Source organism: Castanea sativa, chromosome 1, assembly GCF_040712315.1.
Source record: "Castanea sativa cultivar Marrone di Chiusa Pesio chromosome 1, ASM4071231v1".
NCBI classification, from domain to species: domain Eukaryota; kingdom Viridiplantae; phylum Streptophyta; class Magnoliopsida; order Fagales; family Fagaceae; genus Castanea; species Castanea sativa.
The window spans coordinates 48,030,299-48,102,387 of NC_134013.1; the positions used below are offsets into that span (position 1 = coordinate 48,030,299).

Sequence of the window (72,089 nt, forward strand, 5' to 3'; positions counted from 1 at the left end):
AAAAAACAAACAAACCCCAATACAAAGCAAATCACTAAATCAGAAATCAAACCCACGGTCACGTCGCTCGCAGAGTAAACCAAACCCTAAACGCCAATACAGAGCAAACCAAACCCCAAACCCCAATACAGAGCAAACCAAACCAAACCATGGTCACATTGCTCGCAGCTCGCTCGTCGTCGTCGTCGCTCATCGCAGATCGCCCCTCATCGCAAATCGCAGAGCTGCTCAGGGCTCGTGCTCGTGCTCGTGCTCGTGCTCCCTCCCTCAAGGTATTTCTCTCTCTTTTTCTCTTTGACTCTCTCTCTTTATCTGAATCTAAAATGAAAACTATGAAAATAATGAAATGAAATTAATGAATGAGAGTCTCTCTCTTTATTCTTTAATAGTCTAACTCTCTCTCTTTTGAACTATGAGTCTGTGATTGGCTGGCTGAACCTTTATTAATATTTTGCTTTATTAATATTTTGAACAATGAGTCTCTTTTGAATTTTATTAATATTTTGCTTTTTGCCTGTTTTTTGACTTTTGAAATTTGGCTTTATCTTATTCTTATCCGTTGGTGTTGGTCAGTGTGTGTTGGTGTTGGTGACATATTGATTATCTTTTAGTGTAATATGTATTGTGATTTGTGATTGTGAAATTTTCTGATTGGCAGCTGGCTATTGTGATTGGGGGTATCAGGCATGAGGCTTCTGCTTGTCTGTTGAGTGGGGTGGGAGTAGATGGGCACACGGGGCCGAGTTACATTACTTTAATTATTGTGCTGCACATATGATGTGTAATGTGCACATGGCTGGCGCTTTTAGTGTAATATGCACATGAGGCTAAACAATATAACAAATTAAAGCAATATAATTAACGACAAACAAATTAAAGCAATATAGTTTATTGTTATGCTAAACAACAATAATTAAAGCAGTATAATTAACAAATACATTATAAAAGACAAACAAATTAAATTATGTTATACTAAACAACAATTAATAATTTTATAATTAATGAAACAACAATATAACAAATTATAGTTTATAAAAGACAAACAAATTAGTGAAACAACTAAACAATAATAATTAATAATTTTATTAATATTTCAAATGAATTTATAATTTATTGTTTATTCTTTTGCTAGAATTATGGACAAATATTTGATAAGAAAACCGCATACTCAAAAAAAAATTCCTAGGAAAATTTTTTACAAAAACACTTTAGAAAAAATTTCTGGAGCCGCCATTGAAGGGAAGAGTTAGGGGCTTGTTGGGTGGTGGCATTATAGGTGAAAAAAAAGGAAGTGATTGGAATGGGGATAGTCATGGTAGTGAGTGAGAAAATAGGGATTCAAATATTGAGAAGAGAAGAGGTGACCGAGAGGATGGGAGGAGGGGAGAGTGAAGAGTGGAGTGGGAGATCCCAGAGAGAGTGGATCATGATCATGGATTACTGGGACGGAGAAGGTGGGATGTGTCTTTGTTGAAGGCAGAAAAAAGGAGGTGGTGGGTGTGAGTGGATGTGGATGTGGATGTGGATGTGTATAGTTGAAGACGGAGCTGCAAACATTGGCAAGCTCTCCGGCTGAAATGCATCATGGACTACATGCCTGCTCACTGCGGTCTCTTTCTCTGTGAAGTAGGTGAGTTTGGGCTTTCGAACACAATTCATGAAACAAGAGATTGTATACTCGTAAGCTCATTCCATGCAGTGGAGACTCTTTGAGTTTTTATGAAAAATGCTTGTGGGCCTCAAGCCCGATTCATGTGATGAAGAATTTTCGGGCAAAAGCCCAACCTGGAGAGAAGAGACAGACCAAGCAATGAGTGATAGTTTGGACTTGCTAATATAACCATAGTGGTCATGGTGAGATGGTGAGGTGCCATGCTTCATTACGGTGTCACTTCTCATGTTCAAGGACCATACTTTGCTAGTTGGATTACTGATTTTTCTAACTTAACATTGTACCTGTTGGAATAGATTATTTGTGAGTGCTCATAATTTCATATGCACTTTAAAGATCTTGTGAGAAGCTTAAGGCCCCGTTTAGGAGTTCATAAAGGAATGGAATGGAACAGAATGGAATGATTATAAGGGAATAAAAATGAATGAAATGGAATGGAATGTATTTAAGTAAGAAAAATGAATGGAATGGAATTAAGTAACCTTAATTAGATGTTTTAAAATAAAGGAATGGAAATGAATTGATTGTAAGTAATCTTGTTTGAGAGTAACATGGAGAGAATGGAATGGAATCATTTTATGACAATAATATTGAATACTATTAGACTTCTATTTTAAAATAAACGGTTGAATATATAGGGATATTTTGGGAGTTTTAGTAAAAAATTCATTAAATCAAACACAGCAATCTTTTGTTAAACATCTTGCCCATTGTTATCATTCACAAACGGTAGCCAATCAAGCTTGGCAACAGAGATCCCCGACTACAAGCTTGGTTGCTAAAGTTTGATATTTAAAGGCAAATTATATCTTATTTCTACTCAGGTATGTATTTTTTAAAGCAAAGGAAGTGAATTATGAGTTGTAGGGATGGCCATACCCATTGGGTAATAGATATTCAACCCTACCCGATCTGAATATTCGTGGTAATACCCAGTTCTTAATGGGTAAAAAGTAATTGTGTAGGGTTTGAATATTACCCATAATTTTCGAATAGGGTTTGGATATTACTCATTTACCATTATTACCCATTTAACTAATTAAATCTAACCAAAACCCAACTTAACCAAATCATTATATGGATTAACCCCGACCCTCCCAATAATCAAAACAACCAAATTACCCCTAAAACTTAAAATTGACGAAAGTACTCCTAAAATCCTCTAAAATTGCTGAAATCCACCCTATACCTAAAAAATTACCAAAATATCTCTGAAACCTAAAAATTACCCAAATACCCCATAAACTAAAAATTACCAAAATACTCCCAAACCTAAAAAATTACCGAAATATCCATGAAACCTAAAAAATTACCAAAATACTCCCGAGAATTGAAAATTACCAAAATACCCCCTAAACCTAAAAAATAACTGAAATACTTCTGAAACCTTAAAAAATGACCGAAATACCCCCTGAAACCTAAAAATTACCAAAATACTCCATAAACCTAAAAATGACCAAAATACCCCCAAACCTATAATATAACTAAAATACCCTTGAAACCTAAAAAATGACTGAAATACCCCCAAAACTTATAAAACAACCAAAATACCCCTAAAGCATATAAAATGACAAAAATGACCCTAAAACCTATATGATGATAAAAAAAAACTACCCTAAACCTAAAAAATGATTGAAATAGCCTCGAAACCTATAAAATAACCAAAACACCCTGAAACCTAAAAAATGATTGAAATAGCCTTGAAGCCTATAGAATGACCAAAACACCTTGAAACCTAAAAAATTATCAAAATACCCTCAAAGCTTAAAAATAACGGAAATACTCCCCAAACCAAAAAATGTCCAAAATTCCTCGAAACCTAAAAAATTACTAAAATACCTCTAAAATCTAGAAAATTACCGAAATAGCCCCAAAATCTAAAAATTACCAAAATACCCCTAAAACCTAAAAAATGACAAAAATGACTCTTAACCTAAAAATGATCAAAATACCCGTAGAATCTAAAAAATGACCAAACTACCCTTAAAATATAAAAAATGACCTAAAAGCATGAAACCTAAAAAAATACCGAAATTCCCTCAAACCTTACAAAATGATTGAATATATTCTTAGAACCTTTAATTTGATGAATATACCCTCGAAACATCCAAAATACTTCAAACCTCTATTTTGGTAATTTAAGAGGTTTCAGGTGTATTTTGGTCATCTTACAGGTTTAGGGGTATTTTGGTTACTTTAAAGGTTTCAAAGGTATTTTGATCATTTTAGATATTTTGACGGGATGTTTTGGTCGTTTTAGAGGTTTGGGGCTATTTTGGTGTTTTATAGGTTTCGGGGTATTTTGGGTAATTTTAGAGGTTTGGGGTTATTTTTGGTCATTTTAAAGGTTTTAGACTTATTTTGGTCATTTTAAAGGTTTAGGGGTATTTTGGTCATTTTATGGGTTTGAGAGCATTTCAGTTATTTTTTAGGTTTAGGGTATATTTTTATCATCATATAGGTTTTTAGGGGCATTTTTTAATTTTATAGGTTTCGGGGATATTTTGGTCATTTTATAGGTTTCAGGGGTATTTCGTTCATTTTTTAAGTTTAGGAGGTATTCTAGTAATTTTTAAGTTTCGGGGGTATTTCGGTCAATTTTTAGGTTTAGGGGGTATTTTGGTAATTTTAAATTTCGGGGGTATTCTGGTCATTTTTTAGGTTTATGGGGTATTTTGGTAATTTTAAACTTTCGAGGATATTTTGAAAATTTTTTAGGTTTCATGGGTAGTTTGGTCATTTTTTAGGTTTCGGAGGTATTTTGGTAATTTTTTTAAATTTAGGGGGTATTTTGGTCATTTTTAGTGGTTTTTGAGCATATATGATGATTTCAGGAGTATTTTGGTCATTTTAGAGTTTTCTTGCGTATTTTGGTCATTTTAGAGACTTTGGAATATTTTGGTCATTTCAGTGGTTTTTGAGAATACTTAGTGATTTTAGAGATATCATGGGCATTTTGGTCATTTTAGAGGTTATATAGGTATTTTGTTCATTTTAGAGATTTTGAGGATATTTTGGTCATTTTAGTGATTTTTGAGCATATTTGGTGATTTTATAGAAATCAGGTTTGGGTAGGGTATGGATATACATGGATAAACAAACTGGGTAACAATTGGGTATGGAGGTGGCAATTCATGTTCGTGGGTCGGGTTCGTGTCATGTCAATCCATGAGTATTTGGCTAAATGGGTTGACCTAAACCTGACCTGTTTAGTAAACGTGTTAGGAATCCTTAACCCGAACACGACCTGTTTATTAAACAGGTTGACCCGACCCGACACGTTTAACTGACAAGTCATGTAAAAGTCAATACAAATAACCCATTTAATAATCTATTTCATTAATTGGTTATACTTTTTTTTTTTTTTTTGAGAAACTAATAGGTCATACCCAACCTATATAATTTTATCAATTTCCATATATGAAAAATTAAAATACAATTAATTACAACCATAAATATAGTATTAAACATATAAAAACAACCATAAATTAAGCAATAATATAAAATAAATAAAAACTAATAACTTAATAAGCTAAACAAATCAAACGGGTCAAATGGGTTCGCATGTTGAACACGAACCTAACATGTTTATTAAATGGGTTAGCCATGTCAACCCGAATATGACCCGAACCCGTTTAGCCTCAACCCATTACCTGTTTATAAATGGATTAGTTATGTCGGATTCATGGGTCGAGTCAAATTTTGCCACCCCCAGGTATGGGTATTCCCTACCCATGGCCATCCCTACTAAGGTGCTTGTTGTTGACAGAGAGCTTAGTGAGAGAGACGAAGATCCACAACTACAAGCCCGGTCTTAAAGGCAAATTATATCTTATTTCTATTGAGGTATGTATTTAGTTCCTACAAGCTTTGATACATTTGCTCTCTCATTGCGTTAGACTTTTGTTTTACCTTTTTTTCTTTTTTTGGGTTTTTTTATTCCAATTAAATGGTTGTTTGGTCTTTGTTAATCTTCTCATACTTTTTTATATTTACCGGCTTGATATTGCTAGGTTTAGATGTGAGGTTTTTTACTTTGCATTTATCTTCTGCAGGTAGCCTAAAATTTGGTGTATGTGGTTTTCAAAAAAAAAAAAAATTGGTGTATGTGGTCAAAAGTAAGCCACTCTTAGTTAAAGTTAGCACTTAGCACTCTTCCTCTATTTTAACTCAAACTTAGCTTTGTTCCTATGTAATGTTGAGTTATTTTGAGTTAAACTAGGAAAAATTATAATAATCTTCTTGTTAAATTTAATTATTAATGATTTTTTTTCTAATATATGTATATATATATATATATATATATGTGTGTGTGTGTGTGTGTGTGTGTGTATATATATATATTAGTTACTACTAATACTGAATTTGGTCTTAATGCTTTGCCATATCAATTAAGATTTTCCATCAAATTCATGATAAATATTGAAAAAATTATAATCATATTAATTTCATTTATACTCTCACGAAGAACAACTTTGACATAAATAATGAAAATGAGATCTATTATTTATTTCATTAAAATAGTTGTAATTTTTTTCTTTTATCTTTAATCTCTTATCCAAGTTGACTTATTCACAAATCTATTGGATTGTATAAAGGCCAAATTGAATGAGTGCAGGTAAAAAACACTATTACTTGACTGTATGACTTAAAAAATAATTTGGAGTAGTTGTAATTTATATGATTGTTGTTAAAAATTAGCTATATAGAACAAAAGGCCTTAATTATGTCTATATTTATCAATAGACGTATTATTCATATTCTCTCAGAGCATCAATATTTGGAATTGTAAAACTCCTAAAATTGTATATTTTAGCATCAAACCACAAAAGGGAAGCATTACCAAGGATGCCAATTAAAAAAAGAAAAAAATTACAACTGAGCTACAGTAGTGTTCTAAATTTAGAACCTACTGTGGCAAGGTTGCAAAAATAAAATAATGTTTTTTATATCTTCTCCTCCTAAAATATCTCTCTCTCTCTCTCTCTCTCTCAGTTATATTATTTTAATGTGTTCTATAGGAAAATAAAAATTAGGAGATTAGGTGTATTGTAAAATGGGATGATATAATAGATAAAATAGTTTTTTAGATGGTAAAATATAACATTTTTTACAATCTTGGATGCTAATGCTTAAACAATAATTGTTGCCTAATATGTTCCTTCTTATCATTCATATGTAGTTTTTCTATATATAATGATTTGAACATAAAAATTTTTAATCCCAACCATTGTTTATGAAAAATTAATATATAATAAGATAAAATGTGCGTAACTACTAAAAAGAAAATTTAATTATACCTCTCAACTTCATGTCATATTGTTTTACCTAATGGCCACACATCATAATTTTGTTATGTATTGATATAAATAGTGACATCAATATCGAATAATGCAAACAATCTTAAATTAGTATATACGAAAAGTTTTGTTATTTAGAAAAAATAAAAAATAAATAAAAGAGTCTTTTTTTTTTTTTTGAGAAACAAATAAAAGAGTCTTTAAGTAGCTATAACATAATCAGATAACTTTTCCTAGAAAAAAAAAACGTAAAACCCCTCAAATTTGTCAAAAATTGATGAGGTAGTACAACTTTCCCTTAAATTGTATTATTTTTCCTTTGGTCTCTAAAGATGAAATGTTGGTTTTGTCCCCATGAGTTTACCGAAGTTAAGTAAAGTAGACAACCAACATTTTGTCTCACGTGCCCCCAAATATTTCACACGGATAATGAGCCAGCACCGCTCCACGTTGGCACTGTACCGTTCAAAAAAAGCACACCTGTTTCTTAAAGTCCTCCACAACAAGACACCACACGTAAACAAAAGTCTTTTCTTTCATCAACTCCTAGAACCCTCCAGGTGCAATTGTTACCGTGCAATTCAACCAATTCCCTCACAGTTTTTTTTACTTTTTTATCTTTACTTTTTTTTACTTTTATTATTTTTTTTATATCTAATTTACAACTTTAAATCTGAACCATCCATTTCCACCCTCCAGAAACCTCGCGTAAATATGTTGTCTGTAGGTCTGTACTGTGTTTTTGAATTTTGATTAGAAGTGGAGCTTGAGCATAATAACAATGGCCGTTGGAAGGCGTAGTAGAGACCTGATAGGCCCTCTTTTGGTGGTCAACTTTGTGGTGTGTCTTATTGTTCTTGGACTGGCTGGATGGTCCCTTGACGAGTACATTGATGGTGAACAGAATCACCCACGTATGTTCTCTCTCTCTCTCTCTAATAGTTGAGTATCTCTTCTTTTTTTCTTTTTCTTTTTATACATCGATAGTTGATAGTTGAGTTGGGAGCTGGGGTGGAGGACTTGAAGACTCTAAAGTTAAAGGGTGTAAGAGTTTAGCTACAACTTACAAGACTCTTAGCGTTACTTGGGAATCTCTATGCTCTAACTGTTTTAGTATACTGTGCTACTTGTTTGATATCTTTACAGATTTGGGTGGGAATTCATCAACAAGCTTTATGTTGATCTTTGCTTTGATAGCTGGGGTGGTTGGTGCTTGTTCTGTGCTTCCTGGGCTAGTGCATCTTCGGGCATGGCGGAGTGACAGTTTGGCCGCGGCAGGCTCTTTAGCAGTTCTCTCCTGGGCCATTACAGCTCTTGCTTTCGGGTATTTCATACAATCACCTCTTTTCAACATTTTGTTCATGATTCCAGTACATGTTTCATGTTTGTGTGACCAATTCTGAATTTCAATGAGCTAAAATAGCTAGGTAATTGTTAGTGGTTCGATGCACTAATCTTGGGTGTGTGTATATATGTATATATATATATTGACAGTCTGGTATGCAAGGAAATCATTTTGGGAGGACGCAGAATTAAACGTCTGGTAAGAATTCTCAACCAATAACATAGATAGATGCCTTTGTCAAAAAGCTGTTTATTTATCAAATTCAAGTCCCTCCTACTTAACAAAAATAAGTGATGCCTTAATAACCTGGTAATTTGCAGCAAACATTGGAGTTCTTCATATTCATATCACTACTGAGTCAGTTGCTGTATGTGGGAGTTCTGCATGCTGGGGTGTTTGACAACAGCTATGGACCAGGTTATCGTAGCTACGACGTCGACAATGACCATGCTGGTGGCGGCACTGCCATGGGTCATGAACCCCAGAATCCCGGAACTTCTGATGTAATCTGAAACATCTCACAAATGTTCTCTCTTAAGAGGGTGTAGATGATGCTTGAACTTCCAATTTTTGTGTTTTTGTATGAAATGGGATTAGACATGCTTGAATTTTTCTGATTGATTTATCTAAACAAAGAACCGCATTGTGAGGTAATTATTGCATCCAACCACGCAGAAATCAGGAAAACAATAGTACCCCCAAAAGGGCCTGGCCCATGGAGCAACCCTTGGTAGCTCAATTATAATGACTAATTAAGGAGAGGCCCAACTAAAGCCACCAAACCAAAGAAAGAATCCATCAACTGATCGAGGAATGAATGCGAACCGAGGGAGGAAGGAAAGATTCTCGGCATAAGCAACTGGTTGGAGCGGGGGGAAAAGAATAAAGAAGCAAACAAAAAGAATTCACACAGGGAAGGGAAGAAACGTATGGAGAAAGCAAGCAGTCACTTTGAGTTTCTCTATAGTACTGGATTCATCCCATACAAAATTAAATAAATTGTATCCTGAGGTTTTTTGAGTTTCCTTATAATGGATTCATCACATACAAAATTTAAAATAAATTGTATCACTAATTATAAAAAACTAAATTCAAGCTAAGCACCTTCTAAAGGGCAAAACTTAAGTATAGTAGTTTGGGGATTTTTTTTTTGCAAAATAACTCAATTTTGCTAATAATTTTGTTAATTAACAACGTTTTCAAACTATATGAAAAACTAGCATATTGAGTATCTTAGACTCAAGTTCATGTTCTGACAAAGCTAAGATGGAAAAATTATCCATGTGAAATTCGAGTATTAAAGACTCGAGTTTCTAAAGAAGCAACAAACAAAAACCACAAAGAAGAAACAACAAACTCAAAGACCAAAGCTAAACCACAAAGAAGAAACAGAAAACCCACAAAGAAGAAACAACAAACCCACGAAGATCAAAGTCAAACCACGAAGAAGAAACAATAAACCCACGAGGATCAAACCCAAACAAAGAAGAACAAACAACAAGAACAAACCCAAACAACACGTAAAAGAAACAACCAAACCCCTCGGCTCAGACTAAACCCAAGTGGTGAAGGCCCCAGGCGGCGGCGGCAGCGAAGGCTCTAGGCAAAGGTTTTCCTCTAATTCCTTCATTTTCTTCTCTGGGTCTTTGGGTTTGTTGATGTTCCTTGATTTTCTTCTCTAGGTGTTTGGGCTTGTTGAAGTTTTGCTTTCTTCTCTAATTACTTCATCACTTCCACTTGAATAATTTTCCACCTTAGCTCTACCAGCATATGAAACTCAAGTCTCTAAAACTCAAGTTACTACCATGAACTCATGTAGCTCGAGATGTTAGTTTCCTAAATAGTTTAGAAATGTTGCTACCTAACGAAATTGTTAGCATTTTGGTGTTACATCGCAAAACAAAATCCGTAACTTAAGTATTGTTTTTTAAGTTTCCTCTTTAAATTTAAGCCACAATTCTAATAAAGACAACTCAACAAATGGACTTTAAAAGATAAGTGTATCATCTCCTTTGGTTTTTGTGTTTTTCCTCACTGGCCCGCAATAGAGAACTAGATGATTTTAGCTTCAGAATTCAAATTTTTCCCAATTAACTTCTTCCACTAAATCTTTATTTATTTTTTTGGTTTGGTACTTTAGTTTGATTTCTTTGGTTTGATCTTGCCCCACTGATTTCTTCCATTAAGTCTCCTTCAAATTTCTTCCACTATAGTCTCCTCCTTCAGAGACATCAGGTCACTTTTCTTTTCTTTTCTTTTTAATATTTCTTTGGTTTTACCACTCCGCACCCTTGGTGCGGTGGTCACTCCACAAGTATAAATGTTTGTAGAGTGTGGGGGGTAAGAGTCAAGGTTCAAGTCTCTAGGAAGGAGCTTCACACACATATACACTTAGATTAGATTAGAGTATAAATTCTATCTTTTATAAAAAATAAATATATTTCTTTGGTTTTTTTTTTCAAATCCTCTCATTTTTTTATTGCTTACCCAGCAATAGCAATCCACACTTCCTCTCTAAAAAAAACTCTTCACGTATTGTTTAGTAACAGATCCAAGGAAATAAAGGGCAAGGCCATGGACAAAAACTTCTTACTAGATTCAAGGAAATCAAGATCTACCGTGAATCCCTACATAGCCACCATGCCCTGCTGTCTTCATCTCTCTCTTAGGCTGGTTCTCTCTTAAAGCTTCTATTATGGGTTTTCATATCGGTGAAAACCAATCTACCTTCTCACATGGTGGCTAGAACGAAATTTTGTTGAGTTCCAGCCAAAATTTTTGTTTTTTTCTTGGGAAAATGAGGGTGAAAGTGTTTGAAGCCATCTAGTTTTCCTCACAAGGAAGAGATAAGTGGAAAAAGAAAGGAAAAAAAAATAAGAAAAGAAAAGACACTGTTATTAGTTAAAATGTCGTTTGTTGAGTTGTTCATTTAATACACATGGCTGAAATTTAAAGAGAGAACCTAAGGTATTATATCTAAGTTTTGTCCGTTTCTAAAACATCTAAGGTTCAAACTAAAACATTTAAAGTTCAAATCTCCTAGCTTTCTAAAACATCTAAAGTTGAAATCTTCTTTTTTTCTGTTATAACTATTGAATTAAATAAAAAAAATAAGAAACTAAATTTGAAACCAACAATCTAATCACCACATTGGTTGTGTGTTAGAGTTTCAGTCCTTATAACCCTAAGCTACTACAAAAGTTAAGCTCTTTTGTAATGGTACTCTGGTTATGTAATAGATTATAAACCTGTATAAAAAACTTTATATATTACTTTTGTCTTTGTATGTTGTAATAAGTATTACGGTTTCCTTAAAATAAAATAAAAACAATCTAATCACCAAATTATTTATCAGATAAAATTGTTCCGTCTATGTTGCTTTGTTAATAAGTGTCCCTTAAGTTGTAATAAGTTATAAAGACTAAAACTTATGATGCTTGTATTTAGAAATTTGGCATCATCACTTAATCACATCACTGTTTAGATTCATCAGTATCCTTCCATTCAACAATAGCTAGAGTATGGCGTCCCCCACAAGCAACAAGTTTAGCCATCCAACGACCCTCAGCTGCAGCGTCACCAAGATTTCTTGGAGGTGGGATATTTATGGGCACTTCTAATGGTTGACCATTAGTAATCTTTCGACCATATCCAAGACGTCCATGGTCACCTCTACCAAACTGCCCAAATCATTATCAGTCATCATAATTAGTACTTCCAACTGTTTAAAAATGTGGCAACCAATCAACCCGATCAAAAAAAAAACAGCATGAAACACAACTAGATATAAAGAAGACACAACAAACTATCAGATGACCAAACAAGATAATGAAATGAAAATATATCTATGTTACATTCTGGAGTAGAACAGAAATTTAACTCCTTGTGGAGTGATTTTGCTGATAATAAAGCACCAACTAAAATAGGTTGGTCTGACTATCACTTTTCCTAGAAGAGAAGTTGGTGTAAAGCTGTTGAATGGAATAAAATGACTGCCACGATATTCATCTGGAGTCTGTTAGAGCTGGTTGGGTCAATTTGGGTGGCATGGACACAAGCATATCTGTCGAAAGGTCATTTTGGGAGATTGTTGTTCCAACTGACAGCTCTTGGGGTTGGAAGAAGATCCTCCGTTTGAGAGATGAAGCAAGGTCTTTATTAAGAGACACGGCAGGAAATGGTGAACAGATATTCACTCGACCTGACAATTGGCATCCAGATGGCCCTCCACCCTTGAAATATGGCCATAGGATTTTAATGACCCTGCAATAAAACCTACCAATAAATTGTCTACTATTACATCTGATGGTCATTGTAATCGCCAGATCTGACAATCTAGTTCACATCAAAGAAAAGATGTTTGATATGCATTTAGGTGGTGAGAACAAGGTGGAATGGCTCCCAGCACATAATAAGCAATACAATTGCAAGGAAACCTGGAATTATATTTGTGTCTAAAAATCTGTTGTAAGTGTGGTGGAGGCTGGTTTGGTTTCCAAAACACATTCCTAAGCACACCTTATATTAGTTGGTTAGCTATTCCTGATAGGCCAACAACTAAAAACAGGCTTGTCGCTTGGGGATATCAAGGTGATTACTATGTTCTTTCTGTAGAAGCAAGCTATAATCAAGGGATCATATATCTCGTGAGAGTTCTTTCTCTAAAAGAATCTGGTAAGGGGTGGTAAAGAAAATGTCTCATTAAAAAAGGAAGATTGGAGACTGGTGTTAAAGTCTTGAGTTTATTTTGATGTTAACGGCCCAAGAGGCACAGTTATGTTGTAAGCCCTTATTGGGCTCACCCTAGCTTCTAGTCTCTATATATTATACCCTGTTAGGGTTTGCTATAATTGATGAGTTGAGTATAATATAAAGATGTAGCCGCTAGGGCTTTATTTTGTGGACGTAGGCCATTGGCTGAACCACATAATCCCTTGTGTTATTTTCTCTTTATGGCTTCTGCTTCTTTATATTATTTTATTCTTGTCTTTAACAACAGGAATTTTGAATTAGCTTGGACTGTGAAGAAGGTGAAGAGTAAGAATTTTCAGAAAGTCATCTGCAGCTTAGCTGGGACAGCAGCTATTTACCACCTATGGCTGAAAGAAACGGAAGGACTCACGATGGCAAGGTGTGCACTACAGAACTAGTGATTTCAAGAGTTATCTTTAACCTTAGAGTCATATTATCTTGGTGTAGGAATGTAAAAAACACCATCTAATATATGTTCCTTTGTAGCACTTGTAGAATTCCTTTTTCTGTGCTTGATCGATGATCTGGTTTCGGGAACTTAATGGGTCTGTGATGTAGGCTTACCTTGGTTGGTTGGCTGTTTCTGTTTTGGCTTGTATTGTATTTGATTTTGCTGCATAAACAGTGTCTTGTACTGGTGTGTTTCCAAGCAATGAAATTTATTGTTCATTTAAAAAAGATATATATATATACACACACACACATATATATTCTACATTCAATACTGTGTCACCCAAAAAAATTCTCAAGCCAAATTGGTGTTCTCAACTCTCTAGTGAGTTTGGTATTGCCTCAATGAAGAAGACTTTGGACACATGATAACAATAAGAAAACATAATATAAATAGACTAATGCAAGTCAGTAAATACAATAAATTTCAAGCACTTTCTTGCATTAATGGAAGATAATATAAATAATTACCTAATGTAAAAGACCTTGAGAATAGTCTAAATCAAAACACTATTTCTCCTAATCTTTTAATCTCTTATGATATCATGTCCCCTTAAATGTCATATGGCAATATTGCCAAACTTTATAGATGTAATATGCCATGTTAATGTCTTTTTTTTATTATTATTGTAAGTTAATAACATTCTTGATAATTTCAAATGGCATATACCATGTTAATGTCAGAGTTACATTCTTAACACTTGTATGGCACAAACGCCAAGAAAACCCACCAAGGTGAGCTAATGCATGTTCAATTTTTTTTTTTTTTTAATTCATGCTTTTTTTCTTATTCTTTTTTTAATACATGTTCATTGTTTATATTCAAATATCAGTCTTCTTGTCACAGCATTGACGTGAAAGAGTGTTCAAAATACATACTGAGAATATGCGCCCATCACGTGTAAGTGCAACTGAATGCGTGCCTCCACAAGACACCTGGATCATAGATGAGCAAAATTTGTAACAGACTTTCAAAAAGAAGAGTTTTTTTTCCCCAAAGATTTCTAAGTATTGAAATGATACTGAAAACAATTTCCCTAATAGCCTTTGGAGGAACATGCACATCTGTAGGAGTTGCAACAAAAGCAAAATGAGGATGCATAGGGCATCACCTGAAAATGAGTATAAGAAACTTAATGGTGTCATAAGTTGTATGCTAAAACTGTGATATACATGATTACACCATGCTAAGGACTCAATTAATATGTAACAGATCACAAAATAGACTCATCTTTGTTCCTGCATAAATGATCTCATTTCCATGGGATGCTAACCCTTTGTCAATTCAAAAAGACGTCTATCTTGCCATGAATGCAAAAATATGCTAAAACTATGATATACATGATTACACCATGCTAAGGACTCAATTAATATGTAACAGATCACAAAATAAACTCATCTTTGTTCCTGCATAAATGATCTCATTTCCATGGGATGCTAACCCTTTGTCAATTCAAAAAGATGTCTATCATGCCATGAATGCAAAAATGTGGGATAAGAACAAAGTAAATGATAAGGATGATACGGAGGTATCTCTAAGCCTCACATGAATATCAGCAATTTCATTATGGATTTTTAAGCATTTAAATTAATTGAAATGGCACTTAATAGTAATTTTATATTGGAATTATACACACGTCTCATGGGTTTTGAAGTCTGAACCCATGACCTCATCATCCATCTCACTCTAACGAAAGAGGGGAGGAGGTTCCATTTTAATTAAAGCTCATTGGCAACTACATTTCATAGTAAATGAGAAAAGTTTTCTACAAATACAACAATTATTTGAAGAAATAACATATTTCCCTTTCAATAATTAGCATTTGTGTTAAATCTTTAATGACTGTTCTCTGTTTTAAAAATAAAATATAATATAAGAATTATAAAAAGTGATTCTGAAAATTGGATTTTTGCCTTTAAACTATGGGAAACACCGGAAGTTCTTTATGGTGTTGCTTCCACAAGTACTTGGGGAATCCAGGACAAATACCTCCATCCCAGAGGATGTTATCTTTTTTCTTTTTCAGTTTTTTTTCTTGTCCGTGGTTCTTGATATGATCTAGTACTTTTGAACCTGTTGCAGACCCTCAGATTATTTATTAATGTGTTTTTTGGTAATGCAAGACATGTGGAATGATGTCCTTGGATTAAAAGTAAAGTTAAAACCTAGCAGTTTTGATTTATTAATATATATATATATATGCTAGCAGATTTGATTCTATCTCCCACTCATTCAACACTATGCAGATTATGACACCATATTTGTGAGCTTTACATCCAACTATAATCCAATTAAGCTAATCTATTGCTAGTGATGTGCCCAAAATAAATCTATGCTGGTTCCAGAACAATACTAATAAAAAAAAAATACTGGTACCTGAACAATGTCCTCTCCAGCTAGTAAATTAACCCTCTGAGGCACCATTTTACTGCTCTTGTCATTATCTCCAAATCCCAGCCTCCCGTGTTCACCTCTTCCCCATCCATACACCTGCAAGGGAATGGCTGATATTTTAAGGCAATAAACTTAAAACCTTGAGTGTAACTCGGCTTCTTTTTCCAGTAGGCAAGGCGTAGCCAGTTGCCAATTCAGTTATAACATAAAACATAAAAGGATAAATTAATAGTAAAGACGGTACAAACGTCAACTTTTGCCATGTTTGCAAATCATGACTAAAATGAATTAAAACGCTATCTGAGTTCTTAAGCGGGATTAATTTTTATTCTTAAACAAAAGCTCACTTCAAATTCCAATTTGGTCAATGTAACTTTGAAGCTTAATGTTTTCAACTAATTTCACCTGAACAAGTAAAAATAACAATATACAATAGATATGCACCAAAAAGAATGTCTTGAGAGAGAGAGAGAGAGAGAGAGAGATCACCTCTCCATTATCCGTCAATGCAGTAGAATGCCAGCCTCCAGCAGCAATATCAACCTATATGTGCATACAGTTAAAAGGGATGTCGGACGAGTTACAACATCAACCAGTAAATAAGCACAGTTTTAAACATTTATCTAGCATAATATATGTAAGTCATTGTTTCCATCCTAACTAGAGCATAAATGTCAACAACGAAAATCAAAGATTAATTAGTTAAAACTGGCCAACAAGAAAACGTATAAAACCACAATAAGAATATAAGATATCAAAACTTGTAAAACATTAAAAACTGAAACTAGATAGAAGCAAAAAAATTTGCAGTTCTATTTGATGTTAGGAAGGTGTGCGTTATCTGATGTTTATTATGATTTGCATAAGTAGTATGCGTTACAAACTTTTGATAGTACTAAACCTTTCCACCAAATATATTATCGGTGACATTTGTGAAGAAAGTAAGTTGCATCTCCTGTCTTGTTTCAAGGATTCACATGTTTTTATCGTAGATGCAAATGAGAACTTCGCAAAGAAACTACATAATATACTCAGTTATGTCTCTGTAGTAGTTCTAGAATGGATTTTTTAGACTAACATGATATAAGAGTAGAAGCAATTGGCTAATTAAGCAACATTTCTATTTTGTCAAGACCTGACAAAACATGTGCTAATGGTTTTCATCTCAACCTTATGTGAACTGCTGACTGGGTCGATGCATTCAGCCAAGTGGACAGCAAGTTGCAAGCTTCCACACACGCTTCAAAGATGAATGTGTCCATGCATTGGATGGAGGGTAAGGTTATGTATTCAAGATCTATTGGATGCCTTTATAACTTACCAATAAAAAAGTGTGGGAATGAAAAAAGAAAACACACTCCACAACCAATTGGATTCTTGAACCCTTTTTCTTCAGTTGTTTTCACAAAATATTATGGCTCAAGGCAAACTTTACACCCAATTCAACAGAACGGTAATGACAGAACTAGTGTAGAAATTATTAATCAGAGAAAATCAGAAATAACAACTTCGTAAAATTTCAGAAGCCACACATTAGATGAAATTGAAAGGAACATCCATGGTGATAGCCATTAATACCTAATGGAAATAAAGCAGGCAGATAAAAAAAAAGAAAAAAAAAAGGATTTTAAAATGAAAGTACAAACCAAAGTAAGTCCAGAAAGCCCATTAACACGAATAGGTTGTGATCTTGGTTGAGTATCTCCGGTTCCAAGTTGTCCATATTCATTATTACCCCATGCCCATAAAGTTCCTTCTTCTTGGAGAGCCAGGTTATGAAATGCTCCAACTGCAATGAGCCTCACACTTTCAAGACCTTGTACTCGAACAGGAACAGAGATCTGTTTTCTGAAAATACAATATAAAGATTATGTCAACTAAAATAGAAAAACTACTTATTTATAAGCATGCACTTACAGTGCCAGTAAAGCACACTCCATAAGGTCAGTAACAAGCTGACCTGTTTAATGAATTAGATACAAGAGATTCATAAAAAATAAAATGACAGAATTAAGTCTAAGGGGGGTATACATGTCTCCAGGAGGCCATGGCTGACCCCATGTCCATACATTCCCATCACGTGTGAGTACTACAGAGTGAGTACCTCCTGCAGCTACCTGTGACATAAGAAGTTTAGAAGATATTAAATGCACAAATAGAGCTAGCCATGTCAATGTATGAATGCAAATATGCAGATAGAACGGAGAAGGAGGTGGAGACAAGAAACTTCCAATACTGTGCTTAAATAACGAACTAAAATTCCAGTCCCAGGTTACTTAAGAGTTCATTATTAGAAAAAATGTGCTTTTTTTTTTCTTTTTAAGTTAAAAAACATATACTTAGAGTTGCATTAATCAAAACAAATAGGAGCTTATCCATGCATGTTGAATAGAAGAGGCACATAGAAACTATGGATGGTTTTATAAGTAAAGACTTATGCATTCCATGGATAAATCACTAGAATGAATCTTGGAATGAACTGCACTATGAATTGAAATGATAACTAAAAGAAATGGATCAGGTCATTGAATGAGTCTCAAAAACTCTAATCATGAAGATGATGAAAATGCAAGATTTACAAAATAATAGGGTTACAGTGATACTTAACATAAGTTCAACTGCATCATATCCATCATATGAAGATGAAAAACACTTCTCAATATGGGTGTAACACTATGTTTGGTTTGGTGAAAATAGGAGGGAAGGAAAAGATTAGGGAAGAAATTGATGGAAAAGTGGCTCGGTTCCCTTGTTTGGTTCATGGGAAGGAAAGGCGTGGTTGATGATGTGGATGGATGGGATTTCAAACAAGTCCACCATCTTGTGTCACAAATTGGGTTCATATTACTTTAATGCCCTTTATTTTACTAATTTATTGCTTTTGTAATAGTTTGTTATTTTGCTGAACTTTTTTCCAATTCTTTAAATACAGAATTTTTTGTTTCTATCTATCCAAGCTTAACTAGTTATTATCCAGGTGTGGGATGTCGAAATAAATAATATTAAAAAAAAAAAAGTATTTTTACCCCTTAATAAAACATGCAAAATTTAAAAAAAAATTTAAAAAAAGGTTGAAATGTTATATAGATTTATAGTTATCATATTTTTTTTTTATATGTGTGTGTGTGTTTACAATTTTTCTCTTTTACCCAAACTTAACAAGTCGTTTTCCGCACATGGGACATCTGACTCTAAGAAAATTATTTGTAACACCCTAATAAACATGCAAATTCAATATATATATATTTGAAATATGTCAAATATATCCATAAGGGCATAAAAATCAAACAACATATTTTCCTTTACAAACCAATCAAGTGCAAGATTCATTCCTTTTTTTTTTCTATCTTTTCCTCCCTACTTCCAACACACATAAGGAAAGATATCCTCTTCTCTTTCCTTTCTATTCCCTCCCCTCAAGTGCAACCAAACATTATGTATTATTATTTTTATACTATCTAGAAAAATACGAGAAAATGAAGAAATAAATACCCCCCACTCCCCTATCTCCCTCATGCGGATACCAAAAGCAATGCTAAATAGAATTTAAAATTCCGTTATTGTAATTTTATTATTATTGAGGATCATTTGGGATAATGTTTAAGGTTTAAATTAGTTTCCTTATAAATATTTTACTTGACAAATGAAATTTGATGTTGGAATTTTCCAATAGTTGACCGTTGATTCTTGGAAATCTAGGTGCTGATTCGTAGGTTTTTCCTACTTGGGGCTGATTCCAAGAAATCTAGATTCTGATTCCTAGGGTCTATCCTTTCTTTTCTGTTAATTGTTTTTCCCCAGTTTTTCCTTTTTGCACTTGTCTGGCATCACTCCCCTAATAAGACCACTAGTTCTAGACCAACTTAGGTTCCAAACCAGTGACAAATTCTATTTCTGAAAAGTGCGTTCAAAAGATATCCAAAAAATCAGTATAATGCAAAAAATAATAAGACTCTAGCTCTGATCTTGATCATATATTACATTGCCGGAGGAATTTAAAAGAGCTTACTTTCCTATTCTTCTATTATTGTCCTAACAATGGAACAGCTATTTTAATGTCATTATAGCCTGCAAAGATGAAGCTGACTTCCCAGAAAACCATGACAAGTTTATTTGCATGCCAAGTGGCTTAAATAAAATTCATAAAAACCAATGTCTATAATAATGCAATGTAGAGCTCCGGCACTTAAAGCATATACATATTTTGATAAGTAAAAAAATTCTATAAAAGAGCACACTTAAAGCATGTAATACCAAGCTGCTGAGAAATAAAACAAAGCCAGAGAATGAGTATTAAATGCTTAAACTTCTAGTATAGTTCCACACATTGGCATGAATAAAAATTACCTGACGAACTACAAGCTTTGGTGCACAAATCTTTGGAATCACTATATCCCTTCGTAAAGTCCTACCAGTGTCATCTTTCCTCTCTGGTTCTTCCCCACATTGCCCGTACTCATTTCCACCTGCATCAATTTCCCACACATCAACAGAAAACCACTAATACTCACTCATTGAGACAACAAAGCAAAAATAAAGAAACCATACTTATGTGTTTCTTGTTATTTTTCAAAATGTCACAAACAAAATGCCAACTTAGCTAATTTAATGCACTCAGGCCTCAGCTAAGTTGATTGAACCCTTTTTTTAATTATAAATTATGAAAAATCTAAATCCCCAATGTTTGAACTACGTTTCTTTTTTTAATCTCAATAAAGTAAAGAAATAAGCAAGATAAACAAAGCTTAGTTAAATTACCCCAGGCATAAGCTCGGCCTTGTTCATCCACAGCCAAACAGTGCCACCCACCAATGGCCGCCTAGAACAAATCAAAACACCCAAAATGGAAATATTACACCAACAAAAACCAATCTTTCCACATTTAAACTCAAAGCAACAGTGATCAAAATTACAACAATACCTGAACAATTTTAACATTGGCTAGTGCCTTAACCTGGCTCGGAATGTTCTCAGTCTTGGTCTCTGGTGGGTGCCCCAATGTCCCTCTTTGGTTCCACCCCCACGTGAACAACTAAAAACCACCCAATCCAACCCAACAAAACAAAAATCAATAATAGTTGTAGATGTTAGAGATATACACTGATTCATAACCCAATCACATTGTAAGTTACAACAAAATCACTTTATAAAACTTACATAAACATTATAGATATACATGTATTAAAGTTATATTTATTATTATAAATTTGGAAAATATTCAATTAATGACTAATTTAATCATCACTTGTGCAATAATATATTTTTCCTCTCATCATATTCATCATCTTACCCAATCAACCTCATCTCAATGCCAACGGTATCATCATTTTGCAAAATCATGTCATCATTGAAATCTCAATTAAAACCCACCTATCAAAGTATCGTCCGATACATAAAAAATATTCAATTATGTATTGTACAATTCATGAGAGTAGTGTACACGCACCTACAACAGGATACTTTCTTAGTTTGATTGGATTCAACAACTATGGTCTTAAATGCAAGACCTCATTACAAGGAAATGAGGCAGAGGTAGAGCTAATTGGGCTTAACCATTTAAGCTATACACAACACAATAATTTTCTAGCGTAGTTGTTGTAGTAGAAAGGAGTAGTGTTTAGAAGAGATAGAGAATATAATGAAGTGAAATAGAAGGAGGGAGGGGACCTTTCCATCGTCGCAAATGGCGAGGGAGTTGCGGCTGCCGGCAACGACGGAGCGGACAGAGTAGGAATCGAGGGCTTTGATGGGATACGCCCAGTCTTTCTCTTCGTTGTTCCCTATTCCCAATTGCCCATCCTCTCCTGACCCCCAAGTGATGATAGCGGAGGTGTTGGAGGCCATTGAGTTTGAGGGCAAGAGAAGTTGAAGCAGGTACTCAAACTCAACTGTGAGGGTGGGCGGCGAGTGGCGGCTGTGTTGTCTGTGTGTCTGTGTCTTTTTTTTTACTCCCAACTTCTTGTGTATATGAATATGATATGGTGCGAGCGAAAATGCGAGTCACTTTCTACTATTTTTTAAGTTTTTATTGCTCTTGAGAGAGTGGGGGAAAATTGCGAACCCGATTCGAAAATTTGTGCTTGGCTGATTGATGGAGAGTAAAGGTACAGACGCGGTCTGGCATACGGCGACGTATGCTGTAAAGGGTTTTATCTGGTAATAAAAAAAGTATTTGCAAATTGGATAAGGCTTTTTTTTCTTTTTTCTTTTTTGAGAATCTCACAACAAAAAAGTAGGAATGTTAAGGGTAGGTAAAAAATTATGTCAGTAGTGGGTTCAAATAAAAATTAGGAATAAATTTTCGCTTAAGTTTTGTTCTAAAATTTTGGCCAAAATGAAAAATTAGCAATAATTTTCAAACAATATAATTAGTAGTTACTGTTTACAAATTATATTTTTTACTAGCATCTCGAGTCTAAAAGACTCGATTTATAAGAGGGTTGATTTTTATGGTCTGATTCCGTCTGATGTGGCATTTTTTCCACGTAGCGTCCACTTGAAAATCGAGTTTCTGAGACTCAATTTATATCTCGACAGTTAGCGGCTCGATTTATCCTCCAAGCCACAAACAGAAAAAAAACCCAAAAAAAAAAAAACCCAGCTGAGTTCTTGTTCTTCTTCTTCCCAAGTCTCTCCTAGCCTCCTCTCCATGCTTTTTGACAAAAGCACGAAATGGGTTCGCTTTGTATATGGGACTATCTCTAAATTCCCAAAATACAAAGTGATGAAAACCCCAGAACCCACAAGAACCACTACCAGCACAGTTCTTGGGTTCTGAAAGTGCAGGAAGAAGGCATGGGTTCTTCGGAATCAGAGCAACATAGCCAATGGCGATCTTCGGTAGCGTGTGGGTCGACGGCAAAACTTCAGGCCGCACGTGGAGGCGCGTCAAGTTGAAGATGGACACTTGCTTCTTGGGTTTTACACATCAGAGGCCGAAGAAGAGATCTGTGGCGTTGGTTTCATGAACCACCAGTCGACGCGAAATTTGTGACGGCTCGTGGGTCGACGGCCACCACGCATGGCGGCGCGTGTCTCCGAAATGGAGATCAAACTCTTGGGTTTTGCAAATCGGAGGCCAAAGAAGAGATTTGCAACGTCGGTTTCGCAAAAGGATGGAGAAAAACTAGCAGATCTGAAGGGGTGAACTGATGGTGTGACAGCTGTGGCTTCTTCTTCTATGTTTGTTAGCTTGGTAAACTCAGGTGAAAGAGAACAGAGGGTTTGAAAGAGAAGCTTGGTAAACTCAGGTGAAAGAGATAGAAGGGAAAAGAAAGAGAAAGAAGGTAAAATAATGATATGAAAATTGTATTTAAAGTTGTTATGTTCGGACCCTTAGGATATTTGCTTATAAATCGAGTTTTAGAGACTCGATTTTCAAGTGGACGCAAATCAAGTCTTTTAGACTCGAGATGCTAGTAAAAAATATAGTTTGCAAACAGTAACTACTAATTATATTGTTTGGAAATTATTGCTAATTTCCCATTTTGGCCTACATTTTTTTAGAATACATGCGTGAATGAATTGTCATAATAAGAATGTTAATATTCAAAACATTGATTAATATAACACACCACTTAACCCTATTCAATTGTATTATTTACATCAATAACACATTTGTTTTGTTTTGTTTTATCTTTCATCAGTAACCAGTCATATCATTGTAGGAAGTATTTGTTAATAAAAGTTGGGTTTAGATTTTAGAAACTGTAGATGTACCAAATGGTTTTACCAAATTATAAGAATTTTTTTAGACTCCTTTTTAAAAATAGATATAATTATTTTTGTTCTTATCTTCTTCTCCTATAATTTCTAAGTTGATAAAATTTTTAATTTGAATACAGTCCAAATTCTTCATTTAATCCTTTTATTATTAATTTATCTATAATTTCTAAGTTGATAAATCTTAATCTTATTATAATCTAAATTCTAATCCTTTTATTATTAATTTATTTTTTACTGAAATTAAATTACTACATGTGGACAAAATTTTTAATTTGATCACAATCCAAATTCTTCATCTAATCATTTTATTATTAATTTATATAATTTATAAGTTGATAAAAATCTTAATTTGATTACAATCCAAATTCTAACCCTTTTATTATTAATTTATCTATAATTTCTAAGTTGATAAATCTTAATCTTATTATAATCTAAATTCTAATCCTTTTATTATTAATTTATTTTTTACTGAAATTAAATTACTACATGTGGACAAAATTTTTAATTTGATCACAATCCAAATTCTTCATCTAATCATTTTATTATTAATTTATATAATTTATAAGTTGATAAAAATCTTAATTTGATTACAATCCAAATTCTAACCCTTTTATTATTAATTTATTTTTAAATTATATTACTACACATTTAAAAAAAAAAAAACATCACTTTTTTTTATCTTTGGATTTCCTCTTCACACACCACTTAGTTTTTAGATTTAGATTTCAGTTTCACACCTCCACAAATTAGAATTACATTAGACTTTTTGTTCATATCAAGTTGGTCCTTATCTTTTAGATCATATTTCAATTCAGTCTCAAATCTTTTAATTGTGTCAAATTGGTCCCTAACTTTTTCAGTGCTGTGTTTTATGTCATTATTACTTGGATCAAAAAAATCAATGTGTTAAATAGAACAAAAAAAAATTATTTATCATATCACATCAACTACCAGCTGTACCGCCACCTCAATTAAACAAAATTAAATTAAAATCTGCACATGTGAGATAAGTTTGGGGAAACTATAGGGCCTGTTTGGTAGAGGAGTTTGAGTTGAGTTGTTTGTAATTTTTTAAAATACGTGTAAATGAAAAAGTATGACAATATGTGTAAGATTGTTTAAAATTTGGTAGAGTGAGTTTAAACCATTCTACCAAACAGGCCGGTAGGTTCTAAAATTGCAAGCATCAAAACAATCATACGTTGCTAAGAGTGCGCCTATAGCACACTAAGTACCAGCGCTCAGGCATTCCACAAAAAAAGAAAAAAGAAAAAGAAAAAAAAGGTACCAGTGCTCAGGCAAGATAGACAAACAGAAGGTCTATTTCAAAATTTCAATTGTCTTTGATAGACCATTGGCTCTTTTGAAAGAATTTTTGAACCTACCAGCTCGGATGTGTTGCAGCGAATAACACGCTATGGCAAGACATATTAACACACCAACCCAGCTGTCCTTTATATGATGTCTACAAATAAACTAGGAGCTACCACCATCAGAAGAATTAAAGCGCCTGGATGTTCAAGGCAATCTGTGGTTCAATAATTAAGGGCCTGTTTGGATTGAAGATGGAGGGAGGAGGAGTGGACTAGAGGAGAGAAAAGTAAAGTTAATTAAAAATAAGCTAATTTTATGTCATTCCTATTCTACTATACTCTACTCTACTACCCCTTCCTCTCTCTCAGTCCAAACAGACTATAAATATACTTAAACATGATTTTGTTATTATTTTAAATACCGAATTACACATTTATGATATGGGTTTCAATGATGATATGTTGTTACACATTTATAATTAATATCGTTAGACACAATTTTATCAAATAAAAATCACTCAAAATGATAATTTTTGCCTGATTACATGTTAATTATAGTTATCAAAAAATTCTCACAATTAATATTTTTCCTTACAAAAAATTAAAAGTACATTGTTTGTTCTGTGCAGTTTTGTACACTATTGAATTCTAAAAAAGAGAATTGCCCCATACACAACCATAACACAAATATCCTTCACTAGCTGACATTAATAGTCATATTGACAGAAATTCCAAACAAAAACACATACCCTGTTGTATATGAAGCCATAGCTCAATTAATGATGCATGGACAATGTGGCGCAAGTAATTGGCTCTTGCACTAAAAAAATTCTGAAGAATGTTTACAACAAGGCGATAATTGATGTTAATGGATATCCAATTTATAGAAGAAGAGATGATGGAAGATTTGTACAAAAAGGAGATGTCAAGCTAGATAACAAGTATGTTGTTCCTCACAATATCAATCTATTGGTAAAATATCAAGCTCATATAAATGTTGAGTGGTGCAATCGATCTAAAGCAAATACTATCTCTTCAAGTATATAAACAAAGACCTTCAAAGAGCTACAATGTTGGTACAAGAAAACGTAACAAGAAATGAGATATCCGGATTGAAACAAATCACTAATCTTAATGAAATCAAGATTTACTTAGAATCAAAAATCGGAAGAAAAGTTCTTATTCCTCGAATATTTTTATCTCCTACAAAATCAAAGTGGCTATTCATCCTAAAAGGGAAAAAATTTCCTTTAGGGTCCGTTCGGTTAGAGGAGTGGAAAAGTAGGAGGATGAAAAATATTTAGTTTTCCCTCTTGTGTGTTTGTGTGTTTGGTTGGAGGGGTGGAAAAGTGGAGGATGTAAAACTTTTTTGTTTGGTTGGAGAGAAAAAAGGAATGATAGAAAATGTAATTTATATAAATTGACTCTTATACCCTTGTTACATAATATGTAAGAAATAGATTTATTTGTACTCATTAAATAATATAAAATTTACCACATCATATATATAAATTTTTATTATTATAATGTAAAAATTATAATAGTGTACATATAAATTTAATTGGGCAAAGGATTTTGTAACCAGCAAAAAGGTAGTTACAAAATCAGGTCATGTTGAAAAAAAATAGATCAGGTCACGTTGAAAAAAAAAAAAAAAAAAAAGAGAAGAGAACCTGGACCCGTTGGTGAAGGAGAAGAGGAAAGTATTAAGGATGTTTGTGGGCAAAAGTCATCAAGTGGATAGGTGAGAGGGTCATAGGTCATGAATGAGGGTAAGTTCAAATGGCATTTTTGTAAAAGTGCTACTGTAGCACTTTTCTCCCCAGATTTTCCTCTCGATTTGAAATAAAAAAATAATGTGGGCCCGAGAGAGAAAACTTTCTCCCGAGTTTTCTCTCCTTCCTATTTTCCTTTCCCAACCGAACAGTGAAAAATAACATTTTTCACCCTATTTTTCTCTCTCTATTTTCCATCCTCCCTATTTTCACCCCAAACGAACACACCTTTAAAGATCTGTTATGCTAACAATCAACAAAAGTCAAGGACAAACTCTAAACAATGTTAGCCTCTAATTGCCAAGTCCAGTGTTCCACCACAGCCAATTGTACTTTACTTTGTCTCAAGTAACAAGCCCCGAAGAACTAAATTTTTTAATAAAGAAAATTGACAAACAATTCAACACATCTCTCTCTCTCTGGTACGTTTGTCTCTCTCTTTCTCGAATTGTTTTTCCTTTTGTTTGGCTTCTTTTTATTTATTTTATTTTTTGTGTGGATTAGATTTCCGCTTGGTTTTGTTTTTTAGGGTTTGGTATTTGGGTTTTGGGGGTTTTCAGGTTTTGAGTGAATGACGGTTGGTTGTTGAATTATTTTAAGTATTTTATGTTATGTTTCCTTTGTTTGTTATTGTGTATGTATCTCTCTACTCTACTGCACTGTACTATGTTTAAGATTTGTGTTCAAAACAAACAATGACAAACAAGAACAAGAATACGCTAAAAATATGGTGTACAAAGAAGTATTCAATAATCTCCTAAAGGTAAAAATAACTTCTAACATTTTTTTTTCCCATTAATATTGTCGTAGATACAAAATTCAGATGAAAACAATTTGATACATGTAACTACAAGTCTCATTAAAGCACAATTGATATGTTAAAAAATAATAATTTTCTATTGAGGCATTATCATTTTATATTTGATAGTTGTTATACCAATACAATTTATATATTTTATTATTATAATAATTTTTTATTTTGTTATTGTTTGTTAGATAAAATATATATTATATAAGTTTATGATAAAATCATACAATGCACAGCTTTCGACTAGTATGTGTGTGTGTGTGTTTATATATATAATCTCAAAACAGTGCACCGGTACACTCCGATATCAAAATATTATGCTCTAATAGCTAATTCAAAATGATCTCTGAAACGGAAATCAATACAATTATAGAGACCAATAAATTGTCAGAAGTTGACGCCTTTAAAAAAAAATTTTGAGCCACCACTGTTCTCTTACCCAACAATTAGGAATTTCCTCACTTGTTGAAATGGATGTTAAACCTTTGATTAAAAACCTTTCCTGTGACAACCTTATGTTAGATCCTCTACTCATTGACTGTAGGACTCTTCTGAGGGCATTCCCTAATGCAACAGTGGAGGTTGAATCACATCTCCCATGCAACAGTGGAGGTTGGATCACATCTACTGGGAGGCTAACCACTGCTTGGCGAAAATTGGATCTTTGCAATCCATTGGGTCTTGACTAACCCACTGCCTGTGGCTGTGGTGGAGTCTTTGAAGGGCTAAGCCGTTTTGTAATAAACAAATTTGTGTTTTATATATATATATATATATATATATATATATATATATATATATATATATATATGTATGTATGTATATACTCTCCCGTTTTCCATTAAAATAATAATAATAAAAAGAAAAAGAAATCACGAGATAAAATATATCGATTGATTTTGTTCCGATAAAAATAATAGATTCGGCTGCGTTCAAGTTGACAAAGACACCGCCCAACCACCAAAATTTCAATGACAAGCCGAGCATAGAATTCCAAATTAAGCAAAGATGGAATAAGATTCTCTCTATTTGCCGAATGCTGCTCATTCATCGATCATATATTTCATCTGTCATATAATGATCCGTTAGAGCATTCACATTGGAAATGACATATGCCATATGTAGGGAAAATTTAGCATAAAAGCCCAAAATCTCCCACACATTAAAAACCAACTATTGCAAAAAATTTTGAAAGTGCTACAGTGCAATTCTATAAAGGTAGAATTTTACTGCAGCTCAATTATTAAACAAAAAAACACTAATATATTATTTATTTTCTATATCAATTCCTCTCTTTTATTGGGTTTTTAGATTTTTGTTTTTATTTGAGTTTTGGAATATATTATTTTATTGTATAAAAATATTATTTTAACGTGTTGTATTGTAAAATAAAAGTTGAGACGTGAGAATATTGTAAAATAGTATGATATAATTGATAAAATAACTTTTTAATATGGTAAAATATGATAGAATAAAATTTTGAGATGTGAATGCTCTTAGGAATAGTCGAATACTCAATAGGAAGTTGGGTAATTTCTTACTTTTATTTTCTTGGCAAAACTACACTATTAGTCCCTGAAGTTTACCCTATGTGCGCAATTGGTCCCTCAAGTTTGAAGCAAGCACAATTAGTCCCTTAAGTTTTAAAACTGAGTTGTATTGGTCATTTTACTAATTGTTGTATTGATCATTTTACTACAGCAGATGAAAGTTCCTTTTTTTTTTTCTATCACGTCTATCAAAAAAAAAAAAAAAAAAAAAAATCCTTTTTGTAATTTGATACTCGTGAATATTTTTTCCTACATGTAAATTTAATTGGTAATTTTTTTAATTAAAAACATACATTTTTAAAAAATGTCAAGTCATTGTTCCATTAGCCAAGTAAGTAACACCGTCAACAACAGTTAGTAAAAGGACTAATACAACTCAATTTTAAAACTTAAAGGACTAATTGTGCTCGTTTCAAACTTGAGAGACCAATTGCACACACAGAGTAAACTTCAGAGACCAATAGTATAGTTTCGCCTTTTTCTTTATGCCATTATGTAGCAAGCATCCATGTTTAATGGGAAAAGGGAAGCTAAATTATAATCAAATGGAGAGAGAGGCACAAGCAATCATCTTCCCTGCTCCTCAGGCTCTAGAAGTAGTACCACGCACAGAAGCTAAAACTTCAGTTCAATTTTATCACCATATATGGCTTTAAAAGAAACCAATAATGGAAGCCATAATTTACATTGCCAAGGTGGGTAAGTGCCAGATCCAAGAAGATCAAGAGTCTAGGGAATGATCGCAAAGGTTAGCTTTATTGCTCAGACACAACGAACCGTGTTTGATTGGAGTTAAATCCAACTTGGAAAGAAAAAGAAAGCACAATCACAAAATGCAAGAACATAAATAACCATCAGATCAAAACTACCATGCAACTGATGCTTCAAAAGCATCAATTTCAGCACTAAATATCACATTCCACATCACTCCAAACACCAAACCATATTCTTCTCATCAATAATAAAAGCACATTCATATCTTTCAGAACAATTCAATCCAGGTGCTATATAAACACCCAAGGATCCTTAGTTCATTGAGAAATTCTGCTACAACAATCCACATACCATCTATGTAAGAGGTCTCGAGATTTAAAAGTACAGAGTACATCCTACGAACTTATCACTGCTGCTGAGGTGGCTGACCCTCGCCTGACTCACGCTTAGATGCTTCTTTGATCTCATCCCCAGCATCATCCTAAATTAACGCAACAAATACATTAGGCAAGGAGCTGGAGGAGAAAAAATCCCAATGATGAAACACCAAAGCAACAATCATATGCAGCAGCCACACATGCCTAACCACCCACCCCAAATAAATAAAAATACAACTTGGATCAATGTGACCTACGAGAATCACCAACCCAACCAGAACAATTTGATAGTGTTGTTTTTTTATGAAGGCTGATCCCAAGAGAGTCCATTGGTTTGTAATATTATTTGGGTTAAACCTTGTAAAGATGCTTTTGAACCCAGTATGGTCCAGGTTGAAGTGTCAAATCAACCAATCCCAGACCAGTTAACATTTTATAAATGGAAGATGCATAACACATAAGGGGAATAAAAGAATTTAATGCACAAAAAATAAGCCGGAGGAAATGAAGGATATGCAGGTTTCCTAATATTTGTTTAGGATGATGACCTAGCAACATCAAACATTTCAGCCACACACAGACACGCAGGGGAGAGAGAGAGAGAGAGAGAGAGAAACCGTGATGTCAGAAGTCCACAAAGTCAAATTGTCTCGGAGAAGTTGCATGATCAAGGTACTGTCCTTGTATGACTCCTCACCCAATGTATCCAACTCAGATATAGCCTCATCAAAAGCCTGCCAAATGTAAGCAAAGGGAGTAGAGAGTGAGCAAGCAAGAGAGAAAAGAGAGAGAACAATAGCATAGCAACTATCAACCTTGCAACCTTGTAGTCGATTTAATACTTTTCGGATTTAATATTTACTTCATGTCAAGATTTTGGCGAGACTTCAGCCGGATAAATCAGAAACTTTATAAATGGAATTCAACTTAAAAAAAAAATGCCGCAACAGAGACATAAAAAGCTCACAACCTTAATGATGAGCAACAGCCAAAACAGTACCCCTATCATAATGATAACACACTAGAACTCACATGTTGAAACCGTGACACTAAACTCTGCACAAAGTATATCAGTTGAATATATTATGGTCACTCAGAGAGGGCAGGGGGGGGGGGGGGGTTGATGGAGGTGGGGAGAGAGAAAGAGATGATTAACACCCAACCCATTTGTTAGATCAATTCCTTCATAACAAGTATTCAATGAATTATTCCAAAGCCAAATCGAGTTTTGCATATATGGTATTAGATTAACACACATGCAACAACAAATGGATAAGAAACCCAAAAAACTACTAACAAGCAATATGTATCACATGCATACACATGGGCACACACATTAAACTCAAGCAATGGAACCAACACCTACAGAATTAATAAGTAATTTGTACCAGTTTGATAATATGTCCATCACAAGGACATAAACATATTATAATTCAAGCGATGAAACCATGACCCCATGTGTCAGCTTATTAAATTCACACAAATCACCAATATCAAAGAATAAAAAAGAATAAAAAAAAAAAACCCATATTATGGTCTTCAAATGAATCAAATTACAGCCAACAGCTTTAAGATTCAAATACAAATACAGCACTAAATATAAACCAAGAAGGGTCAAAATAATCATTTGAAAATCATCAGTCACCATGAGATATTAAAAAGCACCTTTTTTTCCCCTTAAAATCAGCTTGCTACCAACCCCACCCTCCCCACACACAAAAAAAGACGAAGGAAAGAAGGTACAAAAATATAACAACTTATCTATGATGAAAGGAATTACTATTAAAATTTCAGGATACTTTGGGGAAATAGTAACCCAAAAGAAACTCAGAAAATAAATTTACCATTAGAACAGTCCAATCTGGTTCCTAGATTGCTATGCATTAGAAGTCGACTCGAACCAAACAGAAATGGTCAGGCCACTTAAAAAAATTAACAAATCATGCCCATAAATAATTGCAACATACTACAGTCACAATGAAACAAGTAAAAGAAGTCAAGTAAAAATACCTGTTTTGCAAGATTGCAAGCACGATCAGGTGAGTTAAGGATTTCATAGTAGAACACAGAGAAGTTAAGAGCAAGACCCAGCCTTATTGGGTGAGTAGGAGGAAGTTCAGCCAAAGCAATATCCTGCTTAAAGAACGCAAAGCAAGCTCAAAAATCACTATCACAGAAAAGTCCCAACTTCAAACCCAGTAAACGAATTACAGAGGAGTATAGAAAATAACAACCTCATACACCATACACCTACCTGAGCAGACTTGTACGCCAACAAGGTGCTCTCAGCAGCTTCCTTCCTCTCAGCACCAGTCTTAAACTCAGCCAAGTACCTGTGGTAATCACCCTTCATCTTGAGATAAAACACCTTCGACTCAGCAGCTGAGGCCGATGGAATGAGATGCGTCTCAAGAAGACCTAAAATGCCGTCACAGATCTTGCTCAGCTCATTCTCAATCTTGCCCCTGTACTCCTTGATGATCACAACATGATCCTCATTTCCCCTACTCTCCTCCTTCTGCTCAATGGAAGAGATGATCCTCCATGAAGCCCTCCTGGCCCCAATCACATTCTTGTAAGCCACAGAGAGGAGGTTCCTTTCCTCCACAGTCAACTCCTCAACATCCACTGTCTTTGCAACTTTCTCCATGAACTCAACCATTTCCTCATAGCGCTCAGCCTGCTCGGCTAACTTGGCCATATAGACATTCTCCTCACGTGAAGAGTCAGTTGGCGACATCTTTGCTACAGCAAAAGAAATTACTGTAAGTCCACAAATCAATTCAATACAAATCTTATTAATCTCTTGACCTATATTATATATCATATCACAAACCCCAAAATCAAACATAAATATCTACTAAACAAACATTGTAATTTTGTAAATAACCCACTCCCCAAAAAAAAAAAAAACCATCTTTGAAATATTTGGGAGCACAAATTGGAATCTGGTTATTAAAACTGTTCCGATCTACAGAAAAATTCAACACCACCCTAACTTGCAGACATGAATTTTATGTAAAAAAAAAAAAACTGAGGATAATTAATTAATTACCTGTTTTCTGAATATCCAAAACTACAAATTCCCAATCACTATTTAATATACATTGATTGACACTAAATATGTGTATTTCGCATTAGGAACAGTAAAAATAAATCTTTGTTGTTTTTCTGCCCTAATGGCCAATATTTTCTCAGCTGCCAAACAGATCAAATCACACTCTCGTCACGTTACGAACTAAGCATCACAGAGCTATTCTACACTCACTTCAGTAAAGTTGATCACAGTTTTGCAGACTCACACAACAATAAAACCAAGGTTCAAACTCAAAGTCCGATCATTTCCATTTTCCGACACTTCCTCGCAAACCAAACAAAATTCATAAATATAAAACAACAAAACAGCATAAAAAAAAAATAAAAAAAAAAGCCCAATCTAGCAGATCCAATTAAAAAAAAAAAAAAAACAGAAATTTAATCAAACCAAACCGCAGACCTAGATCTCAAGGATCAAGATCAACAGAAACCTAGAAAAACAAAAACAAAAACAAAAACAAAAACAAAAAATCGAGTAGATCTAAGAAAAAGCCTCGAAACCCTAACCCTAGATAGTAGAAAAAGGAAAGCAATCAGCAAGTGAAGAAAAGAGCGTACCTCTCTAATTGGCGAAGAAACTGAAATTCCTCTCTCTCTCTCTCCCTCTCTGTGTGAGTGCGTGTAAGAGAAAGAAATGAAGTGTGAGAACAGAAATGGAAAAGGGGGCTCTTAAAATATATATAAAAATAAAAAGCGGAGAGAGAGAAAGGAGAGTGGGTCCAATGAGAACGTGACATGTGGTGGGTAAGCGGAGAATCCGTGGGAGAGAGAGTGTCTCTGTGTGTGTGTCACGCTGGCGTTGACGGTCAACGGGATTAATGTGGGTCCTACAATCTGTAACCGGTAACACCTCCACATCATTGTGTTTGTGTAGCGTTTTTTTTTTTCATGGGGAAGCGTGGCCTTGACTCACGGTTTTTTGCATCTTCTTTTTCCTGTGTAAAATTAAACGGAAATGCTCCCAGTATCACGCGCCGGCTATGGATCTTTATTGTTGTTGTTGTTGCCGTTTTTTATTTATTTACTTTATTTTTTTGAGAATCGCCGTTTTTTATTTTTAGATTTTTTATTTTTTCAGTCCGTTACAATCTTGTAGTTTGAACTATTTTCCATATAATGGTGTTCATTGCAAATAAGGGTTTCCATTGGTTAGACCGGCTTGAGTTTTTGCCCTAAATTTTTTTGTCACTTAATCGAGTTAACTCGATGGTAGCAATTTGGAGAGGAGGCCAACCGATGCCAATCGACCAACAGTGAGTATTAGTTGCTTGGGCGATGGGTTTTAACAGTTGAATTTTTCGAGTTATTGATTGGATATCTCGATGATGGAACGGTGAATCAATATGTAGTGAAACAACAAATATCTAAACTTTAGTGGTCGAATCTTGACCATAACAAGTTGAGAGATGCCAAATCTCAACCTCAACTACGGTAACTCCATGCAGCTATCAAAGATGAAAGGGGGAAAGATCATTCTAGTGATAATAAACATCAATTTGTTCATTTTGATGGGTTAAGAATCCAATGACCTGAGACTTGAACTAAAAACAGGTTTTTTTTAATACCCCATACTTGCTTCTCGACTACCTATGTAATCAAAGCCGACAAGGAGTCACCAAGTCGGTTAGAGTCGATTGGGTTTTGAGAGTCTATGGATAGCCCTAGTTGCAAATACTCTCGTAGGCCGAGACGGATATTTAATTAATGTTGAGGACTCTTTTTTCACCCCACGTGATACTACTTCATTGACAACCCATGCCACATCAACATATGGATTGTGCTCACACAATGAATCAAAGCTCACAACCCATATCACATCTCTCATATTCATGACAAGCGGCTTCTTCAACAAGAACCCATATTAACACAAAATGACAATAAAACCCGAGGTACTTCATCTCATCTTCGGCTTATGATCCAAGCTTATAAGTCTCTTTGGGGAAACTTTGGGGGTCGTGGTTTAGAGGGCCAAGAGATATGTTCAGTAAAACTCCAGCGGTTTAAAGTTGATAAAAGAAGCATGTTGTTTGGCGTGCCTTCTCCAACTCCCTAAACTCTGACGAGTCCGTGTGTAGCGGGTAACATATGGTAGGCATCTCTTATCACATAGCACTTAAAATGATAAAATTCATCATTGCTCTTTTCCTAAAAGTTAATATTCATCATATGACACATATTCAATATCCTCAGCCATCTAACTGCTGGGAATATAACTGCTCATTTAATCCCAAGCTGTTGTTATACAAATTTGGAAACTTCATTATTTTATTCTACATAAATCTCATTACTACTTTCAGGTAAAATCCAATTCAAACACATGTCCTAATTTGATTGGCTATCTTTTTTTACCAACTATATGCAAAATATTCATTATATCTCTCATACCCAGCTGTTGTCTACCATAATCAGACCATATATTTCTCAGCCAGCTGCCAAAGCAGAACATTAGATGCTCTTCTTGCTTACCAAGATTATGTCACAACACAATGAGACCTTGACTAAACCTCTAAACCTTCATTACCTTTCAACCAATCCTTTTATTACTTGCTAGAAATGTGTTGTAATGGAACCTTGCACCAAAAACACAAACACCTAAAAGGGGAAACATTTCCAGCAGAACCCCAGCTGTATTCAGCACTTGACACCTGGTTGGGAGTGATATCAGCAGCCATTTAATGCTGAAATCCCAGCTGCCAGCTGCTATACCCAAGATAGCAAGATACCCTTGAAAGAGATCTTACAATTTTTAGCCAAAACTATAAAGTAAATGCTGACCTGCCTAGCTTTTCCTGACAGTTGGGACAGCTTTTTCATGACAGATGTAACAGCTGACCCAGCAGCTTTAACATTACTATTTTTTCCACATTTGGCTAAAACCAAAACCAGCTAAATTAACTATATTTTTCTTGCCAAAATACCTTCCTTTTCTGTTACTTTTTTCCCAGTAGCTCTTACCCGAAATAGCAAGAATATCTTGAACCTAAACTTACCATTTTTGCCCAAATCTTAAGATGGATTTTCTGAAGATTCATTGCTATTTGGGACAGATTTTGGCTGAGATTCTTTGCTAAAATACCCCCTTAAACTCAGCTAAAATACCCCCTTAGGACCCTTCATCAACACCTCAAAGGGGGACACCAAGGGAGAAGAACTCTTTCACAAACCTCTCTATTCTCTCTCTCTAAGCTCTGAATGAAGTTCTGAATTTTTAGTTTCAAAATTAAGAACTAAACTCTTCAGCCCTTAGCTCATAAATGCCTTCATAAGCCCTCATCCATCCTCCAACAGAAAATCCCAGCAGTACATACCAGCAGAAAAGCCCAGCAGTAAATTCCAGCAACCTTGCTAAATACACTACAGCACTATTACCCCTCATATACTCATTCTCTCACTCTTTATATTCAAAAAATACACATATCTTACTGCTCCTATCTCCAAATGCCTAAACACACCTCCATGCTTTTCTCTTACAAAATTTTTCCTCTTGGAAAGTAATCTCTACAACTTCTCCAACGGTTATAATCTCATATTTTTACTATCTTTAACCACCATATCTCTCATACTTCCATATATCATACATATTGCAAATACTACATCCCACAAAACATCTCTTTCTCCATTTCTCTTACACAATCTTATACACATTTACTACACCATTACATATGATTCACTACACTCATCTAAACTCCACTATCATACTCTCTCACTCTGAAGTTCTACTGTTTTGCTGTTCATAAACACGTATCAATATTCTTCTCTATCTCTCTTATAAAAGCCCTTCTCATGAAAAGCATGAACTTCTATTACTAAAGCTCTTCTCCTAGAAGGCATCAAGATTTCATACCAAAACCCTTCTCATGGAAGGTACAAATTCATCTTACATAAAACCCTTCTCTTAGAAGGCACAAATGCTTTATACAAAAGCCCTTCTCATGGAAGGTAATACTATTCATTACTTTACAACAACTAAAAGAGCATTGTCAAAGGGAAAACTCATTTAAGTGCATGATAAGAGGGCAAGCTTAACTAGCCCCTACACATAGCTAGGCACACTCTCTCTCCCTCCAGTTGCACCCATTTTCTCCCCTCAATCTTAAAGTTATCATGGCAAACTGCCTTTCTACTTCTAGGGTCACTCGACTGGTATATCATCAACTCACAAAAGCTGTACAGCTGGGCTACAAACCATACAAAGATAAGTGACTTTGCTTCCTTATCTTTAAATTTATATTATTGAATACATGATTACTTCACATTTAAATACATATTACTTTATTCCAACTATTAACCAAGGCTTAAACTCATTCAAATGCATGATAAAAGGGACAAGCTTAACTAGCCTCTACCGCTAACATTCTGCTAGAATCCTATTAGCTCACTGATGCTACATAGCTGGGCTACAAACCATACAAAGATAAGTGATTTTACTTCCATATCTTTAAATGTACATCATTTAGTACATGATTACTTCACATTTAAATACATATTACTTTATTCCAACTACTATTACAACTATTAACTAAAGCATAAACTCATTCAAATGCATGATAAGAGTGGGCAAGCTTAACTAGCCTCTACCGTTGGCATTCTGCTGGAATCTTATAAGCTCACTGATACTACACAACTGGGCTACAAACCATACAAAGATAAGTGATTTTGCTTCTTTATCTTTAAATTTACATCATTGAGTACATGATTACTTTACTTCTTAATGAATACTACTTTATTTCAACTACTAGTCAAAGCTATTATATCAAACGCATATTACATATTTATTCAACCATTATTGTGATTCTTAAACTTTGGCTTTAATGGTTTGGTAGGCTTAAAAGATACACCGGTAGCCGTTGGACCACGTGGCCCAATGTTGAGTTCCGGGACGCAACTCCCCAAATGAGCCCGGGTCTAGCAAGGTCACCCCTGCAAAGGACCACACGTGGCCGAGCAACAGAAAAAGACCCCCGAACAATTAATAAGGCTATAAATTAACATCAAATTAAGGTGTTGATTAAAATTGTATAGTTGCACATTACAAATTTCCCTATAATTTAGGATAGATGATTATAATTAATCTTTATTTCTATTTGATAGTTTCCTCTATTTATTTTTTAATAATCAGAAAAACTAGAATGTTGATTACAATAATTCTATCTGTATTTGTTAGTTTCCTCCAAACAAAATTGGAAGATACTCTTTTCAATTTATTAATAAAAAGGAGTAATTCTGAATATTATTCACATGAATTTTTTTTATTATATGAGCATTTTTTTACCGAGAATTATATGAGAATTTAATTAAAAGAGGACGTGTGTTTATAGTTTTTGAGCTATTTTGGAAGTTAGAATACCCCTTTTAAGGTGAGCTTGGAATTAACATATATAAACATCATCAAATCATCTCATTCAACTGACTTAATCATGAAAACAAGAAAAAAGTTCTAGCCGGTTGGTTGAGTCTTTGACGCTAATATGAGAGTGAGAATACATGCTTAAAGTGTCTAAATTATCTTGGAGGTTAGAGTACTCCTTTTGATGTGGGCTAAGACAAACAATGATGAGCCTCATACACTCCTTTCCTTCATAAAGACAGTAATCTATATTACTACCTAATAGTTTAGAGGAAATTTTTCCATTAAGTTTGAAAGGAATTATATTTTTATTTTTATTCTCTTATTTTGTGTGTTTTTGGTATAAAAAAAAAAATCCTCCAGCTTATTGAAACTTAGTCCAATTTCAATGATTAAAATAGAAAATTTTAAATAGGAAATTTATCAAATGTGAAGTTAGTCCTTTTATTTTATTCACTCTCCATTATAATTTTAGGTGGCTTTGTTCTTGGACGGCTAGGTTGGGCAACACATGGTGTGTGTTCCCATTGACTACGAAGTACGAACCAACCCCAAAGTCATGTCATGAATTGCCCAGCTATCTAAGGTCAGAGTCACCTAAGCATGCACCTAGTTAACCGCATCAGCAAATATTATTGCTTAAAGGGTACAAAATGTCAAAGTTTGGTGTTATATATAATTTGTTTAGTATGAAAAAAAAAAAAAATTTTTAAAATTATATTGATTCTTAAATCAATGACAGGGACAAATCTGTATGTTTAACTTTGCAAACTAATTTCACTAGTTTATGAATTTGAACTGGGATTTGCTTTTTTGGGGGAGGGAGGAGCTTGCATGTTTTGATTTCAATTTCAAATACAAATTATAAAAAATAAAAAGAACTGGTTGAAAATGATGGCAGAGGTGCGTGTCCAATTGGGTGTCTTGAAGAGCAAAGTTATGACTTGCATTTGGTATGCTTACCCACTCGTGAAATATGACTCGCTTGAAAAGCATTAGAAAAATACATGGATTCTTGACTTTGTTATTAATGTTATTACTTTTGGTGTTATATATAATTTGTTTAGTATGAAAAAAAAAAAAACTTTTTAAAATTATATTGATTCTTAAATCAATGACAGGGACAAACCTGTATGTTTAACTTTGCAAACTAATTTCACTAGTTTGTGAATTTGAACTGGGATTTGCTTTTTTGGGGGAGGGAGGAGCTTGCATGTTTTGATTTCAATTTCAAATACAAATTATAAAAAATAAAAAGGACCGGTTGAAAATGATGGCAGAGGTGCGTGTCCAATTGGGTGTCTTGAAGAGCAAAGTTATGACTTGCATTTGGTATGCTTTCCCACTCGTGAAATATGACTCGCTTGAAAAGCATCAGAAAAATACATGGATTCTTGACTTTGTCATTAATGTTATTACTTTTTGTGAACTTTATGGTTGATATTGTTACTCTTAACCAAAGAAAAATCAAAATAATAGTTGATATTGTTACCAAATCATAGGTCACGCGTAGACCCGACCCATACAACATGAGCATGCATGCATCATATGAAATGCAAATTGAATGAGGTTTGTTCTTAATGTGTTGTTCAAACATTAAAAGAAATTCGGATGCCTATTGTCCATTGCAATATTGGACTTATTTATATTATTGTCTCAGTTCCTATCGTGCGTCTGAGAGACGTGGATACATTTTTGGTATAATTGTGTGGAGTTCACATTGTGGACACGTAGAATTTCTCAATAGTCATTTACATAAATTTACCTAATATATTAAAAGGACAAAATTTAAGTACAATATTTATGTGTTGTTTTTTAGATTCTCTTCTTAAAATTCAGTTATGTAGCTGTACTTAACTAAAAATAGACTTCTATTTCATGAGAAAAAAGCCACATAGTTGAATCCATAAGGGTCCGTCCGTTTGGGTGGAAAATAGGGAGGATGGAAAATAGAGGAATGAAAATAGTGTGAAAAATACTGTTTTCCACTGTTTATTTGGGGAAGGAAAATAGGAAGGAGAGAAAACTGAGAAGAAAGTTTTCTCTCCGAGTCCACATTTTTTTTCCTTCCAAATCAGAAGGAAAATCTGGAGAGAAAAGTGTTATGGTAACACTTTTACAAAAATACCTTCTTCCTACCTTTTTTTTTTTTTTTTCAACGTTCTCTTCTCTCTCTCTTTTTATTGTTTTTTCATCGTGACCTGAAACGTTCTCTTGTTTTTTTTCTTTTCAATGTTACCTAAACGTTCTCTTTTCTCTTCTTTTTTTTTCAATGTGACCTAATCTAATTTTTAAATTATAATAATAAAAATAATAGTATAAATTTATATATATGATGTGATAAATTTTATATTATGTAATGAGTACAAATAAATCTATTTTTTACATATTATGTAACAAGGGTATAATAGTCAATTTATATAAATAACATTTTCCATCCTTTCATTTTTCTCTCCAACCGAACAAACGAGTTTTCCACCCTCCCACTTTTCCACTCCTCCAACCGAACACACAAGAGGGAAAACTAAATATTTTCCATCCTTCCACTTTTCCATCCTCCCACAATTTTCCATCCTCCCACTTTTCCACTTCTCCAACCGAATGGACCCTAAGATGAGAACCTAAGGAATAACACCTAAATGCTATACCTAAGTTTTGTCCATATTAAAAATGCTAAGCGTTGCATGACTAAATATTTTAATTTGATATCAATAGTGATTGGAGTTACATTTGTAACTTAATTAATGTTATGGTCATGCGGTGATATTCTATATTTCTAAGGCAATAGAGACCCCCATCCACACTTTGAGATAAGGAATTATTTTGTTAGGTCTTTTCAATCCTAGGTCGATAATAGACCTACTTACCTTGCTTGTAGATTAATTGCAAAGCTAACCCTTGTTCTATTGGGTTGGCGGTTGCTACCAAGCCAATTTCTTTATGCCCATCAAAGGATCTTTTTTTTTTTTTTTTGAGCTCCAAACAATAGAAAAACTTTTATTAATCAAAAACCAATATACATGTATGAAGTCAAAACCATTTTGGTTGGCTGCTGGGGAGGCTAGAGCCCATACAACTATGCCTCCAAAAGGGAAGCTCGAAGACTGAGGGTACCACCTAAAGCTAGACTCGTGATTATATTCTACATTTGGGTGTTCATGATCTTTTGATACTCGTCCCACAAAGCCCTCGCGCCATCCATAATGGTTTGAGGGTGTATCTGTGTGTACTCAAAGTAAAACCAGTTTCTTGCATTCCAAATAGCCTAGGCTGTTATTTCCCACTTGTCCACCTCTGGTGAGCTCAAGATGTTCGGCATGTGTTAGAAGAGGAGAAGAAGTCACCCGCCATGTTACTGCACTTCTGGATCCTTCCTTTGCACAGTCCCCAAACATTCCTCACGAAAGGGCATTCCCAAAGCATGTGGATCATGGTTTTAGGTTGTTGACACAAAGCTCACAGTCTGCCCCCACACTCACCTATCTTCTGCTGAAGTTATCTTTAGTGGGTAGGCAGTTTGTACATGCCTGCCAGATAAATGTGCGGACCTTTGGTGGGACTCGAAGCTTCCAAATCTTTCTCCATGTTGCTCTATGCGTTTGTGCTGATGAGTTTTCTACAGTGTTGGGATTTAGCAATCGGAGTGCCGTCTGCTATTCGATGCGGACTGAGAACTTTTGGGCTTTGTTTTCCATCCAAACCAGGGAGTCTTGTGCGTTTTGTTGGTTCAACGTGATGGCTAGAATGTCTTCACAGGTTCCATGATTGAACATAGCTTACAACTTGTCCCTATCCCATTGTCTAGAGTCTTCCTTGATCAAATCACATACTTGTAGCTCACTGGGAGGGTCTTGCAAGAACATTGGTTTATGGAGTAGCCATTTATGTGTTGCCACACCTATTGTACGTGTAAAGTTGTGATTTACAACTATTTTGTATTGGCTTTAATTCCGTGCCAAATTTGATTGTAATTTTGTTTAATCTTTTATACCCTGTATTTATTGTGGGATTTTATTGTAAGGGTTGTGTGATAGAGAGAGAAAGTGTGAAGACTTGAGCATTTGAAGATAGAAGATTTCTCGTAGGTAGCTCGCGACTAAGCATCCCGCGAAGTGATGCATGTGCCCTGCGCAGGACTAGAATGCGAAGAGTCATGACAGATGGTGACAACTGGTTTTCGTGAGTGTCTTGCGGGTAAGGCCTTCTCGCGAGATACCTGCGAAACAGTTTGTTTTGCTATTTTGTCCTATTTGCTCCACTACATCCTCAAACACAGTATATATACCATCATTACTCACATATTGAATAGAGAGATTTTCAGAAGAGAAAACCCTAGCCTCAACCCTTGAGAGTGTGAGATTGTTATACCCACAATTCTACACACCGTCCATTGTGGTTTTCCTCTACTCCTATCTCTCCATTTCTATATCCTTAGAAGTTGATAGCCCAAACACTTACCACACCCATACTGAGTGTTCAGTGAGTTTTGGTGCTACTGGGAAGCATTGGAAGAAGCCAAGCTTTGGTGGATGCAATCAGGCATATTGCGGGATTCGGAAAGTTAGACAAGACACGGTTCCGAGAAGCCCTGTTGGAGTAGGAGCTTGGAGGGCTTAGGTGCATTGGGTAGACTAGGTTTGGAGGGTCTTTTGCTATTCGTGTATCCCAACTTATTGTCTAGTAAATCAATTTACCGCTTGGAGGACGGCGAAGAGGTTTTTCGCCGAGTTCTTCGGTTTCCTCTTTGATAACACATTGGCGTGTTATCTTGTATTTGCATCTCTCTTCCCTACTCTTTTAGCTTTCATTTTACTGATGTGATTTGTTGAATATGGCTTATAGTAGTATTATTGTTTGTTCGCTCATATTTACTCTTGTTTCTGCACTTAGATAAGTTAGAGTAAAAGCAACCGAGCCGTAATCCTTTTATTTGGGGTCTAAACAAGCCCTTATGTTTTAACACAAATCTGAACTTTCAATACGTCCATCACCCACTTTCCAATGTGCCCTTTCCTTTATAATATCTCTTACTACTAACAGTGATCTCCAAACAAACGATGGGTTGCTTCCCAACTCAGCCACCATAAAAGAGCAATTAGGAAAATAATGTGCCTTGTAAACTCTGTAAAATTGAGATTGAGTGTTGTGGATTAGTCTCCATGCATGTTTAGCCAACATTGCCAGATTAAAGGCATTTGGATCCTAAAAACCCATTCCTTCTAATTGATCCAATGTATTTTTTTCTCTCCTTGATTTTGTCCCCAACAATACTTGGCTAACAGAGAGTTTATATTATCACATATAGTCCTAGGCAGCTTGAAAAGGCATATATAGTAGGTTGGAATGGCTTGAGCTTCAGTCTTCATCAAGATTTCATGTCCCACTTTCGATATTAATTTTTCCTTCCACCCCATCACTTGCTTTGTTATTTTTTCTTGTAACTCCTTGAAAGTATTCACCTTTGATTTGCCACCATTCATCGGCAAACCCGAGTATTTCTCATAATCCGCCATCACCCTTGCCCCCAACATTTGTTGAATAGCATTCACCTTATCCGGTTTTGTGTTCTTGCTAAAAAACAATGTTGTTTTTTTGTCTATTTATAGATTGTCCTAATGCAACTTCATACTTTCCCAAGAGAGTAGTTAACATTTGGCATTCATCCACTATTTCTTGGCAAAACAAGAGGCTGTCATCAGCAAGCAATAGGTGAAATATATAAACCCTTTGTTGGGAAGATTTGATACCTTTTAAGGAGTTGTTTGCTTCCGCCTTCCGTAGTAAAGCCGACAATCCTTCAGCACATCACAAGAATAGGTAGGGTGACAGTGGGTTGCCCTGTTTGATCCCCCGAGATGGAGCAACAAAACCTCTAGGTTCTCCATTGATGAGGACTGAATATGATGTTGTTGTGACTATCTCTATTGCCAAGTCGACCCATCTAGGATGCAAGCCAATTTTTAAAATTATTTGGTGCAAGAAGCCTTATTCCACCTAATTATAGGCTTTGCTAATGTTGAGCTTGACTACCATTTGTCCCACTCTCCATTTTCTTCTATTCCTCATCATGTGTAACAACTCAAATGCTACTGTGGTATTGTCAGTGATAAGTCTATCAGGGACAAAAGCACTTTGCTCATCAGATATAACATAGGCAACACATATTTCAACTGGTTAGCTATAACTTTTGAGAGGATTCTAGAGATAACATTACCCAAACTTATAGGCCTATAATTTGACATAAGTTTAGGTTCATTCTTTTTGGGGATTAGCACAATATGGGTGTAATTCATTTTTCATAGCATGTGCCCCAAATTTAAAACAATAGTATTTCCTGTGTCACATTTGGTCCCACAATATGCCAAAACTTCTGAAAAAAGAAAGGGAACATACCATCAAGCCCAAGAGATTTTGAGGAGTCCATTTGAAATAGTGCATGTCTGATTTCATCAGGTGTGTATTGTTGGAGTAGAGTGTTGTTCATTGCTGGAGTTACCACCTGATCCCCCAAGTCCAAAACCTCCTCCAAGGTTGTGGGGCTGGTTGAGTGAAACAAGTCCCCAAAGTACTTTTCAGCCACCTCAGCTATGTGGTCTATTGTTGTGCACCAAACCCCATTTAAGTTGTTGATTCCCGAGATGCGGTTCTTTTGGTGTTTGTGACTGGCTAGTGAAAGTATTTTGTATTTTTATCTCTAGCTTGTGACCATATAGACCTTGAACGCTGCCTCCAGGAAAGTTCTTCCTGATGAAGGAGTGTGTTGATCTCTGTCTTTAGCTCCCTAATCCATGGAAGGAGCTTTGCCTGGTTCATGTTTGATAAACTCTCCAACTTTGACTACCTCTCCTTCAAATTATTTTTAACACTCCCAAAAATGGTACTGCTCCAATCAACCAAAGCCAATCTGCACCTCCTAATTTTTTCAAAAAGTTTGAACATAGGACTTCCATATGGTACCTCCGAATTCCATGCCTCAAGCTCCACGGCTTCACAATCAAGGTGTGAAACCTATTTTCCTCAAACCGCCTAGGTAGATTTTTCCAATGTCCTGGTTGATCAAGGTTGGTGGTTGTGATAAGGATGGGAACATAGTCTAAGTAGGAGGCATGTATGTGAACTACCTTGGCGTTTGGGAAGATGTTTATCCAAGTATCTGTAGCACAAGCTCGATCTAGGCGTTCTTGGACAAAAGCTTCTGCTGGTCAGCCATTGTTCCATGTGAATATGTTCCCTTGAAATCCCATATCCACCAAGCCGCAATGTAGTAATGCTGCCCTAAATTCTTTCATGGGTTGGAGTGGCTTTGGTAGACCACCTTGCTTCTCCCCTAAAATGAGAATTTCGTTAAAATCACAACAACATAACCAAGGGAAAGAGTATCTCGAATGTAGGTGTTTCAGAAGGTGACATGATTCTCTCTTCCGTTGCTCTTCCGGCCATCCATAAAAACCTGTCAACCTCCAAGTGGGGTCACCATCATTGAAAATAAGTGCATTAATGTGGTTTGGTGAATAGGTCTATACATGTAAGTCCACATTTTCCATCCACAACAGACCCAGTCCTCCACTTCATCATATACTAGGTACTGCTAACATGCAACGGTAGGGTAAATTAGCTTGGAGCAGCCACATCTCGTCCACTAATTGTTTTGTATCCATTAGAAAAAGAATCTTGGGAGCTTTTTCCCTCACAAAATGAGAGAGTACCTCAACAGCCCATTGGTTCCCAAGCCCCCGACGCTTCCAACTTAGGATACTCATTGTGTTCAATAGGGTTGATTCGTAGCCTCCACCATTAAATTTGAGTGTGTGTTATTTTCAACCATTTTTCTGGTCTTCTTGCCCCCCTCTGCATTGCCTTTGTCGTTGTCTCCCTTAATCCCTGTGTACCCCCTCTTTGATCCAATGCTTGTTAAGTTGCCTAAACTATTATGTTTAGTAGGGTTTATTACTCAGTTTAGCCTTCTCCATGTGTCCCTGTCTAAGTTTTCATGTTTCATTGTGATTGTTTCATGAGCTGCCCCACGTGTCGTATCAATTGCATTGAATGTTGCATGATTGTTGCCCACTTAATTTAATGGGATATCGATGAGGGACGTATTTGAGTCCAGGTGCATTACTCCTTGCATGGAAGTTAATTCCTTGTTTGTATCTGTTTCTTTCTCTGGCAAAACTGATCCCAAAATAACTGGATCCTTAATTGATCAGTTTAAAGATACGCCATTAGCTTCCTGAAAATCTGGGTTCTCCAAGTGCGTGTTACCATTATGCTACGTGTCAGTTACCGCATCCTTAATGCTTGGTTGTGTAGTGAATGTTGGCGGGTCCCTAGTACGGTACCGCTCCTTCGATTGTGCTCTTCTCCTTGGTAGGCTTGGTCGCCGCCCTACACCAGGACCACTCCCCGATCTAATGTTCTTATCCTTCCTCTGAAAACAGGCTTTTAACCAGTCCCCATATGGTGCTTCCCCCTGTTCCAGTGACCTTGCTTTCCCACAGGTCTTTGCTTCGTGTCCCAAGATCCCACACCGAAAGCATAGTCCTTCTAGTCGCTCGTATTTGAATCCGACCCTTAGTTTTTCCTTCTCTGGGCTTAAGACGAAACCCCCCTAACGAATTGGTTTGTCAAGCGGGATCTCGACTCTAACCTTGAGGAATCGGGCTTGTTTTAAGGTAAAAGGTTTTAAGTCCACCTTGATTACCTTACCTAGTCCACTCCCAATGTCTCTTGCAACCTCCTCATTAATGAGGTTGAAAGGCAGACCCCAAATTTGGACCCAGAAAGGAATGGACTGAAAGGTAACTGTCCTCAGGGCCGGCCCAACAAGATTTGGGGCCTAAGGCGGAAACTTTATATAAGGCCTTTTTATGTATAAACATTAATTAAATAAATATATATAATACTAATTAAATTAAGACTAATTTTGTAAATACAAAAATTGATGAATAATAATAATTAAACTAAGGTTAATTTCATACAGAGGATTGAATATTATAATTGAACCATAAATTTAAACAAAAAGAACTAGAAAAAATATTTATAAAAAAAAAAAAAAAAACTTACTTTAACTTGGATATATAACTATGCATAGTTAAGTACAGTTGTAACATAAATTTTAATTTATATATTCTTTTTAAGAGAAAGAGATAGATAAATATTATTTGGTGTGTGGCTTTGTAGGATATTAGTTTACAAAAATTAAGATCTCAAACTATTAAAGGAGATTAGTCATCATTGATGATCTATCATATTTGCAGCATTTTTTTTGAAACATTTTACGGTTTCAATTGGTTTTAATTTCTATTGGTCTCCTATTTTGGAAGCCTTGTTAGAAATGAAAAAGAAAAATATTAAAGATACTGCAAAATGTTCACAATATAATGTGATAATGACTGTAATTGATGAAATTCAACAACTTAATTTATTTGTGTTTGAATTTATTTTTTATGTGATTGGTGACATGTTAGTTAAATTTAAACTTAAACCTATAGTAAAATTTGTGGTATTTTTAACATCACTTAAAAAAAAAGTACTAATTATTTAAAAATGTTATATTTTTATAAAATTTTGGCCTTTACAAATAAAAATGGGGCCTTTTTTTAGTAGGGAATTTTTTTTTTTGGTTGTGGGGCCTTAGGCCTAGGCCTAAGTTGCCTAGGCCTTGAGCCGGCACTGACTGTCCTTACTCTCATGCCAATCTCCCATCGTTTGAGGACTAGTAGATGCCCATTGAAACTCCATGGGCCATTGTTCATCACCGACACTAACTGACTCTCCAACTTGAACTTGAATTGGAAGAGTCCCTCCCCCACATCCACGATTCTTAAATTCGAACCAAACTTCCAGACCGATCTTAGTAATGACTTTGCCACTCGTTGGTTGTAGTATTGTGTTGTGAGAAATCGTCCAAGAAGACTTAGTGAGCATTCTTCCAGGATTTTTCCTCGTTGAGCCCCCTTAACCTTAAGAACCTCCCCTTCCTCCTCCACCAAATTTATCCACTGTAGTCTATCAACGAAGTCGGAATTCATTCTTGTTATGTAGAGAATGGATGTTATGAACTTTGGTAAAACTATTGTAAGGCACTCACCTAAGCCAGTGAGGAAGAAAGTCCCACCCGAGGTGAGAAGAAAGGCTCACCTAGAAGTGAGAGAAAAACTAAAAAAAATAGAGTTTTGAGAAGCTTAATTCATGAAAAAAACGATTCGAGAAATTTGAAAGAACTCATATATAGGAATGAGGGTAACCTGTGGACAAAAAAAAACTCTACTATGTGCTAGTGAGTTAGTTACTTTTTTTAAAAAGAAAAAAAAAATCAAATATTACTTTTTTTCTAAAATATCTTTTTCATTTTTTTTATAGCAAGGGGAGAGAATGGTGTACCTTATGCCTGTACAATTCATTATTTCCACACTCAAATTACTATTTTCTTAATGGGACTAAAATTACTATTAAATGTAGAGTGATGCAACAAATGTTATCACAAAGAATTCAAAAAATGATGTTATTACTTAAATTTTTCCTTCATCAGCAAAGCAAATAATAACACCCACCTCACTTTCACAATAAATTAAGAGGATAATTACGAGGAAAGTTCAAAACTTCAAAGTCATGTCATTGCATTAATTAATGATATAATTGCGATGACAATTAATGAGTATAGTCTAATTTTGCGTCATATGTCTTATTTAATTTAACATTTTAAATTTTATGCCAAATGAGTTAATCTCTCTCTCTCTCTCTCTCTCTCTCTCTCTCTCTCTCTATATATATATATATATATATATATATATATATAATGGGTGAAGCTGAGAGAAACTCAAATTAGAATTCTAAATTAGAGTTCTAATTTTGCGCCATGTGTCCTCAATTATTTTTTTTAAAGAGTTTTATTTCTTAATTTTAGAGTCAAATATGGGACAACATCATAAATATTCATCCAAGTGAGTTATTAAGTATAAAAACCAAAAAGTCTAGAATAAATTAATTGTAAAAAAAAAGTGTTTCCCAATAATTAAAAAAAAAATTAACAATTTACATTTTATACCTAATAATATCCTTACAATTTTTTTTAAAGAGCTAACAAAATATAAAAATGACTATTAATAGTATTTAAATTATATATAAGAATTATATTATGTATCTTATTGTATATCTTTAAGTGTATCAATGCATATGCATGGGATTATAAGCTAGTGTAAGGACACAATTCGAGCCTGGACCCATAATTAAAAGGGGATGGGCCTGAAAAGTCTTTTTTACAATGAAATTTGTAGAGAGTGGGCTTGAAATCTAGGTTCTAATGATATTCAGATGACAAAGAATGATGGGCTTTGATCACAATGGCACATATGAGGAACTGTTTATATGAATATGAAAGAAATTTTCTCCTCGGATACAAGCCGATGATGACTTATATTACTGCTTCCTGAGATAGATTACAAGTATGGATAGTCAAGTTCGCGATGTATTTTCCCTTTCTTTTTTCTCTGCCCCCTCTTGGTTAAGGTTCCCCCTTTCTTTTATACTCCTTCCTTCATTTCCTCTTCATCCTCCACGTCATGATTAGATTGCTCGTTTTAGATACTTGTCTCATCCACCTCCCCTGAAGTCTTTGGAGATAGGAGCCAAGTTCCACCATGTTGCTCAGGTCTCACTTCCCTATTAATGCGGCCAGAATATCAGTTGCAGTGCATTCAATGTGGGGGCGGTGATAAATAGCTTTATCTCAGATATTCCACCACCTTTCTTATTATCCTCCACGTGTACCGTGTCTAGAACATAGCCTGGGGAATTTCTAGAACATAACCTGTGGATTTTAACCAACCTTTCTCCTACCTCGGCTTCATATAGCCGAGGACACAATCTTCCTCGAACATACCTTTTTAGACATTATCTCTCATTTGTTTAGTATTTTCTTATGAGTTAACATTCATACACCCTCGGACCATCCTGTGTTTTCGGACTGAGCTTCTAGCCCGAAGAATACTCTTTGGGCCAACCCACATATTTTCCTGGGCCCAATGGCCCTACAGCTAGTTTAGTGTAAAAATTATAATTCAATTAGAGTTCAATTTTGCGTCACATGTCTCATCTAATCTAATTTTCTTTAATTTTTGTACCAAATGAGTTAATTTAGTGTAGAAAATGAGGAGTCCAATATAAATAAACCTAGGTAATATATATATATATATATATATATATATATATATATATATATATATATATATATTTAAAACCAAAGCTTATCGAAAATTTGATTAGAATCAAAATTAAATTTTGCCTTTGTTAGCTTTTCATACAAATTAAATTGTTTAGATTTTTGCTTCTTTCTTTTTTGAACTAATGAGTATTTTTTTTTTATACAGTTTCTATTTAGCTATTTTGTTTGTGAAGATCATGAATGTAACAAACTATAATTAAGCTAAATGATTCCATGCACCTATTCCTATTTAATTTAGGAGATACTATTGAACCAATTTATTCTTTTATTTTGTGTTGTATTTAGTATAATTTCACGAAGAGCTACAGTGAATTGATATTATATATGTAGTGTCCAATAGTGATTTTTAAAATTATATACACAACAGCAGTATAATGAGAAACTTGACGTAACCAATATTATTAAAATTATAAGGAAAACTAATTTCAGTGCCTCTAAATGTCTTGGTTGAACTAATGTCCTATATATTTAATAACATAAACTAATATCAATAGCACCATTGCAATTCATCATTCTTGTGTGTAAGCACGAGTTACATACTAGTCTATATATAATAATAAGTAAAGCTAAGAGAAAATCCAATTAGTTTTCAAATTGGAATTCAATTAGAGTCTAATTTTGCGTCACATATCCCATCTAATCTAATTTTTTAAATTTTTCTGCCAAATGAGTTAATTTAGTGTAAAAATCGAGGAGTCCAATATAAGTAAACCATAAAAAACATAATTTGTGAATGATTTTATATTTTTGAGCCCTTTTTATAGAACTAAAAACAATTCAAGTTTATAAGTCATTTATATATATTAATAGGTAAAAATGAGAGAAAATCTAATTAGATTTCAAATTAGAATTCAATCAAAGTCTAATTTTGCGTTACGTGTCCCATCTAATCAAAATTTTAAAATTTTTGTGCCAAGTTAGTTAATTCAGTGTAAAAATTGAATTTTAATTAGAATTTAATTTTATGGCATGTGTCCCATCTAATAAAAAAAAATTAATTTTTGTGTCAAATGAGTTAATTTAGTGTAGAAAACAAAAAGTTCAATATAAATAAATAATAATAAAACATAATCATATATCTAACACTATATATAAAATTAAAGAAAGAGAGAGCTTGAATGATTTTATATTTATAACTCATCTAAAAACAATTCAAATTTGTAAGCCATCTATACATATATGTTAATAGGTAAAGTTTAGAGAAAATTTAATTTGATTCTTCAATTGAAGTCCAATTTTTGCGCCATGTGTTCTAAATTATTTATTTTTAGAGAATGTTTTATTTTTTAATTTTGGAATCAAACGTGGGACCATATCATAAATATCCATTCAAATGAGTTATTATGCACAAAAACCAAAGAGTGTAGAATTAATAAACATAAAAATATTTAAAAAGTGAACAATTTACATTTTTTACCTAATAGTCCCTCGGTTCCAATTTATTTGTTCTGTTTGAAAAGTCAAACGTTTTAAGGGAATATCATTTATTGTCTTGTCTATCTTATAAAAATGTATATGTTTACAAAACTATTCTTAAATAAATTTATCAGTTTTTTTTAAAGAGTTATTCTTAATGAGGCAACTAAAAAGGTGCCCCAATTAGATTAATTTTTTAAATATTTGCTAGTTTTCTTTTCAAATATTTTTGAAAATAAAGTAGGGGTATAATAGGAATATTAGTAAATTAATAACTTTTAATTTTAGAAATAGGACAATATTTTGGGACATCCCGAAATAGAATAGAAGACAAACAAATTAGGACGAAGGAAGTAACATTCTTACAAGACTTTTTAAAGAGTTAAAAAAAAAGAATGACTATCAATAATATTTAAATTATATATATATATATATATAAGAATTATATTATGCATCATAATGTATATATTTTAAGTATATCCATGCATATGCATGGAGTTACAAGCTAATATATATTAATAGTCAAAGCTGAGAGAAAATTAAATCAGATTTCAAATTGAAATTCAATTAGAGTCTAATTTTGCACCATGCTCATCTAATCTAATTTTTAAAATTTTTGTGCCAAGTAAGTTAATTTAGTGTAAAAATTGAATTTTAATTAGAGTTTAATTTTACGCCACATGTCTCATCTGATCTTTTTTTTTTTTTTTTTAATTTTTGCACCAAGCGAGTTAATTATAAAAAACGAGGAGTCCAACATAAATAAACCTAAATCATATATATATAAACAAAACTTTGAGAAAATTTGACTAGAATCAAAATTATATTTTGCATTTGTTAGCTTTTCATACAAATTAAATTGTTTAGATTTCTGTTGTTATTTTTTTTTTCCTGAACTAATGAGTACATTTTTTATACTGATTCTATTTACATATTTTGTGTGTGAAGGTCTTGAACATAACAAACTCTAAATGATTCCATGAACCTATTCTCATTCAATTTAGGAGATATTAATGAATAAATTTATTCTTTTATTTTTGTGTTGTATTTTGTAGAATTTCACGCTTAGTGATAGTGAATTGATTTTGTATATGTAGTGTCCAATAGTGATTTTTAAAATTATATATATATTAGCAATATAATGAGAAACGTGACGTAACCAGTATCATTAAAGTTACAAGGAAAATCATCTTAATACCTTCAAATGTCCTTATTGAACTAATGTCCTATGTATTTTGTAGAGGGCAAAACTAAAATCAGGCCCAACCTGAACAGGAATGGGTTGACAAGCAAGCCCGGTGCAATTAATTTATAGAGATGAGATATCAAGGCCAATCCTTTATACCTTAGTAGCTTTACTTAATAATTGTTAAAGAAAGGAAAAACTTCCCATACAATAGTTTAAGAAGAAAATAATAAAGTGGAGCGAAGATTTTGGTTTAAGGTCCTCCTTGGTTTAGCCAAGGAGAGATGACTTTTTGGACTACATGCTTCTCAGTAGTACAATTTTTAGTTTTGTTATTTACTTTCCTAGTTTTTCTCTTGTTTTTCTCCTCCCCTTTCTTGATGGAGCTTCCTTCCTTTTTATAGTAGTTGGGGTTGCATCCTAGCCCTCCACTTGGACTGCTATGGATCCCCACTTGGATACTTGTCCCATCATTGTCTTGCTGATGGTGGTAGAGTAGGTTGCAAGTTGTAAAGACACTATTAATGGGTCATTCTGCCATTAATTACAACAAGCTAAGTTGGTACAGTGCATTTAATGAGGAGGTGGTAGATGCTTTATTAAGAAGCTTCCTCCTTCCCTTGCCTATATGTCTCTACTTTCTTCCTCGGCCTCCCAACCTATTGGCTCTAGGTTGGGACCTCGCTCCCCTAAGGGAAGCTTTCTCCTAGGACTTTGCACTCTTCTCGGGTTTGGTATTTGGTTGTCTTGTCTAAGTTGGACCCAATTTGATGACGAGTGAGGCCTAATTGACTCCTCAGGATGTACTAATGCCGCGTGCCTTTGCTCCTTGGGTTCTTTCTTCCCACATATTTAATAACTCAGACTAACATCATTAGTACTATTATAATTTATCATTCCTATGCGTAAATACAGGTTATATACTAGTTTGCTTAATGGTAGAGTAAAATTCAATTGTTCTTGGAAGGTAGGGTTTTTGAAGGAATGTATTATATTCATCCCATTCCATGTTAAAAAAATAATAAAATAATGTAACAATGATTTTTATTGCTATTACTATTAGATATGATCGTACAAAATCCTATTGACTCAAAAACAATTACAAAAAGGATATTTAATTAATTTGTAAAACAATGTTTTTCGGGAGAAGAATAAAGAAAAGAGAATGCAAGGATGGGCTATTCCGCCTATAGCTATTCCTATACGTAAGTCTTGCTCAAAAGTCAATTTTGTGTATATTCAGCACATGCCGGCTAGACTAAAGCCTAGGTCTAAAGGTAATACAAATATATATATATATATATATATATATATATATATATATATATATATATTTTTTTTTTTTTTTTTGAGAAAAGTGATACAAATATTTGGAAAAATAAAATGATAAACAAAATTCAATAGACCCTTTATGATTTCATATATAAAAAAATAAAAACTCGAAAGGGGATTCCATAATAAAATATATATTATCAAAATTTTAAGATATATAGTTTTTTTTTTTTTTGTAAAGATATATATAGTTAAGAAATACAATGAAAGAGAACTATATGGACTAGGCAAGGTTCATAGAGTTTCAGCGCAAAAAAGAAGAAGAGGCAAGGTTCATAGAGACAATGAATGAGGTCTGCATCAAATCTTCCCTACAAACTAAACTCTTAGGGTGGATTCTCAACACACACAAAAAAAAAAAAAATCTTAAGGTGTGTTTATTTAGAGGTGAAATAGGGTGAATTGAAAACTTTGAAGATAAAATAAGAGAGAAAATAAGTTTGTGTGTTGTTAGGTTGGGAGAGGGGGAAAGAAAACTTTTATGTGGAGTCCAGACATATTTCACTTGGGGCCACACAAAATTTGTCTTTTTAAAATGAAAAGAAAACTGAGAGGGGGTTTGATGGTGAAATGACAAAATTGTCCATGTGCAGTGCATGTGTGGTCAAAGTCCAATTGCTTTGCTTTTTTTTTTTTTCTTATGATTTCCTGAGCAACGTTGCCTCCTCTTTTTTATTATTATTATTTTTTAATATATTTTTTCTTTTGATTTTCTGGGCGTGGTGCTTTTTGTGGAGTCTTTTGGCTAAAAATTGTAAAAAACGGAGTTTATTATTGTTATAGGTACTGTTCAAAGTTATTTGAAAAAATGAGGAGAGAGACTGAATTTCGGCAACGGTATTGCCGAAATTGCAAGAAAAAGTAGAATGTGTCAGGGGAGAGAGAAAATTGAATTTCGGTAATGAGATTCCCGAAATTCTTGTCCTGCCCTGCTTGCCCGTGAAGTGCCCAAAATGCTGAAATGAAAAACCAATTGTGGCAATGGCATTGCCGAAAATGGGAGGAAAAAAAAAGAAAAAAGAAAAAAGAAAGAATTGTGGCAACCAAGTTGCCGAAAATGGAGGGGAAAAAAAATGCTACGTTCACAACAAATTACAGGTGGTTAGTTGTTATTGGTTCAAATTTGAACCTAACACTAAGATAACTTTTTTGCTCCAATAATAACAATAAGTAACAACTTGTCATTTATGATTTGTTGTAAAAATATTGTGAAAATGTTGTGAACGTATCATTTCAAAAACAATCGTGGAGCCGAAATAGAAGGAAAAGAAAAAAAAAAAAAAAGTGGCAATGTGGCAATGGCATTGCCGAAATAGAGGGGAAAAAAATTGTTACCACTTTTTTTTTTTTTTTTTTTTCTATTTCGGCTCCACGATTTTTTTTGAAATGATACGTCCACAACATTTTCACAATATTTTTACAACAAATCATAAATGGCAAGTTGTTACTTATTGTTATTATTGGGGCAAAAAAGTTATCTTAGTGTTAGGTTCAAATTTGAACCAATAACAACTAACCATCTGTAATTTGTTGTGAAAAATGTTGTGAACGTAGCATTTTTTTTTCCCTCCATTTTCGGCAACTTGGTTGCCACAATTCTTTCTTCTTTTTTTTTTTTTTTTTTTTTTTCCCTCCCATTTTCGGCAATGCCATTGCCACAATTGGTTTTTCATTTCAGCATTTTGGGCACTTCACGGGCAAGTAGGGCAGGACAAGAATTTCGGTAATCTCATTACCGAAATTCAATTTTCTCTCTCCCCTGACACATTCTACTTTTTCTTGCAATTTCGGCAATACCGTTGCCGAAATTCAGTCTCTCTCCTCATTTTGCCAAATAACTTTGAATAGTACCTATAACAATAATAAACTTCGTTTTTTGCAATTTTTAGCCAAAAGACTCGCTTTGTGTGTGTGTGTGTTTGTTTTTTTGTCTTCTTATGGTTTCTTGGACAATGTTGCCTTCTTTTTTTTTTTTCTTTTTTTTTTCTTTTGATTTCTTGGGGGTGGTGCTTTGTTTTTTGTTTTTTGTTTTAACTAGAATTTTTTTTTTTGGAAATGATTTTTTTAATAAATTTGGGTAATTATTATTATTTTTGCTTATCACCTTTTGTTTTAATTCGGCATCATTTCTTAACAATGGTATATGAGTAACTTTATACAAACTTATTTTTTCTATCCTTCCATTTTTTCACTCCTAACCAAACAAAAAGGAGAGAAATTGAAATATTTCATCCTCTCACTTTTCTACCCTTCAAACCAAACACACCCTTAAACATTTCATGCAGCTTTTATTACATATAAGCTTACTAGCAAAAGACAGTACATATGATATAAGGTTAAATATTTGCTTCTTAACGCTTGACCTGTGTTTCAAAATCGTTGTTAATATTTTAAAATAGTTATTTTTACATGATTAATGAAAAATACTAACAGAGCAAGCAGAATTCACGACATTGATGTCACTTCAATTTTTTCATCCATATGATAATGATAAGAGCCTTTTTAAATCAACTTTAAAAGTGTAACAACTAAACATGCACTTTGTTTGTTTTAAAGTAAAATATTTTTCTATTTTTAAGCATTTGTTTGCACGTAAAATGTGGTAAAACTTGTAAAATATTTTCCGTTGACCATAAAATTATTTATAAAAAGTTGTAAAATATTTTAACTTTAAAAATTTGCTAAAATATTTTACAAAAACACACAGTAACTTATCCCCCCTCCATTTGATGGTTATGTCACCTTTTCAATGGGTTGGGCAGTTGGTGTCGGCGGTGTAGTGGTCGGATCTCCGCCTAGCGACTAGTGTTAGAGATGCCATTCCGACAACCAATGTCGGCGGTCTAATGGATGGAGACACCACTTCGACGGCAATCCGATCACTAAAGCCACAATTCCTGTTGTTGGTTTCGTTCGATCACCGTACCTCTGACATTAGGAGCTGTGATGGTTGAGCCACTGATCTTGGTGGTTTGCCTGAAAAATTTTATATGTCATATCAAACACCTGAAAATATTTTATTTTAAAACAAATGGAGAGTTAAAAGTATTACAATTAGCTCAATTGGTAAAATCTTTCAATTAAAGCTGAAAATTTGAGAACCAAATATGGAAATTTTTTTTGGTAAAACACATATGCAATTTAACTTAACTATAAATACTTTATATTGTGTAGGTTTCAATTAGCTCAATTGGTAAAATCTTTTATTATCGAATAAGAGATCTGAGGTTCAATCTTCACCTACACCAAAACCAATTGGTGTCTTGGTCTAATAATAAAGAGCAATTATTAGAAACGGACACCATTTGTTGAAACTTTCTCTAAAATTATAAATAAATAAATAAAAAATAAAAACTTCATACTGCCCTCTTCTTTCCGACAACTGCCATGGGTTTTGAATTTTGACGGCTACATTTCACTTTTATATATAAAGAAGGGTTTTTATTTTTTATAATTTTAGTAAGAAGTTTAGACTTTAGAGTAGGAAAAACAATAGTGATATCACAATAAGTGGATTTAATGTACTAGCCTTACCTTCAGTTTGAGAATGAACTTTTGAGTTTTAAAAAGTTCCGAAGGTCGGTCAAGATGACTGCACTGGTTGCAAATGATCAAGTCTGCTTCCAAGTTATCCTATATAGGAAAAATGGTATAGTGGGACGAGTGATGCGTGAGATTGAAATATAATCCACAATAATATAGAAAATATGTACCACTTTTCTTTGCTATGAGCATTATACTTGGATTATATTTGGACGTAGATAATGCCCGCGAGTCATTGTGGTTGATATTAAATCACAACACAACAATAAATATTCCTTCTTTGCTATGAGCATTATATTTGGATCATAATTGGTTCTTCTAATTTAAAAGGCCTATACCTTGTGAGCATTATATTCGGACCATGTTCTACTATTTTGAAGTATGAGCAAAATCTTTGTTCATCGCTATAACTTCCCACTAAATTCTTAACTTCTAATAGCAGTTGTAGAAGATAAGACTGAACTTTCTAACTTCTATAGCAGTTGTGGAAGTTAAGTCTGAACCTTCTAACTTCCATCCACGTTGAGGAAGTTACTAAACAAGTAACCACTCCAAAACTCACTATATAAAGACTCATCTACATCAAATGAAAGTAAGTTTCCACCACTCCTAAAAGTTGATATTCTTGAGTTCTAGAGAGAAAAACTAACTTAAGCATCGGAGGGTTCTTGGCCGGTTCAACCTGGTCACCTTTCATCTTGTACTTCTTTCTTTTTCAGACCTTCTAGACAATCTCAAGTCTATTGAAACCTAGAGCATTCAGCCTACTGATGTTCTATACATCATCAATTGACGCCGTCTGTGGGTAAAGTTAAATTGTATTTTGCAATTTATCTTTCTTAGACAAAAGGCTGTATGGTCCGGACAAGGTCAATGGCCACTAGTTTAGGACACCAGGAGAGTGGAAACGCTTCTAACCACTCCAACCGTGCTCACCAATCAGCACCTGTTGTGCAACTACCTTCCGTCCAGCAAATGCAGTTTATGGCAGTCGCCATGGTAAAGCTAACCGGTCAAAACCAAGAGTTGACTTGGGAGATCAACCAAAGAAGGCAATGTCATAAATGGTGTGTGGAAGGACAAGCTCAGAGTCAAGAAGTTAGAGAAAGAGAAAATGTGGAGCACGAGAATCAATTAAGAGGCACCGCTTCACGTAGAGTGTCACACTTGGAGAAGGAGATGGATCAAATGAGGAAAGCCATGGACGAGATGAAGGGAAATATGAAAAGGAAGAATCTTGTAGATGACTTAGTTCATCGAACTGATTCTCCTTTCATAGCTTCCATCAATTGTCATCCCATGCCTTCCAAGTTCAAGATGCCTTCATTGGATTCGTATGATGGAACACAAGACCCATGTGATCACATTGCCACCTTCAAGACCACGATGCACCTTCAACAGGTTCCAGATGAAATAATGTGTAAGGCCTTCCCAACCACCCTTAAAGGGCCAGCGTGAGTGTGGTTTAGCAAGATACTTCCAAACGCTGTTGGTTCTTTTGAAGAGTTGAGTAAGTTATTTGTCATAAACTTTATTGGAGGTTGTGTAGGCCTTTTTTGCAAATGTTGGGCTGGGCCGCCTCCTGCTGCACTTGGCCCCAAAGTTTTCTAGATTAGGGAGTTGGGACTGGTCCAATAGCAACCCTCCTTGGTCCGGCTTGTGCGCAAACGATGAGTCTAAGCCCAAGGAAAGACGCTGCAAAGTGGGCATATCCTCTGTTTCATCCGCAGAAAGAACCTTTCTCCAATTTTCGCCGCAGGTCTTACTTTTCTGCTATGTAGTAAAACTGTCTGCCCTGCAGTAAAATTGCCTGCCCTGCAGTAAAACTGCCTGCTGTAAGGCCTTCTGCTGTGCAAAAAAGCTGTTTGCTGTGCATTAAAGCCGTCTGCTGTAAAGCCTTCTGCTGTGCAATAAAGCTGTCTGCTATGAATGACTACCCTTCATTTTCTGCAAAAATACTTTTCTACTTCCTGCACGTAAACAAATCTAAAACCCAAAGAAAATACCAATCAAGCAAATGTTAGCTTACATGGGCTAGCATTCAAATATATACATACATATATTCATAAATATACTTATACGTATACACATATACATCTATAAAATATATTCTGCAGAACATGAGAAATAAATTTTATATATATATACACACACACACACTTATGGTAGGATAATGGGTCAAAAGTAAAACGCATAATAACAAAAATAAAGAAGAAAGCTTTGGTAGGAAAGGTTTAGCTAGTATAATAGCTAACACGATAAATACAATAAAAAGGTACTACAGCAGAATAACTAGTATAGCAAGTAAAGATACCACAGCAGGACAACTGATGGGGCAGACGTGATAAAAACGTGTTACTGCAGATTGACTAAATACAGCAAATATAAGTTATAATGAGAGAAATCAAATATATTTGCAATTGAAATGAAGTATTGAATTTTTCCATGGAATAAGTAAACCAAGAAGGAACCCAAACCCCAACTTGAACCACCTTGTTATAGGCTCTTGTCATCAAAGTTGTTCATTTTGAAGAATAAGCCTAAATGGCTACTATTTATTACTTTTTGGAGGCTTCAAAGAATGGGTTTGCTAAAAGGGAGGGAAAAGATGGTCTATTGATGCATGCCCTTATTCCTGCCATGTTTTCTCTCTTCTTTTTACCACTTTCTTTCTTTCTCTCCGTGCTATTTTTTTTACCCTTAGTTTTCTTACTACTCTCTTGTCGTGGGTTGTTTTTCTCACTTGGGTCTTTTCCCTTAAGTGCTTTCTCTATTGGGTCCCCTTCCAATTGGGTCTCCCGTGCTTACTGCCTCCCTCTCATGGGTTCCCCCCTTCTCCTTTTATAGTGAACAAATTCAATGGGATTTCTCCCTTTTACCCCTAGAGCTTCACCGATTGTTTTTGGTTCGTTGTGGGCATCCATTCAAGACTATCCACTGACCCATTGGTTACCCCGACCACTGCCATTGCTCAGTTTGTTTACTGCACCATTACTCATTTCACGACAAAATTCTCTTTTATTTGTTCTTGTTGTATACTTATATCTCTAGGTTCAAACGGGTAAGGATTGGGCTACCTTACTACCTAGCTCTATGGCATGCATCAAATGGTCTCAACCATCTACTACTTCTTTTGGGTAAGATATCGTCCCAGCAAGGTATGCTCCTAAAAGAAGTTATGGTAGGAAACCAAATATAGACCCCATTTTCCCCCCACCACCAAACCACACCCTCTAAATCTCCTTGACCGTGGGCCCACCTCCCTTGTATTGGTTGGGTACAAGTTGGTGGTGCCTGACCCTTCTGTGCTTGGTCTACTGTCCTTTGTTTTTATCTTCTTTCGTTCCACGCCATTTCTACCATAGCAGATTAGTTCTGTGTCATTCTGCTGCGTGTTTTTTGTCTTATTTCTGCGTTTCTTGCTGCATTTGTCATTTCCTTTGGTTTGACTTTTCTTTCCTTCAAGTGATTCCTGCTGCTGACACTTCCTGTTGTTCCTTGTTTCTTTTCATCGTGCATCTTCATATTAGCTTTCTCGCATATCTTTTTTATACAAAAGAATTTGGGCTTTTATGGGTCAAATAATGTTAACTGGACTAAAAGGGTCTTAGGCCCAATTTATCTTCATCTGCTGAAGTCATTCTGCTGAAGAATTGTATTCTGCGGTAGATCTATATTCTGCAGCAGATCTGTATTCTGTGGCAGATCTGTATTTTGAGGCAGATTTGTATTCTGCTGCAGATAGCTTTCCCTTGTATTTCTTCCTGTGGACCTCTCTTGCTCTTTATTCTTCTTGGTGGGCCTTTGGGCCTTGCTTTTCGTCTTGCAACTTTTTGGGATTTCTTCCTCATAGGCTTTTGAGTATGAATTTGCAAAAATGGGCATCAATAGAGGTCAAAGGTATAAGCGTTCCTCGTCCAGCCTACTGACCATAGAGCAAGGGGACAATGAAATTTTGCGGTCCTTCATCACTCGTTTCAACAGGAAAACCTTAACGGTAGATGAGATGGACGACAAGTTGTTGTTAGCAGCCTTCTATAATGGAGTTAGTTCAGATTTATTCATCCATAAACTCTATGAACAAGAACGGATGGAAGTAGAGTTCCCTTGTCATCTAAAACAAGGCCCTCGTCCAAAGAAGGCCTAAACAGGAGAGAAGAAGGATAGGGATTGTAACACCCCATAATGTTGATACCAATTTAATTCTTACATGTAAATTAAAAAGGAAGTCCACAATTAAATGGATTTAATTGTTTGGGCCTAAGATATTTAAATCTGGTAATTAGTATGGTATAAGAGGCCCAAGTGAGATGGCATAGGTATATATATATATATATATATATATATATATATATATATATATATATATATATATATATATATATATATGGGCCTTGATAAACTTAAAAAAAAAAAAAACCCTAGTCTTTTACCTCTTAAGCTACATGTGTATATACTTATGAGGCTTCCTTTTGCTTCAACCGCAACACACTAGTGAACTTTGCTATTTTTCATTGTGGCTGTGAGTGGAGACTACATGTACGGTTCTCTCCTGCTTTAAACTTGGGAAAGTTGAAATACTCAACAGCTAGCTTTTGTTCCCACTCTTATAGGAAACATCTATTATTTGCGTACCCAATAGAAAAATAGGTGTTGCTATTATGGATCTAAATCTATGACTATATTAATGGAAAAAAGGACTCCTATGATTGTTATCATACTTACACTAGGCAAGTACATATAGGCATATGTCATGGAATGGAGCTAAGAGGTGTTGGTCTCGTGAATCTCCACTTATCCTTATATTAATAGAGAGGATAACCTATAATTGTTATTATATTAGAGTAGGAATGATGCATATAGCCCTTTTGTTTTTTTCCCTATTTTCATCGTCAGATATAGTCATGACCCTTTTAGCCACTAGTAGGATGAGATGACTTCTTAAAACAAGAAATTTCCAACAAAGAAAAATATCTAGATATTTCCTATACCCTTTCCAATGACATTAAAGTAATGCCTTCTTTGTCTTTCTATATTAGCAAAGAAAACGTCCACTAACTAGGAATGAAATTGGGCAATAGAGAAGGAAAAGAAATTTGAGCAAAACTAGGTCCTACATATAGTTTGAATTATAAGGCAGCCTCAGTACTGCAATCAGAGTGGCGCAGAGAATATAACATCTCCGTAGGCTTTAATATTGATAGATTAAACTATTTAAATGTGAAAACTGATTTTAAGTGAGAAATTCGTGTATTGATGAATCTATTTTTGGTATTGCTATGTTCTAATTCTACTGATTTATTGTGACTCAAGGGTGATTGATTTCATTTTTGCAACTAAGAGGTAAGTGGTGTTTACTAATTTTGGGGGTTTTCTCAAAACAGTGTTGATTATTAAACTATTTTATATCAAAGAAATATGTTGATAGTCTATATATAAATTGATATTTTATAAATGTTTGATGTGCATATTGACTATTCGTTTTATGAAAAACTTGTGGGCCAACCTAAATTTATTTAAATTTGTATGTGTGAATATATCTTTATATTTTTGAGAATTTTGAATGGATTATTTTTTTGAACATATTGGATATGTTTGAAAACCTATAGCAAGTCGTGATTAAAGGTTTAGTATTGTATTTAGTTCTTAGCAACGGACAGTCCCAAAAAAGGGGACAGTGCACATTTGATAGCTCCTTAGTAAGGGATAATACTACTGAGGATCCAAAAAAGAAGCTCCTTAATAAGGGAGTGCACCTTTAGGTTCCAAAGGAGCCATCCTTAAGAAAGGAGATGAAAATGAGGTTATAGTCCCAAAAAGGGGACAACACAACCCTGTCAATGGGGCGTAAACGTTGACCACAAGAAAAGCCTAGAAAATTGTTTATATGATGATATTGATATATATATTATGATGGATCACAATATAAAGATATTTCTTTTATATGAAATATTTGATGATAAAAGATTGATGAGTTACAAGTTATGAATTTGTTGTAAGAATTATTTATTTGAAAGGTTTGTTCCCACACCCCAATATTAATGAATTCCACTTAGTGCCTGTTTGTTTCCACTTTTTCAACCCAAAAAAGCACGTTTTGAAAAAGCAAATACAAAAGTCCGTTTGGTAAGGTATGAAACGCAACTTTTTGGAAAAAGTTGCATTTTGGGTTTGTGAAGAAAACGCACAAGAGTTGCGTTTTGGAAAAAGGAGCTCAGAGCTCCATTTTGGAAAAAGCCCATGTGCATTGAGCAATCCTACTGTTGGACTCTGGGTGAAGTTACCAAATTGCCCTTCACGCCATTCCTCATTCCTCTCATCTCTCTGCTTTGCCCTCTACTCTCTCAATAACAAATTTTCAAATCCAAACACAAAAAAATTTATAACAAATTCCCAAATCAGCTAAGGAAAAAAATAATAATAACAAATTTCCAAATCCAAACACAAAAAAATTTATAACAAATTCCCAAATCAGCTAAGGAAAAAAAAAATCAATCCCTCGCAAATTAGGATTCCTCAAAATGCAAAACAAAAAAAATCAGAATATTCCAAAATCTTTCAAATGGAGTTCTGTGGACGGATGGGTTCTTGAGGACGGATGAGTAATTGGCCATCCCACACAAGGGTTTCTTGCAGTAGCTCTGTGGACGGATGAGTTCTTGCAGAGAGAGAGGAAAAAAAAAAAGGGAAGAAGGAGAGCTCTATGGAATGTTCTGGAGTATGGATGAAGTGGCTGGAGGAAGTGGCTGGGAAAAAGAGAGGAAAAAAGGAAAAGAGTAATACGTGGGTGGAGGAGAAAAAAAGAGTGGGAAAAAAAAAAAGAAAAAAAAAAGGAAAAAAGAAGGAAATGCAATATGTGTGTGGAGGAGAAAAAAATAGGGAAATAAAAAGGAAAAAAGAAGAAGAAGGAAATGCTATCACAATATTTTCACAATAAATTTTAAGTGGTAAGTTATTATTAGCTAATATTGGTGAGAAAAAAATAATTTTTATAGAAAGAGAAAAAAATAATTTTAATAGTACGTTCAAATTAAAATCAGTATCAATTTTTTTCACAATATTTTCACAATAAATTTTAAGTGGTAAGTTATTATTAGCTAATATTGGTGAGAAAAAAATAATTTTTATAGAAAGAGAAAAAAATAATTTTAATAGTACGTTCAAATTAAAATCAGTATCAATTTTTTTCACAATACTTTCACAATAAATCTTAAGTGATAGGTTATTATTAGCTAATATTGGTGAGAAAAAATAATTTCACAATATTGATTTAAGTATGAAATAAACTCCCTTATATATACATTGTCCTTTTTGGTAATTTATCCCTTAAACTGCCACTTTTATAAGTGCTAGCCAAGCGCTCAGTTTTTTCAAAAAGCACTTTTTAACAGCTTTTATCAAACACTCAGCTTTTTGAAAAAACACTTTTTCATACTGCACTTTTTGAAAACTCCACTTTTTCAAAAAACCTAGTTTCAAAAAGCTGAACCAAACTCACCCTTATTGAGTTATTTCACCCCCTTTTATTCCCCCTTACAGATACATTAGATGTATCATTGGAGTAGAGATTCTTAGAAGACAACAGTTACAAATTATATTGTGAAACTGAGAATTTTATTATTATTTTTATGGTATTAAATGTTGTATTAGAGAATTATTTTAAGGATATTTTATCTTTGGTGGGATTAGAGCTCTGATAATTGTGATGAGATTTTAGGTTGCTAGTTGCATTTATTTTATATTTTTATGGATTATTTCGATTGAACAGACTTTTATTATTTATGATTTTGGGGCATTACAGAGATAACAAGAAGGCAAGTTCGTCTTCAGGACGAAGTCAGCATTACACGCCTTTGAACGTTCCACTTAACTAAGTACTTATGTAGATTAAGGATGACCTATCCTTGAAGTGGCTATAAAAGATGAAGGGGGATCCTAATAAGCATAATAAGAACAAGTATTGTCGCTTCCATAGAGATCATGGGCACGACACAGATGAATGCTATGATTTGAAACAGCAAATTGAAAATCTCATCGGACAAGTAAAGTTGAGAAATTTCCTTGGAAGAAATCACAAGGATGAGAAGTTAAAAGGAAAGGTAGAAAAGCCATCACGACCCCCACTTGGGGAAATAAGAGTTATTGTAGGAGGAACTTCAACAGGGCAATCTTCCAAGTCAAGGAAGACCTACTTGAAAGTGGTGCATAACGTCCAACTCTCTGGACGAGTTCCAAGAATGAAGGGGGCAGACAAGCAGGCCATTACTTTCACATGACGATGCAATCGTTATCACTTTGCTCATTGCGGATTACACGACTATAAGAGTGTTGGTAGATAATGAGAGTTTAGCAGATATCCTATATTACCCCGTCTTCCAGCAGATGAGGCTTGGACGGGATCAATTTTGTATAGTAAATTCGCCCTTCTAGGACTTGGAGGAATGAAAGTACAACCAGTGGGCACTATTACTTTACCTGTAGTGGTGGGAGCGTATCCACAACAGATAACCAAGGAAGTAAATTTCCTTGTTGTAGATTGTTCGTCTTCCTACAATGCCATCCTTGGACGACTAACTTTAAACAATTGGAAGCAAGGACATCTACCTACCACTTATTTGTCAAGTTCCCAACAGAGTATGGAATATGGCAAGTGAAAGGAGATCAGTTTGCCGCTAGAGAATGGTACTTAGCCATGTTAACTATGGACGAACATGTATAGACGATGAATATAGAGGAGAGAATGGTTACTGTAGAGACCACTGAAGTACTGGAAGACACTACTTTGGACGAGGATAACCCTGAGAAACTTACCAAAATTGGAACAAGTATGCAGGAAAAGACGAAGCAAGACCTCGTCCAATTCTCAAGGAAGAGTATTGATGTGTTCGCGTGGAGTCATGAAGATATGCCAAGGATCAACCCAAGTGTCATTACTCATTGTTTGAATATGTATCCATCTTCTAAGCCTGTTCATAAGAAGAAAATAGTCTTCGCTCCCGAGCGAGATAAGGCTATCAAAGAAGAGGTCCAGAAGTTAACCACAACAGAATTTATTGGGGAAGTCTATTACCCGGATTGGTTAGCTAATGTAGTAATGGTCAAGAATGCTAATGACAAGTGGAGGATGTGTGTAGACTTCACTGATTTGAACAAGGCTTGCCTTAAGGATAGTTTTCCATTGCCACGCATTAATCGATTGGTGGATTCAACCGTAGGTCATCAGTTACTCAGCTTCATGAACACCTTCTCAAGTTATAACTAGATAAGGATGGACAAGGCAGATCAAGAGAAGACATCCTTCATTACCAGTCAACGTTTGTTTTGTTACAAAGTGATGCCCTTTGGTTTGAAGAATGCAGGGGCAACTTACCAGAGGTTAGTCAATCACATATTCCGTCCACAGATAGGATGGAATGTAGAAGTTTATGTTGATGACATGCTGGTGAAGAGCTTGGACGAGCTGAAACATTTGGATGACCTACAAGAGACCTTTGACACACTTAGACGATATAACATGAAACTGAATCCAAGTGTGCCTTCGGGGTTTCGTCAGGGAAGTTCCTAGGGTTTATGGTTTCACAAATGGGAATCGAAGCCAATCCTAATAAGATCCAAGCAAAATTGAATATGGAATCACCAAAGAATGTCAAGGAAGTCCAGTCCCTCACTGGACGAGTTGCAGCTCTAAATAGGTTTGTTTCAAAAACTACAGATAAGTGTTTGCCTTTTTTCAAAGTTCTCAGGAAGGTATTTGAATGGACGAACAAGTGCCAGAAGGCCATCCAAGATCTTAAGGTCTATCTTACTACATCTCCCATACTAAGTTTGTCCATACTAGGTGAGGAGTTGTATTTATACTTAGTAGTGTCCCCACATGCAGTAAGTTCAACATTAATCAGGGAAGAAGGGAAAGTGCAGAAGCTTGTGTATTATGCAAGCCGAGCACTAAGGGGGAGCAGAAGGACGATACCCAATGATTGAAAAGTTAGCCTTTACACTAATAACGGCTTCTAGGGAACTAAGGCATTACTTCCAAGCTCATGTCATCAATGTCATTACAAATCATCCGCTCAAGAAGGCAATCAACAAATTGGAAGCCCCAGGATGACTGATCCAATGGGTTATAGAGGATAGTGAGTTTGATATCAGGTATTAGCCTAGAAGTGCAATAAAAGCTCAAGCTCTAGCAGATTTCATTGTAGAGTTCACTCTAAGTCATGGTGACTTAGACGGGTTGGATGACTTAAAGTCAAGGGTCATCTATGTAGATGGCTCGTCCACACTACATGCACGAGGAATAAGAATTATGGAATTGAAGTTGAATATAAAGCCCTCCTCAAAGGGCTAGAATTGGCTAAATCCTTTGTGGCAGAGTCAGTGGTCGTCCAAGGAGACTCTCAGTTGATCATAGGCTAAGTGAATGGAACATGTGAAGCAAAAGAATAACGGATGAAGAAGTACCTTAGTAGAGTGAAGTGTTTTATTAGAAAATTCAAGGAAGCCAGTTTCTTTCAAATCCGAAGGGAGGAAAATATGGAAGTAGATGCCTTAGCGAAGGCAGCATCTGCAGATGGATGAGTGGACGAGCCTGATGAAGTCCAGTATATGCCTAGCATAAATCTTCTAGAGGTGCAGCAGATAGAAGGTGAAGAGAATTGGATGACCCCTATAATAGCTTACCTAAGGGATGGAAGGCTTCCAGAGGAAAGAGATGAAGCCAGAAAGCTAAGGATCAGATCAGCTAAGTATGTCCTTATAGACGAGGTGCTATACAAAAGAGGTTACTCTCAGCCTTACTTAGGGTGTTTAGCTCTTGACGAAGCAAACTATGTATTGAGAGAAGTTCATAAAGGAGCATGCATAAACCATTCAAGAGTAAGAGCACTCATCCACAAGGTCGTCCGTGTAGGTTATTATTGGCCGACAATTCAAGTAGATGCAAAGGCTTATGTAAAGGTGTGTGATCAATGTTAATGCTTCAGCAACATCCCTAGACAACCATTGGAGTACCTCACCCTAGTGATGGCCCTATGGCCTTTTGCTCAATGGGGATTGGATATTTTGGGTCCCTTTCCAATTGGAACCAGGCTGATGAAGTTTTTGGCGATGGGGATTGATTATTTTACTAAGTGGGTGGAAGCAGAACCCTTAGTAGAGATTACACAGCAAAATGTCAAAAACTTCATTTGGAAGAGCATTGTATGCAGGTTTGGGGTACCTACGGTGTCAGACAATAGACGACAATTTGATAACACACCCTTCAAAGATTTTTGTGAGCAACTGGGAATCAAAAATCATTATTCCTCACCGTCCCACCCACAAGCAAATGGACAAGCAGAAGTAGCAAACCGATCCTTGTTGAAAATCATCAAGACTCGGCTTAAAGGGGCAAAAGGAGTATCGCCAGACGAGCTACCAGGTGTTCAATGGGCTTACAAGACGATTGTGAGAACCCCCTGGAAACTCCTTTCAAACTAGCCTATGGAAGTGAAGCAGTCATACCAATAGACGTGCACATGGCCAACCATAGGGTGATGAAGTATCAGGACGAGGAGAATGAAGAACAATTTCGTCTTAACCTCGATCTAGTTGATGAGGTAAGGATGGATGCAGAACAGAGGACACCAAGGTATAAAAACTTCATGGCTAGAGAATATGATGCAATGGTGAAACCCAAGTGCTTCAATATTGGGAACCTCATCCTAAAAAGGGTCTCCTTGGCAACCAAAAACCCGGCCCATGAAAAACTGGGACCAAATTGGGAATGACCTTACAGAGTTATCAAGTGCAAAAGTTAGAGATCATACTACTTGGAAGCCCTAGATGGACGGAGGCTAGAGCACCCTTGGAATGTGGAGCATCTAAGAAGATACTATCAGTAAAGGATCAGTCTAGACGAGCATTATCATGGACAAAGTTGGAGTTATGTGTTACTTTCCTCATATTTATCTATGTTTATTATTAGTACTACATGTTTTAATATTTTAATTCCCTAAAAGTGCATTAGTTTCCAACTTGTGCATTGCCTATAAACGAATTTGCGATAGATGAAGCCATGAACTTAGTCTGTTTGTGCATAAGTATGTTTAATTCTCTAAAGGCACTAGCTTCTAAACATGTGCCATGCTTGTGGACGATGTTTACATTTTATAGTTTGGATTCCCAATGTGTATAATAATGTGTGAATTTCTAATTCTCACGTTATTTTCATTCGAACTAATCCACAAGAAGGCTAAAAGCCTAAGACGAGTAAAATCTTTGGACGCAGGGATGTAACGTCTATAAGTTTTTCTTAAAATCAAGATGAAGCGAAGAGAAATAAATCTAAGGTATATTCATCTACAATGGACGAGATAAAAACCTAAGGTGTATTCGTCTAACTAATGGACAAGGAAAAATGTGCACGTAAATATACTTAAAATCCATGGTTGAATTTGGCCAGTCAAATAGTCCGATCTTTGGACGAGTAAATGCTGGAAACGTCTTACCCAAAGACGAATAAAGGGCCATCCAGACTATGGATGAAAGATAATGCAAGCTATAAGTCAAATTTATGGACGAATAAAACTAGCAAAAGAAATACCATTCATAGACGAGTTATACTTAGAAAACATAAAGAATGGTAAATGTGTTGAGCATAAAAATTTGTATCCTAAAATGGACGATGTAAATAAAGGAAATTTGTTCATGCAAACAGGACGATATAAAATGCCTTCATGAGTGGACGGACCACACTTAAAACCATAGAAATAACATGGATGATATAAACAAGGAAAATTCATTCATGCATAAAGCACACAACATGTTCAACACCAAATTAGGAATGAAGATAGAAGTAGACATTCATTCATAAAACTTAACGAATGGTAGATAACCATTGTCTAAAAACCCTTGAGTTGTTCAAAGCCAATGATGGCAATTGTATTTGTTGCTCGTCCATAAACTTGGGCGAGGGAATTGTACTTAAATAATTTTAAAATAAAGCACAAAACAACGGGCATCCCCAACAAATAGAAATAAATAAATTTTCTAAAAAGGAAATAAATTACTACGATAAACCACTAGGGGCATCACCCCCAAACTTTGGGTCGTCCTTGCTAGCATCAGTGGCGTCCTTGGCAGGCTCTGTTGAGGCGTCGTCCACAATGTTGACATCCTCAAAGCTCGTTGGAAGCAGGGAACTCTCTGTGGCAGTGGGGGTCTTGAAGGAGTCAAAATCCATCTCAGGGTAAGCCTCCTTGGCATCAGAACAAAAGTCCTCATAGCTAGCAGTATAGTGACGGTCTAGACGGTTCTTGAACTCGTCTAACTTCATAAAGGCTGCGATGACTTCCTTCTGAGCCTTTTCCAAAGACAAGGTAAGCTATTAGTTTGTCACCTCAAGAGGACCTGTACGGGTCTCCTTCTCAACACAGTTTGCCTTGAGCTCTTCCACCATATTCTTTAGCTTCGTCTTAATCCCCAGAAGACAAGTGACCTCTTCAATCTGCCTAATGACTTCCCCCTTCCTCAAGAGGACCTCGTTAGCCAGCTCCTTACTCTTTTCCTTAGTAGCCTTAGCCTCATTACAGAGCTCCTTGGCTTAGGTGGACGCAGTGTAAAATTCGACATGGCCTGAAAAATAGATGGACGAAGGAGAGTTAGAAATTTTCTTTAAATTTCTCAGAAAATGAAATAGAGATAATGAAAAACTACTTACATTAAAAAGGTCATGAATGACAAAACGCTCAAAGTCCTTCATTGACATGTTGTAGCAAGCATTCACCTCAT

The 72,089-nt window shown here is 34.8% G+C and overlaps 3 protein-coding genes across 5 annotated transcripts; 1 reads left to right on the forward strand and 2 right to left on the reverse strand.

Annotated features, from left to right (window-relative positions):
* The first annotated feature begins 7,648 nt into the window (after nt 1-7,648).
* Nucleotides 7,649-8,925, forward strand: LOC142622614 (membrane protein PM19L-like). The gene is made up of 4 exons (XM_075796129.1): nt 7,649-7,886; nt 8,119-8,296; nt 8,467-8,515; nt 8,638-8,925. The coding sequence occupies exons 1-4, from the start codon at nt 7,754-7,756 to the stop codon at nt 8,827-8,829; spliced, it is 552 nt and encodes a 183-aa protein (XP_075652244.1). The 5' UTR covers nt 7,649-7,753; the 3' UTR covers nt 8,830-8,925.
* A 2,725-nt stretch (nt 8,926-11,650) lies between these two features.
* Nucleotides 11,651-21,923, reverse strand: LOC142621270 (ultraviolet-B receptor UVR8). Of its 2 annotated transcripts, none has more exons than XM_075794590.1 (10): nt 21,582-21,923; nt 20,836-20,946; nt 20,673-20,733; nt 20,262-20,380; nt 17,946-18,031; nt 17,561-17,762; nt 16,404-16,457; nt 15,897-16,010; nt 14,399-14,455; nt 11,651-11,997 (listed from the first exon to the last, which is right to left on the reverse strand). In XM_075794590.1, the coding sequence occupies exons 1-10, from the start codon at nt 21,756-21,758 to the stop codon at nt 11,791-11,793; spliced, it is 1,188 nt and encodes a 395-aa protein (XP_075650705.1). In that variant the 5' UTR covers nt 21,759-21,923; the 3' UTR covers nt 11,651-11,790. The 2 variants fall into 2 exon arrangements, with proteins under 2 accessions (XP_075650705.1, XP_075650714.1); XM_075794599.1 differs by lacking the exon at nt 11,651-11,997 and adding an exon at nt 12,042-12,580.
* An 8,094-nt stretch (nt 21,924-30,017) lies between these two features.
* Nucleotides 30,018-33,969, reverse strand: LOC142631919 (14-3-3-like protein A). 2 transcript variants are annotated; one of them, XM_075806287.1, is made up of 5 exons: nt 33,831-33,969; nt 32,431-32,921; nt 32,187-32,309; nt 30,794-30,910; nt 30,018-30,280 (listed from the first exon to the last, which is right to left on the reverse strand). In XM_075806287.1, exons 2-5 carry the CDS (start codon nt 32,914-32,916, stop codon nt 30,206-30,208), a joined length of 801 nt encoding a protein of 266 aa, XP_075662402.1. In that variant the 5' UTR covers nt 32,917-32,921; nt 33,831-33,969; the 3' UTR covers nt 30,018-30,205. The 2 variants fall into 2 exon arrangements, with proteins under 2 accessions (XP_075662402.1, XP_075662393.1); XM_075806278.1 differs by having other exon boundaries at nt 32,187-32,312.
* Between the last annotated feature and the right edge of the window lie 38,120 nt (nt 33,970-72,089).

What these genes read in the sequence shown, in the direction of transcription:
- LOC142622614 (XM_075796129.1), top strand. Translation starts at nt 7,754, where the DNA reads ATGGCCGTTGGAAGGCGTAGTAGAGACCTGATAGGCCCTCTTTTGGTG. An exon ending in TGGTGAACAGAATCACCCAC is followed by an intron (nt 7,887 to 8,118) that starts GTATGTTCTCTC and finishes ATATCTTTACAG; the next exon opens with ATTTGGGTGGGAATTCATCA. An exon ending in ATTACAGCTCTTGCTTTCGG is followed by an intron (nt 8,297 to 8,466) that starts GTATTTCATACA and finishes ATATATTGACAG; the next exon opens with TCTGGTATGCAAGGAAATCA.
- LOC142621270 (XM_075794590.1), bottom strand. Translation starts at nt 21,758, where the DNA reads ATGGCCTCCAACACCTCCGCTATCATCACTTGGGGGTCAGGAGAGGAT. An exon ending in AGGCCGAGCTTATGCCTGGG is followed by an intron (nt 20,381 to 20,672) that starts GTAATTTAACTA and finishes AAATTGATGCAG; the next exon opens with GTGGAAATGAGTACGGGCAA. An exon ending in CAAAGCTTGTAGTTCGTCAG is followed by an intron (nt 18,032 to 20,261) that starts GTAATTTTTATT and finishes CTTATGTCACAG; the next exon opens with GTAGCTGCAGGAGGTACTCA.
- LOC142631919 (XM_075806278.1), bottom strand. Translation starts at nt 32,916, where the DNA reads ATGTCGCCAACTGACTCTTCACGTGAGGAGAATGTCTATATGGCCAAG. An exon ending in TGGCGTACAAGTCTGCTCAG is followed by an intron (nt 32,313 to 32,430) that starts GTAGGTGTATGG and finishes GCGTTCTTTAAG; the next exon opens with CAGGATATTGCTTTGGCTGA. An exon ending in CTTGCAATCTTGCAAAACAG is followed by an intron (nt 30,911 to 32,186) that starts GTATTTTTACTT and finishes TACATTTGGCAG; the next exon opens with GCTTTTGATGAGGCTATATC.